At 29.5% G+C, this 72089-nt stretch overlaps 9 protein-coding genes and 1 long non-coding RNA gene across 21 annotated transcripts in view; 7 read left to right on the top strand and 3 right to left on the bottom strand.

Annotated features, from left to right (window-relative positions):
- Positions 1-3902: 3902 nt before the first annotated feature.
- Nup50 (nuclear pore complex protein Nup50) lies at positions 3903-7567 on the top strand. Of its 2 annotated transcripts, none has more exons than XM_089222722.1 (3): positions 3903-4029; positions 4724-5302; positions 6382-7567. In XM_089222722.1, the coding sequence occupies exons 2-3, from the start codon at positions 4744-4746 to the stop codon at positions 7398-7400; spliced, it is 1578 nt and encodes a 525-aa protein (XP_089078848.1). In that variant the 5' UTR covers positions 3903-4029; positions 4724-4743; the 3' UTR covers positions 7401-7567. The 2 variants fall into 2 exon arrangements, with proteins under 2 accessions (XP_089078848.1, XP_015370516.2); XM_015515030.2 differs by lacking the exon at positions 3903-4029 and adding an exon at positions 4036-4477.
- Positions 7558-8208, bottom strand: Urm1 (Ubiquitin-related modifier 1). 2 transcript variants are annotated; one of them, XM_015515032.2, is made up of 2 exons: positions 7974-8208; positions 7558-7913 (listed from the first exon to the last, which is right to left on the bottom strand). In XM_015515032.2, the coding sequence occupies exon 2, from the start codon at positions 7892-7894 to the stop codon at positions 7583-7585; it is 312 nt and encodes a 103-aa protein (XP_015370518.1). In that variant the 5' UTR covers positions 7895-7913; positions 7974-8208; the 3' UTR covers positions 7558-7582. The 2 variants fall into 2 exon arrangements, with proteins under 2 accessions (XP_015370518.1, XP_015370517.1); XM_015515031.2 differs by having other exon boundaries at positions 7558-7900; positions 7974-8206.
- A 15270-nt stretch (positions 8209-23478) lies between these two features.
- LOC149056692 (uncharacterized) lies at positions 23479-25856 on the top strand. The gene has a single exon (XM_089224631.1). It carries the CDS (start codon positions 23798-23800, stop codon positions 25244-25246), a length of 1449 nt encoding a protein of 482 aa, XP_089080757.1. The 5' UTR covers positions 23479-23797; the 3' UTR covers positions 25247-25856.
- A 4842-nt stretch (positions 25857-30698) lies between these two features.
- On the top strand, positions 30699-33589 carry XRCC1 (DNA repair protein XRCC1). Its single transcript, XM_015520309.2, has 9 exons — positions 30699-31124; positions 31191-31382; positions 31468-32023; positions 32244-32478; positions 32557-32676; positions 32738-32854; positions 32961-33206; positions 33273-33333; positions 33393-33589. Exons 1-9 carry the CDS (start codon positions 31074-31076, stop codon positions 33462-33464), a joined length of 1650 nt encoding a protein of 549 aa, XP_015375795.1. The 5' UTR covers positions 30699-31073; the 3' UTR covers positions 33465-33589.
- Positions 33590-34700: 1111 nt separating this feature from the next.
- On the top strand, positions 34701-37079 carry LOC107170243 (uncharacterized). 4 transcript variants are annotated; one of them, XM_089222086.1, is made up of 5 exons: positions 34701-34942; positions 35000-35441; positions 35602-35760; positions 36258-36452; positions 37040-37079. In XM_089222086.1, exons 1-5 carry the CDS (start codon positions 34879-34881, stop codon positions 37062-37064), a joined length of 885 nt encoding a protein of 294 aa, XP_089078212.1. In that variant the 5' UTR covers positions 34701-34878; the 3' UTR covers positions 37065-37079. The 4 variants fall into 4 exon arrangements, with proteins under 4 accessions (XP_089078212.1, XP_015375797.1, XP_015375798.1 ...); XM_015520311.2 differs by lacking the exon at positions 37040-37079 and adding an exon at positions 36528-36738 and having other exon boundaries at positions 34702-34942; XM_089222087.1 differs by having other exon boundaries at positions 34705-34861.
- Positions 37080-39001: 1922 nt separating this feature from the next.
- Positions 39002-44944, top strand: LOC107170239 (uncharacterized). Its single transcript, XM_015520305.2, has 6 exons — positions 39002-39339; positions 42747-43572; positions 43647-43936; positions 44052-44144; positions 44204-44322; positions 44394-44944. The coding sequence occupies exons 1-6, from the start codon at positions 39156-39158 to the stop codon at positions 44565-44567; spliced, it is 1686 nt and encodes a 561-aa protein (XP_015375791.1). The 5' UTR covers positions 39002-39155; the 3' UTR covers positions 44568-44944.
- Positions 44945-45066: 122 nt separating this feature from the next.
- Positions 45067-47440, bottom strand: LOC107170245 (uncharacterized). Of its 5 annotated transcripts, none has more exons than XM_015520316.2 (6): positions 47326-47440; positions 46802-47012; positions 46453-46738; positions 46324-46383; positions 45922-46049; positions 45067-45440 (listed from the first exon to the last, which is right to left on the bottom strand). In XM_015520316.2, the coding sequence occupies exons 3-6, from the start codon at positions 46715-46717 to the stop codon at positions 45192-45194; spliced, it is 702 nt and encodes a 233-aa protein (XP_015375802.1). In that variant the 5' UTR covers positions 46718-46738; positions 46802-47012; positions 47326-47440; the 3' UTR covers positions 45067-45191. The 5 variants fall into 5 exon arrangements, with proteins under 5 accessions (XP_015375802.1, XP_015375801.1, XP_089078215.1 ...); XM_015520315.2 differs by having other exon boundaries at positions 47274-47423; XM_089222089.1 differs by having other exon boundaries at positions 46453-46729; positions 46802-47415.
- An 18-nt stretch (positions 47441-47458) lies between these two features.
- LOC149056691 (uncharacterized) lies at positions 47459-52267 on the top strand. Its single transcript, XR_016190722.1, has 3 exons — positions 47459-47684; positions 50355-50685; positions 52156-52267. It is a non-coding gene; the product is annotated as an uncharacterized LOC149056691 (long non-coding RNA).
- Positions 52268-60029: 7762 nt separating this feature from the next.
- LOC107170242 (uncharacterized) lies at positions 60030-62253 on the top strand. Its single transcript, XM_015520310.2, has 4 exons — positions 60030-60195; positions 60408-60760; positions 60942-61060; positions 62007-62253. The coding sequence occupies exons 1-4, from the start codon at positions 60178-60180 to the stop codon at positions 62144-62146; spliced, it is 630 nt and encodes a 209-aa protein (XP_015375796.1). The 5' UTR covers positions 60030-60177; the 3' UTR covers positions 62147-62253.
- A 7707-nt stretch (positions 62254-69960) lies between these two features.
- Positions 69961-72089, bottom strand: part of Vps16A (vacuolar protein sorting 16) — a 10583-nt gene continuing 8454 nt past the window's right edge. For 2 of the 3 annotated variants that reach the window (XM_089222592.1, XM_015520304.2), the window contains 3 exons: positions 71772-72019; positions 70880-70976; positions 69961-70805 (listed from right to left, as the gene is read on the bottom strand). In XM_089222592.1, coding sequence (XP_089078718.1) covers positions 70689-70805; positions 70880-70976; positions 71772-72019 — 462 coding nt within the window. In that variant the 3' untranslated portion in view covers positions 69961-70688. Of the gene's footprint in view, positions 70806-70879; positions 70977-71240; positions 71350-71771; positions 72020-72089 lie in introns of all 3 variants that reach the window. The other variant, XR_016190810.1, reaches the window with a different exon arrangement.

Here is a 72089-nt window from a genome sequence, read left to right as displayed (position 1 = left end):
GTAATTAGTTTGTGGGCTAAACAAACAGAAGTAATTTCACCGAAGCATGTTGGAGTGATTGAGGTACAGTCGGATGACAAATCATTAGATTTATTTGTTAACGCACAGATAAGAGATGACCGCTGTATTCCAAGTTGTGTCATAACTACTGATGACCAGGGTAAGGCACGGTTGCCTATTATCAATCTTTCAACGTCAGACGTCCATGTAAAAGAAAATGAGAGAATAAGCAGAGCTATATTATGTACGGAGATGGCAGAAACCCAGTGCGAAAAATCAGACCTTGAAGTAGAGTCCATTAAACATGGTAACCAACTAACAACTGAAGAACAACTGGCATTACAGACACTCATAAACAAATATCGAAACTGTTTTGCTACCCAAATGAGTGAACTGGGCAAAGTAGAAGGTACTGAATGTGATATAATAACTGTTACCAACGAACCAGTTACTTTCCGTCCTTATCGGTTGAGCGAATCAGAACGAAGAACAGTGAGAGTAATGGTTGAAGACTTGAAAGGATGCGGTATAATAACAGATTCCAATTCTCCATATGCATCTCCTATCCTATTAGTCAAAAAGAAAGACGGCGGAAGTAGGTTCTGTGTGGACTATCGGGCACTGAACAAAATAACGGTGAAGGACCGTTATCCATTACCTCTGATAGAAGAACAAATTGACCGCTTAGCAGGTATGAAATTATATACTAATCTAGATATGTACTCCGGTTATTACCAGATACCAATGAGCAAAGACGCCAGGGAGAAGACTTCATTCATAACACCGGATGGTCAATATGAATTCACACGAATGCCATTTGGTATAGCAAACGGACCATCTGTCTACCAACGCATGATCAACCAAGTTTTGGGACCTCTGCGATTTACAATTGCTATGGTGTTCATGGACGATGTTCTGATTCCTAGTCGCACAGTAGAAGACGGGTTGTCTAATTTAGAAACCGTACTTGAAACTTTTGTTAATGCTAATCTTACATTAAATCTAAAGAAATGTAATTTTCTGTGTACAGAAATTGAATACTTGGGATTTCAGATTTCAGAAGGCTCAATAGCACCAAGTAAACGCAAGATCGAAGCAGTGATGAACTTTCCCAGACCACGAGATGTACACAATGTGCGACAATACCTAGGCCTGACTGGTTATTTTCGTCGATATGTTCAAGGATATGCACAAATTACTAAACCCCTTACGTCATTACTGCATAAGGATACTCCTTGGGATTGGACTGAGGACCAAGATGCTGCGTTTGAAAAATTAAAATTTATTCTTACAAATAAACCTATACTGAAACTGTATGACCCGCTATCTGAGACGGAAGTACACTGTGATGCTTCTCAATTGGGCTTGGGAGCAATACTGTTGCAAAAGGATGAGCGAGCGTCAATGCACCCAGTTGCATATGCGAGCCGCCAAACAACGCCAGAAGAATCGCGTTATCACTCTACTGAACTAGAGACTCTGGCTGTAGTTTGGTCTTTTCAAAAGTTTCGCGCTTACTTAATAGGGAAAAAGTTTAAAGTGATTACAGATTGTGCAGCTGTCAGATGGACGTTCTGCAAGAAAAACATTGTACCAAGAATAGGAAGATGGTGGTTGCAGATCATGGATTACGACTTTGAAGTAGAGCACCGAGCAGGGAATAAGATGGACCACGTGGATGCCCTTTCAAGAAATCCAAATGCTGAAGAAAAATCAATTTTAGAAGAAACAGAAATATTTCATGTATTGTTAAATACTATGAACAGTGATGACTGGTTAACACTTGCTCAAAGACATGACAACAAACTGAATGAAATCATAAGAATTGTAGGGATTGGAGGAGAAAAGGTATTAAACAAAGCTGAAAGAAAAATTCAAGAAGAGTATAGTGTTGTTGACGGGAGACTATATCGTAGGAACAACGATAAACTTTTATGGGTAGTACCAAAACGAGCAAGAAGTCAAATAACGAGGCTATGTCATAATAATGTAGGACATCCAGCTGTAGAGAACACATTGGAAAGATTGCGACGCCACTATTGGTTTCCCTATATGAGACGATATGTAAAAGGGTTTGTTGGATCATGCTTAGACTGTTTATACAATAAAGTACCAGGCGGACAACGTCAAGGTAAACTTCATGCAATTGATAAGATAGGTGTGCCATTCCATACAGTACATGTGGATCACTTGGGACCTTTTGTAAAAGGTAAACTTAACAACGTATATCTGTTTGTATTAGTTGATGGATTTACAAAGTTTTCAATTTTAAGACCAACCAAAAATGTCAAGAGCACCACTACCACCAAGTTGATGGAGGACATCATAGCTATATTTGGGCCCATGGTAAGGATAGTCAGTGATCGCGGTACAGCTTTCACCGGAAAAGAGTTTGAACAAATGTGTAAAGCCAGGAACATTATTCATGTGAGGAACGCAACTGCTACACCTAGAGCCAATGGACAATGTGAGAGACTTAACAGGACAATTTTATCAATGTTGACTACCACCTGCAAGGAAGAAGACGATTGGGACAAAGTTATAGGAAGAATTCAATGGAGCATTAATAATGCATTTAATAAAGCAACAAAATCTACTCCGTTCACACTAATGTTTGGATTTATTCCAAGGACCTACGATGGTGATGCAATTCGAGATGAAGTGCTATCAACTCAAAACAACGCATGTGACATTTTACAATTAAGAGCTCGAGCGCTAGAGTCAATAGTTTTAGAGCAAAAGAAAATGCAGGACTATCACAATCAAGGGCGAATTAAGGCCCCTACATTTGCCACAGGTGACTTAGTGATGATACAGCGTCAGACAACAGGACAGCCAGGAGAATCGAAGAAAATGTTGGTGAAATACAAGGGTCCCTATGTAATCACAGAAGTCCTACCTAATGACCGTTTCAGGGTACAAGATTTACCAGAGATTCAAAGAACCCAAAGATTTTACGAAGGAGTGGTAGCCTTAGATCAGATGAAGATGTATATGCACTCTGGACCTGACTCATGCGAGGAAGAGGAAGATAGTAACCTGGGAGATGAAGAAATGGAGAAGGAAGAAGAGGACAAGACTGATCAACGACCCATTCGAGTCAGGCGAAAGCCAAAAAAACTTGAAGACTTCATATAATTTCTTATATATAATAATTAAAATACATGTATATATTCTAATTTGTATGATTAATATTAAGTCAATTATATGAAAATTATCATGCTAAGTATTATAATAATGATATGATATACAAGATATTTTCTAAAGTACCTCATACTGTTGAATGTAAAGCATTATTTGTTATGTTGACATGCTGTATTCGTAGAGAAAACTAATTATCATAATTATTATGTTATTTAAAAATGTATATTAATTATAAATTGTGTTATGTGCCTTATGAGGACATAAGGCCTAAGGATGGCCGAATGTTATGTTTATATATAATACTATCACTATCATTTATGTTTATGTATGTTATGGAAAGGGAAAAAGTAGTATTGATAACTATACAGACGAGGAGTCGGGGTAACTTAGAGTTATCAGTAGTCGCCCGTATGCTATGACGGACGGTTGTAAAATTATGTGTACGTGTACGATTTGTTTCTTTCTTTAATAAAGTTTAATGTGAGCTAAGTTCTTGTGTATGTTAATATGTTCATACTATGAAAGTATGAAATATAATATACACATTATATCTAAATATTAGACTATTTAACTATTTATTGGGCTAGTTGTCATGTATAGAAACAGTTAAATGAAAAAACAACAAAATCACTTTAAAAAAGTTAAAATAAGTTAGACAATATTTATTTTATAGTCGTACCTAGTTTCTACCTAAATTAAATTCAGATTTTGGTTTCTTACAGTTGGCTATACTGATGTAGTAAACTGTGGTTGTAGGAGAATTACTGATATCATCCCATATATATATGCCAGGAAATTACTCAGAGCGGCGGGCTTGTCTTATCAGCTTATTTTATTTCTTCTTTGATGAGTGGCGACTGGCGAGTGGATTACAACCACAGATAAGTTTTATATTGTTCTATGGTTTTATATAATCTGCTTGTGCTTGTGCTACAACACTAACCAGACGCCAGAGTTCGGTCTAAGGAATCGAGTCTCGAGTCTACCTTGTAGCATAGTTCTGTGCGACTGAGCTTGTAGAGACCGTATGGTATATAGTGCCTATGATTGTTGAATGTTGATTGTGTTTCATGACTTCGTTTATGGTGTATAGTGTTTGTACTGTTTGTAGGTAAACTGTATGACATTCGTAGTTATTGTAATTACCATTTACCAGTTACTAGTTGCGTCTCATTCTTCATAATTACAAATTGACGGTTATTATTCAGCGTTAAATGTAGATATTTCGAATTTTAATTTTACTGTAAACCGTAAAGTGTGAATAAGATTTGTGTAAACTGATATACCTAGTTATCTAGTGACTTGAGGCTAGACATTTGGCAACTACTAGAAGGTGAGATTCAGCTATTATTTTATTGATCTATTAGTTTTAACTGTTATTCAATTATAAAATATGTAGATGTATTATGTATGCATTACTGTATTGAAATGTTTATGTACTTTGGACAAAATATTTTTCGAGGGCAAATTTTCATTAAATTCCCATTCTGTTGCTTTCATTTTTTTCTCTTTTATATGGTTTATTTTTTTTAGTAATATATGTTTATATATAAAAACAATTAATATTTTTGTTTTAAAGGTTAGTGAACATTTATCATTATGAGTAAGCGCAGAGCAGGTAATGAACTAACCAAAGACAATTGGGATGAGGAAGAAGAAAAAGTGGATCCAGGAACATTTAAGGTAGCAGACGATTCTGTATTGAAAAACCGAGTTCTAAAAAGAGCAAAAAGAACATTACAAAGAGATGAATCTGGTGAACTAAAACCAATATTTTCTGGATTTTCTGGATTCAACAGTCTATCCAGTAATTCAAATTCTAAACAAGCATTTTCCTTTTTGTCAAAATCAAATGACATACCCAGTGAGAGTGGAAATCATCCATCTGCATCAACGATTAATTCATTGACTACGTCTAGTAGCTTAACATTTTCAGAAAGTAACAGTTCCAAAAGTTCAACTCCACCAATTGTTAATCATGTTAAGGTGATGAAGCTAAACGAGGCATTTGTTAAATTTATTACAAATGCTGTGCAGAAAAATCCTTATTGCGTGCTAACTCCTTCATTGAAAGACTATGAAAAACAAATAAGCAAATTCGTCGATCTTTCTAGTTTTAAAACAAACACGCCTGATACTTCAATGGCTTCTAATAAAGGTTTGCATATTTATATATTTATTTATTATGTCAAATTTTTTGTTGTCTCAAACTCAATTAAAATGTTATCTTTTTTATTTCTCTCGAGTTTTGGCATAAATAAAGTTTACTGTTTTTAAAATTTTATATTTTAAAGTTAGGGTAATAATTATGATTATTAAAACATTTCTATGCTCTGTGCTGTGCCAAGAGATAACATTACCATTTTGTATATGCAGACTCAAGGCACCAACCGATCCGAGGCCCCATTTCCTACACTTTGTACCACAACTATATAGATTGTATATTTATGTATAATAGTGTCAACCCTTGCTGAACGTGTTCTATTTGGATCATGGTAATGTTCTCTCCTGACACATAATATAATATATTATGTAGGTATAGTATATTTTATGATTTAACAAAATGTGTACTATACCTATAAATACTATTTTATTCTGAAAATATTGGTGTTATTGATTTTTGAATAGATATTAGTATAATCAATGCTAATATAATATTTAATTTAGAATAAAATATAAATCTCATATTTAGGTAAGCTATGTTAGGTATATTATTTAAATGTAAGCATAAATTCTGGCATTTAATTTTTTTGATCTATGCATTGAAAAGAAATACGTATACTCATTTCCTTTGTGGTTTTCATTATTTATATGACTGTACCTTTTTTTACATTGTGTCTATTTTAAATTGCTTAGCAATGTTGCATTTGATTATTTATTAAGACATTTTTAATTGTTTTAATACCTTATGTGAAATTGTGCTTATTGAATTCGATTAAAAAATATAACATAAATAAATACTGCTTATAATAATGACTGAACTTTTTAAAGTAACTTAGGGACTAGGGTATACATCCCTATTTGTATACTTTCAATGGCTTACAGAAGTCTAAATTCTATTATACACCAATGAGGTAGATGTCTTTCTGACTATTTATCATCTGTTGTATAGAAAAAAACTTAGTTAGCACTATTATTTTGGGAAGTTAGGGATAATCTCTCTTTAGAGTTTCAATTTTATCTTAAATTTAAATGACTTTTAATATTCTGTTATAAATTTTTAATGAAATGTTTCAGGATCTCCTCAAATATCAGTAATGGAAAGTAAAATAACACGTACAAAGAACTCTGATGAAGTAAAAAATAATTCTGTCAATGCCCAGAAAAATGAAATTAGTTTTATAAATCCAATTGGCAATATTTCTAGCAATGAACAATTATTTAGTTTTGGTAATACAAGCCAAGACAGTAGTACTAAAGAATTAGGTACAAATATTTTGAAAATTGATAAGACGTCTACAGAACACACAGAAGAAAAAAATGAAGAAACAAAATTAAAACCATTTTCTTCAGAAGAATCAAAGAATACACTTGCAACAGGGAATAATGGATTTAAGTTGGGTGAATTCAAATTTAATAATCAGCCATTGTCAACCTCTCTTACTAGTAAATCTCCTGACTTTAAATTTAGTGATGATAAAACATTGGCATTTAATTCTAATGACAAAAAACCATCCCCCTCAGATAAACCTGTTGTATGCAAGACATTAAACACGAAGCCTCCATTCAATTTTGGAGGTTCTCAACCATCATTTTCATTTAAATCTACTGAACAAAATAATTCCAAGCCATTCTTTAGTTTCGGATCAAAATCTCCTACCATAACATTTTCTGCTGAAAATTTGAAGACTCCTCAGGAACCTCAAAATCCACAAGATGAAGATGAGGATCAACCCCCAGTTGTGAATTTTACACCTATTAAAGAGAATGATGCAATTTTTGAGTCTAAAAGTAAACTATTTTGTTTTAAAAATGGTAAATATGAAGAACTTGGTGTTGGTCAATTGTATTTGAAACCAGTGGATGATAAAAAAATACAATTAATTATGAGGAACGATAGTGCCTTAGGAACTATAATGGCAAATACATTACTGAATGAATCTGTGAATTTTACTAAACGCAACTCAAAAAATGTCCAATTAACATGTGTTCTTGATCCTACAAAAAGTACCAAACCTCAAACGATTCTATTCAAATTTAAGGATTCACAAATCACTGATACTTTTGAAAAGGAACTAATCAAACTGAAAAATTAGTCCCAATTATTAAGTTTTCAGATTAAAAATAATTGATTTTCTTATTTGTATAATTTAATGTTCTTCCAGACTATATTATTGGTGAAAAAATACATACTATTGTGTAAGAACTTTTATTGATTTAAGTAGGTTTCATTTATATTAAATAAACAATAAATAAAATAACATTGGTGTTTTAATTTTTAACCTCCATGTAATGTAGATATAAATGTAATATTGTCATTATTCTTAATTTGATAATTTAAATCACCCAAGAGCTCCCAATCTTGGTCATTAACAGCAACAATGATGCCTGGCCTCACAGTGTTGCCTTTCATGAACAAATCGCATTTGTCTTTGTCGACCAATATGTTATCTTTAATCCAGAACAGGAGCAAACCTAGTGTCCAAGGCTTTTTCGCTTCAGGCAATACTACTTTGTGTTTCTTGACATTGTCAAATAAAACTTGAAGTCCACTTGTAAATTCGGTAGTTATGTTCAGTCCTTTTTCCATTATTTTCTAAAAATTTCAGCTACATTTAAAATAGCTATGAGGAAATAAAAGTTTAATTCGATGTATACTACTCTGTTACCTGTTGGTACCTGGTTGTTGTATTTTTTGTAATAAAATGTCACAACGCGACGATTTTAAATAAGGGAATTTACTTTTATAAGTAATATTGAAGTTTAAGCGTAGTTGGACATTTCGAATTTGTAAATATAAAACAAGCAACAAGCTACTAGCTAGAATAATAAAAAAGAATTGAAATTTGAAATTATTAGTTAAAAGAAAACAGTATTTAAACTCTAACACAAATAAACAATATATATTGATGATATGAATCATGATAACAACATGTTCCAACTCTGTTAACAATATTTGAAAAGATTATTCAGGGACTCCAACATGGACAATAATTGCCAATTATTATTGTTATACTTTGTTTGAAAATTTTTTTTTCAAAAGGTCTGGTAAACTCTGTTCATTTATCAAGTATAAGTAATTGAATGGCGATATTGTTATAATAAATATAAATTTAATTTATAAAACTAAATTAATTATAATAATTCGCCATGTTTCCCTAAGAATATGATAACTGTATAGTGTATTTTATTATGTTTTTATTTTGTTATACCTTATATGTCCTTATACTTATTAAAATAATGTAGTTTTGAATTATTCCAAAATGTATCTCTTTTTTTAAAATTATAAGAGAAAAGGACTGAGCGTCTGAGCATCATAGCTCAATTAGCTCATAGCAGCTGATCATAGACCTATAAAAGAATGGACCGCGCATAGAGAGAGAATATATATTGTGAATCAAAGATATGTGCGAGAGAGAAAGCGCTGTCAGAAATACCAAAGAGATTGTAAGCAAAAATATATTATTTAGTCTTTGAAATATTTTATATTTGTACCAAATAACAAATAACTTAAATAACTATAATTTTATTATTGAATCGTTCTATTTCTGTAAATTTTATTGTACATTACATATTATAGAACACTGAATAATACAAGAATACAACTGTCCATTATACTGAATATTGAATAATGATTGTCTGATTATTACAGTGACTAACTTATAATGTAAGTAAATAGGTTGTTTAATTTCAGAAGAGATATCATTGCCATCACAATACTCAATCAAGATTGAAAACAATTAAGCCGCATGCAAAACATACATCATGTAGGTACATAGGTACAACAAGATTCACCATTAGTGTAAAAGTGTAAAGTAGAAAAACATGAAAGGTATTATAATATTCACTTATTATAAATTTTTATTATTGATCGTATTTCAGTATTTGTCATTAGAAGCAGAAATTTTCTTTTTTAAACTTCATTATACAGATATGAATATTTAAAATTGTAAATAGTTTTTACATCTTAAAATACTTATAACTCGATTTCATTGACATATATGTTTTATATGTCTATGCTTGATTTACAATTAAATTACTATAAAAAGCATATGAGGTTGTCTAGATAATAATCTTACCTTTAAATTTTATTCGAAGTCAATTCACTCTAAATTTTAAACTAACAGAGCTACATTGCCTACATTAGCTCCAAGTATTCTGCTGAATGCTGATTGTAAAAGTTGTTAAGTCATGCAGTAATAAGACGGAGACAACACAATATGCGGGTATCAGTCTGTTGGTATTACGTCCTCTTAAAAATTTTAAATTTCTGAAGATACGACAAAATAGTAGTAACCATGGTATTGTCATCGATGAACGCGGTAAATTTTTAAAACCTCTAAGACTTTATAAATATTTAAATAATATACCTAAAAAAGTATAAATCTGTGGCATTATTTGAATTCTTTTATTTAAATACTATACAAAACTGGACTATAATTATTGTGATTAAAAAAAAAAGCTTGAAACTAGGCATGATTGAAAGTAAAAGTAATAATTAATAAATGTAATGCGAAGACTTTAATGTACTAAAAATTTATCAAATATATGCAATTGAATATAATATAATATTGCCTTAAAAAAATTACATTCTTTTATTACCCTAAAAATTACTTAATTCAATCTTTTATGTATTTTGTATTTATCATATGTTTATACATATTCCGTATGTCGCAAAAAACAGGGTACACTTTATCGCTCATTAGTCATTATGCCCTGTAAATATCTTTCAATTATGTTTGTAGGACATTAAACTAGACTAATCAGTAATCATCTTAAAATTCTTTTAACTCATGTATTTTACACATGCATTTTTTTTAAATGGCAACCTCTATATTAAATATCATTTTCGGATTGATCGACATTTTTCAAGACATTTTGATGAATCAACTTTTTTTTTTCTGGTTAGAACCGACAGCAGAGGAGGATCTGTTTGCACAATACTACTCATCTGCTGCCATCGTTTATTGATGAATAACGTTAAAACATTTAATCACAATACTTAACACCGAATATATACATATTACAACACCTAATGCTACAACATAAATGGTCACATAGATAAATGATGACGATCTCATTTGTGTATAACAATATATACTTATAAAGTACCTACCTATAGCTATTATTTTAATCATTTTTTTTAAATTTATTTATTTGATTATTGGTCAAGATGGTGTTTGAATTTAGAAGCGCATGCATATTTTTACTAAATTATATTTTTTGTAAACTTTTGAATAAAAATGTTGACTAAAATATAAACGTGATTACTGATTTTTAAAGTTATATAGTGTATGCATTAAATTTCCTTACAGACGATGTCAGACGCCAGCTAGTTTGTAGAATTCCAAGTCAAACATTTTCTCCGAATACGAAATTAACAATTAATTTTTATTATAATAAATCAATTATGGCAAAAAACACCAATATGCCAAGCATGTGGCACCACAATCACAATCAAACACATCTTCGTAGATTAAAAAATATACGAAAAACAAAGAGAAGAACTAAACATAAACCATGACATCGGAACAAGTCTTGGTCCAAATCCAGACAACGAACTGTTTTTTATACGAAACTGCCGATAATAAGTTATAACTATTTTAAGTAAATAATAATAAATGGTTGTCGCATGCCAAACTGAACCATACAAACTATAGTCCACAATGTTCATAAATAGTAAAATCTACAATATTTCATGAGTAGGGTTCGGAAATTATAGGAGCAAAAAAAGGCAAAATTGCAAGAAAAAATTATAAAATATGCATGAAAAATCGTTAAATATGCAAAACAAAAATTTGTTTATTTATTAAAAGTGTGTTACTTATTTGTTAATATAAACGAAAAAAAATTCTAAAAACAGTAAAAACATATATATTTAAAAAAATTGAATTATTTAAAACTCTTATATTATATATAAAAATAATGGTGCGTTATCGGTTGGCATTTGAGATTTTATTGAACTGAAAAAATGTAACATTAATTAAAATTAATTGATTAAGAGGGGTGGAGTGGCCGAGCGGACTAAGGCGTCGGTTGCGACGCACGCAGTTGCCGGTTCGAATCTCGGTCATGGGCGGAATCGCTCTTTGGGCATTTCGCGGTGTCTGGAGAGAGAGGCCGCCGCCCAGACGCGGATCCAGAAAAATTTAACAGGGGGTGCTCAAAAAAAAAAAAAAATTGTTACACCTTACTATTTATTTAAATATTACCATTTTCTATTTGATTTATTAGTGCTAACTTTTTTTTCATAATAATTGGTGCTTTCTGCCGTTGACGCGTGTCGTTATACACACGAGTATACTTCGAAAACAATTAACAATAATAGTTATTATTGTCGTAGTGACGGCGATAACAAAAAGCACCGAAATTATTATTATTATTAATTTTATTTTGAAAAATAACAAATTATATAATTTATAATATAAATTTATTTTGTTGGTGTCTTAGACATATATATATGTCTAGATGACAGGGGTGCCTGAGCACCCATAGGGCCCCTCTGAATCCGCACCTGCGGCGCCGCCCCCCAACCGGGCATGGCAGAAACTTACGGGTGCCCATTCAAAATTCTGCCAAAAACCCACGTGTTAAAACCTTCAGTACCTTCCCCTACAGTTCCCCAGGCTAATCAGTTGTCAAAACCTTAACCCTATAAAAAAAAAAAATTGATTAAGATTTAAGAATGAAAAAAATTAATTTTTTTAGAAAATATTAAATATGCACACAAATATGCGAAAATCAATGAAAATCGACGAAATATGCACTTTTTCTCTAAAATTATTGGAATATGCAGAATATGCATTTTTAATTTTCAATTTTTAAACTCAATACCTATTATTGTATAGCTCGGATTTCTAGATTGGTCTGCTATAATTCGACAGCATACAGAACAATATACAACTCCAAGGCCGTAGCCAAGGGGAGTAGGGTTCAGACCCCCACCCCGAAATTTTTTTTGAAATAATATTAAATAGTTTTTTTTTAATGCCTATATTTGAAACATTACATCATATATATATGATACATATACACGCATACGTGTCACTGTTATTAAAACACATAAATAAATAAAACGGTATATTTTATATATTTATATTGTGTTAGATAAGCGATAACTTATCTTAATGTACTTTCTTAAAACCTAATGTATAGCTCACATAATACCTACAGTATCTAATCTTAATTATTTTGGTAATCGATGGTCAGTAGAGCCGTACTATAACAGATTTTGTTTATGCCATTGTCAGTAATCACGGTGTGCATTAAATCGTACACACGACCAGTGGCGTGCAGATAAGACACAAGTGGGGCCTAGGCCCCACTTGTAAATAAGGTGGGTATGGGTTTTTTTTTATGGCAGACGAAATGGACCAAGATTTTGGAGAAAGATAGATTATCAAATGTTTTTAACGCGTTGTCTCAGTGCAATCTAGATTTTTTTCCGTAAATTTATTATTTATTAAATGTGTTGGGAACTTTGTCCGTATCAACTTCAACACCTGAAAGGACGTTTTCAACTTTAAAACGCCTAAAAACGTTTTTAAGAAACAGAACCGGACAAGAAAGGTTAGTAGGACTAGCCCTCATGAGTGTACATAGGCATATTGAAATTGACACTGAAGAAGTTATCAAAAGATTTTCAAATACTTCAAGGAAAATTAAATTAATATAGGTAGCTGTATTAATTGTAGTACGTTATATATATATATTTTTATTTTTTTGGTATATGTATTGTATATAGTTAAATGCCTTAAATGGTATACTGAAGTGCAATGAATTATAATTATTAATGTAGAAATATAAGATGATGAACGTAGTTACCTACAGAAATTTTTAAAAAAAATATCATTTTCTTAATTTAAATAATATTTTTATAAAAGTCTAGGTCCAAATCCTGAAAAAGAAACAAAAACGATACATTTCTTCAAACAACCTCAAATATTAAAGTTATTATAAGTTAACAACAACAATTTTGACATGTACATAATTATAAGACACAAATTGTGTATGTAACATACCTACCATACTCGTCACTTATTATCGTTTATTATGGTATTGACTTTAGAAAGCCTATGAATGATGTGTGACTATTTTCCTTAAACGCGCACTAGCTGTAACACCAAACATGGGACCAATAATACTCTGATGTACTATAAACCAAGCTCAACGCCGCTGTCCGTAAAGTCTTAGGATCGGCACACCAGCGTGTTACCGCAACTTTTTGTACACAAACATGTTAAAATTACGACGCACAATTTGAGATCCACGATTTAAAGAGTTTCTGCCTGTTATTTATCTATTATTATATTATTATAAAAATGAGCTGCACAGTCGTGCAGTACGTCTCGTGGATTCGTCAATCCACTAGTACATAGTATAGATGAACTATTATACTTTTAGATTTTGATGCATTGGAAATTTCAGGGTCGTTATTAATATAAAGCTTATAAATTTAAATAAATATATTTTTTCCGCAAATAATAAACAATACTCTTAAAATAGTGTTGAGGTCGAGATCTTTGATCAATTGATCAAGTGTCATATTTGCAAACTAAAAATCATAATCTTGGAAGATGGTTTAGGCACTCAGCTTTCGCACTCAAAAGACGGTATTACATATTATTCATATAGGTGGTCGAGAATTTCACGATTTTCAAAAATGTATTTTATAATTTAATATCGTTTTGACATTTATTATTAATTTTATATATAGGTAACTAATATGAGACGCTTAAAAATGAAAATGGCCATGTCAAGATGCATTTCTTAAATTAATTTTTAATTGCAAACAATGTTTCATTATTTGGTATAGGCTCTATAACCTATATGATTTTTCAGTTGATTCTTCCTTTTCAACATTTCTGACAGTAATACAATGTGTCGATACGGTATAAACATTTTTAAAATAATAACACGACGAGACTGACTTTGAAAAAAGAATTTATAATTTAATGATTTATAATTTTATAATTTATAATTTATAATTTTAATACAGTTATATAATTATGCATAAAATATTGTAATCATGTACACAATTTACAATTATCTATTAGTTTACATTCATTTTAGAAATTATTTAAGAAAATAGAAGTTTATAATATATTTGGTCCATGCATGTAGTCTGCTTGTTGTCAGGAATATATAGGTAATGATTGTCAATGGTACCGTACACGAACTGCTGTGGCAATTACTTACCCATGCTATGAAAAAAAACTTCGAGTACACATATTTTTAGATTTTTTGAATACAGTATGAATTACGTTGGTTTACATTTTCAATTCTTATCATAAAAATAATTATCATATACACATATTTTAACTACAAAACAATTTGAATTATCGATGAATACAATACAATATTTAAGTGTATATATTTATATTTTTATTTTTATTTATATTTCACACGTTTCGAATTCATAAAAGTTAAATACGATTATGTTCATATACCAAGTCTTTTCAACTAGCTATAATGTTTATATCCTAATACGAACGTTGCATTTGACAACATTGTTTATACCTAATTAATGTTTTTCAAATCTTTTTTTTCAAAATAATATTAGGTATATAGAACATAATTTATTGAAAAAAATAATTATTTGAAAAACATTAAATAGGCTTGGTATATGAATATATTTAACTTTGATATCTACTGTATTAAATCGTTTCTCCTTTTTGGTTTGAAAAATATACACAAATAAAATTGAATTTATGTCAACAAATAAATTTTCGAAGTCTCAAGACAAACGATCTATTTGCATAAATGAGAGGGTTAACTTACTAATGATAAAATATCTTGCGATGAACCAAGAGTTATTATTATTATTGACCAACGAGAGTCAACCAGACATTTTGGAATCAAAATTGTGATATAAAACAATTCTTTGTTAAATTTGTAAAGTGAAAGAAGTTGAAGTTTCACACATCTCTAATGTCATAAATTACAAAATCATATAATAACAAGATTCATTCTATTTCGCTTATAGCAGGAAGAAAAAATACAAAGTTTCTAAATAAATATAGAATCAAGTCTATTGTTTGCCATGCTAGATATTTAATAATTTCTGTATTGTATATAATATTTTATCATTAGTTAACCCTCTCATTTATGCAAATAGTTCGTTTGTTTAAGCACTTCGAAAATGTATCTATTGATACAAATTCAATTATATTTGTGTATATTTTCAAACCAAAAAGGAGAAATAATTTAATACAGTAGATATCAAAGTTAAATATATTCATATACCAAGCCTATTTAATGTTTTTCAAATAAAAATTTTTTTCAATAAATTATGATCTATATAATATTATTATGAAAAAAAAGATAATATGAAAAACATTAATTAGGTATAAACACTATAGCTAGTAGAAAAGGCTTAGTATATGAACTTATTTAATTTCACACTTAAATATCTTAAGTCCATACTAGTATTGTCTTGGTATCTCATCGGCATTAATTAGATTTTGGTTCGTATTGTGACTGCGCTGATTTATATGGAATCCTTGTATGTGATCGGACGTAAGCACTTGGCTCATTTAACATATCTTTATTTATCTGATTCAGCTGATCTTCGTCAATCTAAAATTTTAAATAACGACACTTTACAACCCCTAATTGCGTGTATAAATGTATTATTTTATTTTGAAATCATCAAAAAGAAATCACTAAATTTATTTACATCGTTATCATTAGGTAACGCAAATAGCTCATATTTTGCTTTATCGCTTTGAACATTTATAAATATTCATATAAGACAAATAAATGAATTATATGTGTTTAACTTACATCGTATTCGTCAAAGTTAAATACAACATTTGACCATGCCTTTTCTACCATAGCGTTTATATCATAATCTTTAGCTTTTTTTGAAAAATTTTTTTCGTCTTCCCAAGCACTAAATAGTTTTAAAGTAGATTGTTTTAAAGTTGTTGTTCCCGAAGGATCTGGACCAAGTAGTTCTTCGAATTCCTAAAAATGTATCCAATATTTATCTTTTACGTTTGTAAAAAATTTTGTCAACCCTCCAGAAAAATTTTATTTTTTCTGTTGAATGCAGTCAAATACATACGAGAGATCTTATATTCAATATTATAGGTTATAGGTAATTTACCAAATATTATAGATTAAGGGACCTAAAATGTTTAGATTAGCTATACATTTTCAAGGGTACATAAATTGTCACATTTATTAACGGAGCTGTTACGTATTCTTATTCATAGTATATTAAATAACTCGAAGAGGGTGGGGTTTGTTTCAGAATTTACTAACGTCCAAAATGTCGGCTTGTCTCTTGTCCACGGGGTGCTTTGCATAATATTCCACATTAGCTAATGTCGGAATGAGATTAGCAGAGTCTCGTAATAGTTGGATTGTGTTCTTCTTCGATTTTATGTGTTCTAAACATTTTTTGATGGACGTTGAATAGTTGTTTTTTCCAGCATGTCCCCAGGTCCCTGTAGATACATACAATTCACACGCAGATGTTCTTCTGGTTCGCTTTCGTAAAATATAAGTACATATTCCAGCCAATCCAACTGCCCCTAACGCAACACTGATTATTATAGATTTAGATAACATATCGTTGTTATATTAAATTAGATTGCAAAAATTCACAGTTTTGAGCTAATATATACGTTTGTAAGAAAATTGTTTATACGTTTAACAAAACTAAATAATCATTGGTCTTTTCCATAAATTAATAAATAAACAGTTTAGTATTGTGTCGTCATGGATAAAAATATATAACTTTTGTTCGATTTAAATTATAGGATATTATTGATATCTCGTTTGGTGGCCTTTAATTTTTTTTTTGAAATTTCACGTTAATATTTTTGCTTTTTCATTCATTCATCACTTCTGAAACATTTGTACAATGTTTGTATTAACTAAATTTTTTAGTAGACACTAAGCATAATTGGCAAGATGTTGTGTACGATTTATGCGTTTTCAAATATTTTTATAGATTTTTTACACCACTCAAATATTATAATAATTAAATTGATTAATTAATATTTTCTATGTCAAATGGAATAAGTAGTCGCATGACATATTACGATAAAAATGCACCGATGTATTTACCCTCAATGTAAAATTTACCCTTATTTTTACTGTTAATTGTTATTCGGATGATTTTTTTTAAAACGTTGATACATTTATAGATAGTTCGTCGTTTCTATTTTACAGGGAATGTCGATGAATGTATGTACTCAAACGTGTAATGTTGCAAAATATTGCGTCAATATACCCAAAATAAATGTTTTAGAGGTGATGAATGAATGAAAAAGCAAAAATATTAACGTGAAATTTCAAAAAAAAATTAAAGGCCACCAAACGAGATATCAATAATATCCTATAATTTAAGTCAAACAAAAGTTACCACATTATGCATGTAGTCTTATCGGAATCAATTGACTAGTTTTCAATTGTCCTTGGTAAAAATAATAACAAAAATGGTGATTATTATTATATATTTTTATCCATGACGACACAATACTAAACTGTTTATTTATTAATTTATGGAAAAGACCAATGATTATTTAGTTTTGTTAAACGTATAAACAATTTTCTTACAAACGTATATATTAGCTCAAAACTGTGAATTTTTGCAATCTAATTTAATATAACAACGATATGTTATCTAAATCTATAATAATCAGTGTTGCGTTAGGGGCAGTTGGATTGGCTGGAATATGTACTTATATTTTACGAAAGCGAACCAGAAGAACATCTGCGTGTGAATTGTATGTATCTACAGGGACCTGGGGACATGCTGGAAAAAACAACTATTCAACGTCCATCAAAAAATGTTTAGAACACATAAAATCGAAGAAGAACACAATCCAACTATTACGAGACTCTGCTAATCTCATTCCGACATTAGCTAATGTGGAATATTATGCAAAGCACCCCGTGGACAAGAGACAAGCCGACATTTTGGACGTTAGTAAATTCTGAAACAAACCCCACCCTCTTCGAGTTATTTAATATACTATGAATAAGAATACGTAACAGCTCCGTTAATAAATGTGACAATTTATGTACCCTTGAAAATGTATAGCTAATCTAAACATTTTAGGTCCCTTAATCTATAATATTTGGTAAATTACCTATAACCTATAATATTGAATATAAGATCTCTCGTATGTATTTGACTGCATTCAACAGAAAAAATAAAATTTTTCTGGAGGGTTGACAAAATTTTTTACAAACGTAAAAGATAAATATTGGATACATTTTTAGGAATTCGAAGAACTACTTGGTCCAGATCCTTCGGGAACAACAACTTTAAAACAATCTACTTTAAAACTATTTAGTGCTTGGGAAGACGAAAAAAATTTTTCAAAAAAAGCTAAAGATTATGATATAAACGCTATGGTAGAAAAGGCATGGTCAAATGTTGTATTTAACTTTGACGAATACGATGTAAGTTAAACACATATAATTCATTTATTTGTCTTATATGAATATTTATAAATGTTCAAAGCGATAAAGCAAAATATGAGCTATTTGCGTTACCTAATGATAACGATGTAAATAAATTTAGTGATTTCTTTTTGATGATTTCAAAATAAAATAATACATTTATACACGCAATTAGGGGTTGTAAAGTGTCGTTATTTAAAATTTTAGATTGACGAAGATCAGCTGAATCAGATAAATAAAGATATGTTAAATGAGCCAAGTGCTTACGTCCGATCACATACAAGGATTCCATATAAATCAGCGCAGTCACAATACGAACCAAAATCTAATTAATGCCGATGAGATACCAAGACAATACTAGTATGGACTTAAGATATTTAAGTGTGAAATTAAATAAGTTCATATACTAAGCCTTTTCTACTAGCTATAGTGTTTATACCTAATTAATGTTTTTCATATTATCTTTTTTTTCATAATAATATTATATAGATCATAATTTATTGAAAAAAATTTTTATTTGAAAAACATTAAATAGGCTTGGTATATGAATATATTTAACTTTGATATCTACTGTATTAAATTATTTCTCCTTTTTGGTTTGAAAATATACACAAATATAATTGAATTTGTATCAATAGATACATTTTCGAAGTGCTTAAACAAACGAACTATTTGCATAAATGAGAGGGTTAACTAATGATAAAATATTATATACAATACAGAAATTATTAAATATCTAGCATGGCAAACAATAGACTTGATTCTATATTTATTTAGAAACTTTGTATTTTTTCTTCCTGCTATAAGCGAAATAGAATGAATCTTGTTATTATATGATTTTGTAATTTATGACATTAGAGATGTGTGAAACTTCAACTTCTTTCACTTTACAAATTTAACAAAGAATTGTTTTATATCACAATTTTGATTCCAAAATGTCTGGTTGACTCTCGTTGGTCAATAATAATAATAACTCTTGGTTCATCGCAAGATATTTTATCATTAGTAAGTTAACCCTCTCATTTATGCAAATAGATCGTTTGTCTTGAGACTTCGAAAATTTATTTGTTGACATAAATTCAATTTTATTTGTGTATATTTTTCAAACCAAAAAGGAGAAACGATTTAATACAGTAGATATCAAAGTTAAATATATTCATATACCAAGCCTATTTAATGTTTTTCAAATAATTATTTTTTTCAATAAATTATGTTCTATATACCTAATATTATTTTGAAAAAAAAGATTTGAAAAACATTAATTAGGTATAAACAATGTTGTCAAATGCAACGTTCGTATTAGGATATAAACATTATAGCTAGTTGAAAAGACTTGGTATATGAACATAATCGTATTTAACTTTTATGAATTCGAAACGTGTGAAATATAAATAAAAATAAAAATATAAATATATACACTTAAATATTGTATTGTATTCATCGATAATTCAAATTGTTTTGTAGTTAAAATATGTGTATATGATAATTATTTTTATGATAAGAATTGAAAATGTAAACCAACGTAATTCATACTGTATTCAAAAAATCTAAAAATATGTGTACTCGAAGTTTTTTTTCATAGCATGGGTAGGTAATTGCCACAGCAGTTCGTGTACGGTACCATTGACAATCATTACCTATATATTCCTGACAACAAGCAGACTACATGCATGGACCAAATATATTATAAACTTCTATTTTCTTAAATAATTTCTAAAATGAATGTAAACTAATAGATAATTGTAAATTGTGTACATGATTACAATATTTTATGCATAATTATATAACTGTATTAAAATTATAAATTATAAATTATAAAATTATAAATCATTAAATTATAAATTCTTTTTTCAAAGTCAGTCTCGTCGTGTTATTATTTTAAAAATGTTTATACCGTATCGACACATTGTATTACTGTCAGAAATGTTGAAAAGGAAGAATCAACTGAAAAATCATATAGGTTATAGAGCCTATACCAAATAATGAAACATTGTTTGCAATTAAAAATTAATTTAAGAAATGCATCTTGACATGGCCATTTTCATTTTTAAGCGTCTCATATTAGTTACCTATATATAAAATTAATAATAAATGTCAAAACGATATTAAATTATAAAATACATTTTTGAAAATCGTGAAATTCTCGACCACCTATATGAATAATATGTAATACCGTCTTTTGAGTGCGAAAGCTGAGTGCCTAAACCATCTTCCAAGATTATGATTTTTAGTTTGCAAATATGACACTTGATCAATTGATCAAAGATCTCGACCTCAACACTATTTTAAGAGTATTGTTTATTATTTGTGGAAAAAATATATTTATTTAAATTTATAAGCTTTATATTAATAACGACCCTGAAATTTCCAATGCATCAAAATCTAAAAGTATAATAGTTCATCTATACTACTAGTGGATTGACGAATCCACGAGACGTACTGCACGACTGTGCAGCTCATTTTTATAATAATATAATAATAGATAAATAACAGGCAGAAACTCTTTAAATCGTGGATCTCAAATTGTGCGTCACAATTTTAACATGTTTGTGTACAAAAAGTTGCAGTAACGCGCTTGTGTGCTGATGCTAAGACCTTACGGACTGCAACGTTTAGCCTAGTTTTTAGTACATCAGAGTATGGGTCACAATTTTTGTGTAACAGCTTACATGTACCTAATGAAAATTGACACACAGCTCAATAGCGTAATGAGAGACACATATCTATTCGAACACTGTACTCATGTTCATGAAAACTCTTTTTTTTAGCCAAAACGTCTATGATGGGCTGTTTGAATCTATACATCAATGTCACAATATACACTTGCAGATTCATTACATATTACAAGTTATAAAATGTAAATTTTTATGGCTGATATACCTTATAGAGTTTCTTATTCGTGTTCTTCCAGAAATCAATCTCAATTTTATATACCAACACACAAGACCTTCAATCAGCAAAACCATGCTCTGCATCACTAACTCAGATCTAAAATGATATCTGAAAAATGTTCCGATGAATAACATATACAGTTTAAAATGGGGAGGAGTACAAATATGAAAAACATTAGGTTGTACCTATCTCTAAAAGACACGCCGAAAAAAGTAAAAATTAAGAATTTAAAAAAATACGGTCTTTAAATATACGTATTTAAAAATTCCAAAAATCAAATCCTACATAACTGCATTATTTTGTAGAAAAAAAGGAGGGTGAGTATGCTTGGTAAATCACCCTGTACGTTGTACATACTACCTTGTACGTATATATATACGTGTTAAAACGATATATCATAGTTGTATATATATTTCTTTTTATTAGAAAATTTAAACATTATTAATTTTTAATAAATGAGTTTATATACGCATATATTATAATATTACACAATAATTTCAACGAAACTGTCTCGACTTCCGTCATCCTTATACAATGTAATACGAGTCTGCCGAGAAAAATTATTTATTTATAATATGTTGCGCCCAATGTGCTGGCATCATAATGTACGAATAAAAAATATAATTTCTATTACAAGTGACGTATTTTAATTTCAAGAGCGTTTTTTAGTAACGAGATATACCGCGGCCGATAATCGCTGTTTTTTAGACTTTCATATTATTATAGCTGTTTATCGGTCGGTCCATCTCGCTCTGGAGATAGGTAAAAAAAACCCCGAACGCGTTTACCAAAAGTTGATTGACTTGAACTAAATCGCATGATGATAATGATAATAATAATAAAAATAATAATAATATATTCGAAATTTATTTTCGTACCTATTTAAATTATTCAAAAAAAAAAACGAGCTGTTCTTCGTTCTTATATAATATTAATTCTCCCTTTGTCAACCATCGAATTCTAGCGCGATATATATATATACCTACCTACTTAGTACTAATACCAATCTTATATTATATTATAATATTTTAATATTATTTATTATTATTATATGTATACGCTCTCGTATGGCGCCCACGCGTCTCGAAAATACGATTGCGGAGTGTTGTCGGCGCGATAATAAATTTTAACAGCAATAACGTTTCGACATCCAGAGCGCATATTATTATTATTATCATAATATTCATAACATATTAATAACCTATACACAATATTATTATTATCATACTTAAAATTCCCATGATGTCGTCTTCGTATATTATATAGGTACCTATCCATATAATAATATTATTAATATTATTTTAATGTTTAAACGATGATCTTCATCGCGAGCTAAACCGTTACCTAAACACCTACAAAAATAATATATTGTAAGATATTATGTGCTATGCGCGTGAACTCGACGATATTCGTATACCACGCGCGCGCGCGTGTGTGTGTGTGTGTGTGTGTGTGTGTGCGTGTGTTTGTAAGTTACTAGTTTTTCCCTCGCGTTGCTGACAAGCGGAAAAACATACGAAAATAATGCGCACACGGTCTCACAAATGCGAACGTATATTATGTATATTATGTATATTTTAATACGTATTATGTATATCGACTTCCATGTACATAATGATTTGTATAACCCTATCTTATCATATTTATATACCTATATAGGTATATCCGTGATTTATAAATTATACCTATGTACTGCGTACACGCTGTACATAGGTATATCCGTGATTTATAAATTATACCTATGTACTGCGTACACGCTGTACGACATATCGATGATTAACCGCGAGACTATGAATGAGTTAGGTACCTATATATCGATGTATGTAAAAAAAATCGATCTCCTTTTTATATCTATTAACTTCGTGTATCAGTCGCGATAAGTCAACCATCGAAGCAAGTCGTTCGTTAATTGTCGCTCCGTATCAACGTTTTGCTATCGCCTTTTGTATAATGCCGGCGTCGTCTTCGGGCGGCGACGACAATCGTCCGCACGAGCAGTTCGGTCGGTAGAATAGGAAGAGCACCAAGGGCATCGAATGCTTCCAGACCACACAACACGGATCAGGAATGGACCATCAAGACAAGTAGAAAAGCATCTCAATCTAAGAAGGTATCAACTCCAACTAGCCCTATATCTCCCACTCTACAGCAGATTAAAAATAATCCACCAGTATTAAATATGCCCAACAATACATTCGATTACGACATTTCGTTATCTCATTCTACTAACGCCACGGCCTATAATAATATGAATATAGATATAGATTTATCGCATTCTACAACCGATCACGCTAATGTTCCCGTTTCCGTAAATACAACACACACCGAAGATATTTCAAACACTAATATAAATTACGATTCCAACGATATACAGTCCTTACGTAATTCCGAACAACTTAATAAATTTTTCTCCGCGGATTACAACGGTCCGTTCATTACCATTGCGGAACATTCAGATATCAACCTAAAAATTGATCACTGGCACCCGTTAAAATATGCAAAATTTTTTTCCACCAATTTCATTGGCATCAACAACATCAAACCAATTGGTCATAAAAAAATCAAAATCACCTTCAATACTAAAGTGTCAGCCAACAACTTTCTCACCTCCACTCTACTCGCAAACATTGGATTTACAGCATACATTCCATCTACGCTTATCTACTCTTTCGGTATTATCAGAGTCGATATTTCCCTAACCGAAGAAGATTTCTGGGAAGGACTTGATAACACAGTCCGCGCTATTGCCTTCAAACGCATTTCAATCAAAAAGGATAATGTCCTAACTCCTACTCGTGTCGTGGAAATAAAATTTTTATCCCCCAAAATCCCAGATGCCGTATCGATTTACAACGTCTTTTTCAAAATTTCTCCTAGCGTCCGTTCTCCCATACAGTGCAATAACTGTTTGCGATTTGGCCACACGGCTAAATTCTGTCGCAGTAAATCCAAATGCAGCCACTGTGGCTTAAATGACCATTCATTAACTACTTGCCCTTCAATCAACGCAACAGATCCAGTCTACATCTTCTGTAAACTTCCCCACCTCTCCACTGACCGGAATTGCCAAGAGTGGTCATTCCAAAGGGATGTTAAGAAAATTATGGCTACAGAAAACTTACCCTTCCGCGAAGCAGTCTCTCTCAAGAAAAATAATTACTCCTCAAGTGCATTTAGTTATTCAAATATTGTTAATAAACAGTCTGTGTTAAATCCTTCTCATCTGCAAGTTCCGGATACCTCCACTAACTCTTTTCCCCCGTTAACCTCTCAATCACATTATCACCATACACCACATAGGAAGTATAACAATCATTCTTCTCACTCTAAACAAAAACAATTTTATGTTCCCAACCAATCTAATTTTTCCCTACCAAATGGGCACTTTATAGATTATGCTAGTAAAAATCGGTCCCAGGATCCCAAACCTTCTCAAGCTGATCTAACTTGGGTCAATGCCTTCTGCATCAAACTCTCCGAATCCTTATCCAACTCCCCTAGTCTCTCTCCCTTATCTCCCTCTTCCCTTCAAAACTTAATTGAATCATCCCTTATGTCTTGTCTCTCGATTCCAAACATCTCCGTTACTCCTTCTAATGGTCAATATTCTACAATGGAATGTTCGTAAATGTGGCGCAACCAATGGAACAATCTAGCCCCCAATTATGCCTCTTGGTACAAAAATATCTCACCATCTATCCCCTCTCATCCTTGGTTTCACAACCTCAAATTAAATCGTAAAATAATTACCTCTTTTTCACGTCTAAGATTTAGACACACCTTACTACCTTCTCACTTTTATAAACTTTCTCTCAATGACTCTCCTTTATGTATGTTCCACGTTCACGATCCCATGATTTGTGATATCTCACACATACTTTTTCACTGTCCCTCTCTGGTTCCCCAACGCAATACCCTCTTCACCCTAATTCACTCCTTTAATATCAAACTCGACACTCAATCCATTCTCTCTTCACCAAATGTACCAATTATTACCTCACTTTTATCCTTCTTCAACCAGACTGGTTTAAAAATTTAATTTATCTGTAATATTATTTTTGTTGTTAATCTTGCTTTCATATGTAATATTTATAATCATAATTGTCGAAGCTAATTGTTTACAAAGTTTCTTTTAATAAAAAAAAAAAAAAAAATTCGTGTATGACTCAACCAAAAACATGATTATCACATGACGTGCGAAATGAGATAAATAAATAAAACAGTTGCATTTTCATCTATATGCAGAGAGTTTTAAATATATTAGCTTAAAGTAAAATTCACAGCTACGCCGTGTCGTGCAGCTTAAGTACGGTAACTATGGTTAAGACTACTTACCATAAAGGTTTACAAGTTGAACTGCTGTAAATTGTTAGTATATACTCGGTCCAACTTGGTTATTACACGACACCAAAAAAGTGACGTTTAATGAGAATGCAAATTGATTGAAACAACTAACAGGATACACTCCATAGCTGTTAACCCGGCTTAACACTTTCAGTAAAATTTTACATACTCAACCGCGTAATCGATTTCATTTAAAAAAAAAAAATGTATGTTAGTTGCTTTAAATTTTATACAATGGACATCAATTATATAGTTAGTACATATATTTTATACATAACTAATAAACATAAATTTATTATATGAGTCTAAAATATAAGCAGCACAATTGGTATACTGACATAATAAAATGCTACAATTTTTTTTAGGCGCAAATTGGTCCATGCCTTTTTTCGTAATCTGCAGTGTGTACATTGTTTTTGATATTATAACATTAGATTTGTAACATCAAGTAAAAAGCGAAAAAAGTGCATTTAGAATATCTTCAAATTTGTCACTAAATACGTTCAACGATACCAGCTATTACTATCCAAAATATTAACGGTGCATATTCAATAGTCCCTATAAAAAGCGGAGTAAAGTAGGTACCTATAATAGATGAGTCATAGAGATCATTTGAAGGTGAAAGTATCGTATTGAATTCGGAATGATCTACACGTACGTTTAATCATACCGAAACATTAAAATACCTTATATAGATATTTATTTTGAATTGCTAACATAATAATATAAATATATAATAATAATATGCTATTGGAATTGAAAAGTAATTTATAGTCAAACTATCGCGGTGCGCATTGCAGTTACCACGAGATTAAGTATACGCTATCATTGTATTTACCAGTGTACAGTGGCGGCGTGATAGGGTGTTTCATGAGGCAATTGCCTCACGACCGATTAGGTGGTGGTACCTCCTTGAATGGATATTAAAATACACATATGGTCAAGTGGTCAACTAATACTATTTATACTAATTATATAATAATTATGATGATTTGTACCTCACGGTTACTGGAAAGTGGAAATACACTATGTGTAGTGTGTACTATAACGTGGTATCGTGGTAACTGCACGAAACCGGAAACACTATAAAGTTGTATCGTTATTATTTTATTAATATATTATAAAATATAAGTTATGAAGCGTCTGTGTGATAATATTTAGGTGGTGGTGGTCGAGCATATATACTTGCCTCATGAAATAAAATAGTTCACGCCGCCACTGGACACAATATGTCCAAAAATTTACATATTTATTTTGTATATTATAATTAACAATTTTTTTTTCTCTTTCTTTCTAATTATATAAATTAATCCAACGCTAATGGCCCATAGTTGTCGAAGCGGAAATTCTTTGTAAATTTCAAGACCAATAAAAAAAAATAAAAAAATAAATATTTTTATAATTTCATATTAAATTAATACTGTAGCATTGTAGTACGTTATATATATTTATTTAAATTGTATACTGAAGTATAATGAATTATAATTATTAATGAAGAAATATATATATTTATCTTATAAGATAATCTACGTAGTTACCAAATTTAAAAAAAAATGTCATGTTCTTAATTTAAATAATATTTTTATAATTTCATATTTTATTACATAATATAAAATTTATACTCTAACCCCCCCCCCCCCCCGAAATATTTTTCTGGCTACGGCCTTGAACCACTTCTATTATAATTTCGGAACCCTATTCATGAGTATACGATTTATTTATACTTATTTTAAGCATATTTATTTATTTATTTATTTTTTTTTTTGGTGCGGGGAATTAATATGAAAACTTGCTGTTTGGAATAAAAGTACGCTTGAAATATAAATAATAATTGTTGAATTTTACTCGGCATCATAAGGGTGTATGGTGTACAGTGGCGTAGTTACGGGGGGGGTGTAAGGGGTTTCCACCCCCCAACCACCCAAAAAAAAACTTTTTATATTAGTATTTTATCTTCTGTGATAATGATTATTTTTAAAGTAATCTTCTTTTTGCATTTTTCGATGATGGAATTAATACCAATTTGAAACAAAATAAAAATGACGTTCAGTTTAACTAATAACTTGTAACTTGTGTCATAAATATATTTTAACCCCCCCCCCTCCCCAGAAAAAAATCGTATCTACGTCGGTGATGGTGTATACCGTTTATTATTTACATAAATTATTAATATTATTAATATTCTATGAGTGGGATACGGTGTACAAATAATGAGTAAAAAATAGTTTGACAATCGCCGAGCTGATATATATAGTTGCTTCGCGTATTTTATGTATTGCGTGCTTCGGTATTTAAGACGCTCGTTCGTTTCGAAATATTTATATTAATATATTTGCAACGAAAAAATATAAAAAAAAAAACTTACAAAAACATTGATTCTCCAAGTGAAACTTCTGTTTGAGCGGTTAAGAACGCTAAACCCATCATCTTCGCCGCTTTGAAAATTTATTGATGTTAGTATACCCATTACCCACTGCAGAATACTGATTTTTATGAAATTATTCATTTACCCGAACATATAATATATTAAATTGGCTGTGCCACAGATTTATACTTTTTTAGGTATATTATTTAAATATTTATAGAGGTTTTAAAAATTTACCGCGTTCATCGATGACATAGCAATACCATGGTTACTATACTATTTTGTCGTATCTTATCAGAAATTTAAAATTTTTAAGATGACGTAATACCACTGATACCCGCATATTGTTTATTTTTGTAAGTAAAATGTATTAAAATAGTAAAATAATGATATATAATTTATTTAGTTAACGCCAAAAATGCAAAAATAATATAATTTAGTACAAATAAAATAAATAGGTAATAGTAAATAATAATCAAATGTTCTACAATTTATTTTAAAACCGCCAAAAATGCAAAAATTATTTAGTAAAAATAAAATAAATAATAGTAAATAATAATCAAATGTTCTACAATTTATTTTAAAAACGCCAAAAATGCAAAAATTATTTAGTAAAATAAAATAAATAATAGTAAATAATAATTAAAATGTAATAATGATATTAATTGATTTATTTTTCAGAATAGTGCTTAGATGCCAATTTTATATATTTAAATCTATCAATTTTTTTATTTAAATAGTCTTCAAAAATTGTTTCTACATATTTTTTTTTTTTCATAATTTTTATTTTTAATTATTTTAGTATTATCGAGCCCTCTTATTATTATATATGTATCAGTTTGAATTTTTAAATTTAATACATGCGAAAACATAAATATATTAGGATGTGCTTTATTGAATTGGGTATTAAGTTTCGAATGAAACGATTCGCAACTATTTGTTGTTCGTTCGGAAGAAATTGAAGAAGATGCCCACATTTTCGGATTAAATTTTGATGTTTCATCAATATAATTATCACATATATAATCGCAGAATTTTTTTAACCTTGGGTCATCAGGAACGACTGACATAAAATCTTCAATAAAGCTTTCACTTACTTCTTCTGCATTTAATAATGGCAAACCGAATATCCATTTCAACCACTGTCAAACACGCGAACAAGACTACAACTGTCACTAAATGTTGATCATTTGGACACAAAACATATTGTACAATATTTACTTTTATTTCTAATAATACCGATGTACCTACGTGTAATAAAATATGTCTCTTTTCGATACAATTTTATAGATTATATTGATTAAGATAAAACCGACACGATAATATGCGATAGCTATACGTATATTATTATAGAATATGTTAGGGGAGATTAAGACGTTTAGTATAGTTGGAGAATTCAAAATTCAAGTTATATATTTAGGTAATGCTCTAAGACTACGAGTGTTTTTACGAGTGAATTGAAAATTAATTGTATATTAATATAAGCCTTTTATATTTTGTTTTCATTAAAATAAATAATTTACAAATATTAACCGGCGGAATCAATAAAAAGAAAACTTCGGCGGAGTCGATAGCCGGCGGAATCAATAGATTTTTCACAGGTAAAAATGTCATTTCGGCGCAATCGATATACGCCCCTTAAATGCACTCAACTGTCATGTTTGTAGATATTATTTAAAAAAAAGTTTAAAATACCTACCCTCAAAAAAAACATTTGCCGCCATAAAAATATGGGCCAATCAGAACCACACTACTCTTAACTTTAATTGGCTTAAAAATCATGTGGCCCCACTTACATTTTCCCTCCAAAATCTTAACTATTTATCAACAATGTAATCAGTTGAATTATCAAATTATTACTATTATTCCGTTGTACGTTGTATTGTCGCGTCAATTGTGGCACGGAACTTCTAAGTTATATGGTATTACATTGACAAACAACAGTATTTAATTTATTGAAATCAATCAATTTTTACACAGTGGTGGTTTACTTATATTCTAACATAAGTTTAACATGTAGAAAAAAACAGTTCATTTCCTTTTTATATTTAAAAAATATAATTTAAGATTTTTTTTAGCGGCTCATAAACCATTAAAATAATTTTTAAATTTTCTCAACATTTCTGGGGGAGAGGCTACAGCTCCTTCAGTTCCCACTGGCCACACCACTGATTGATTTTATAGAGTATAGAACTATCTATAGACTATAGACTTTATAGCAGCGGTTCCCAACCTCGGGTCACGACCCAAATTAGGGTCGCAGAGGTTTTCATGGTGGGTCGCGAAAGCTTTTCTTACATTTACATATTATAATAATTTATTATATTATAATTTCAATTTCGGAAAAAAAAATGATGTTCTTTTTTTAGGTCGCCAAAAGTTAAATTTAAAATTTTAGGGTCGCACTCATAAAAGGTTGGGAACCACTTCTTTATTGAGATTTCTTGCTCGTATTGTTTTTTGTCGTGCTTGGGAACCCCTATATTGCATTATCAATTATACCACCACACTACCAGTTGTAACTGAAGACTGTTATTAAAAAAATAAAAACTGATTCAGACGATCAAGTTAGTACTTTAGTAGTTGCCAGACGCCTGTAAAGTAATAACTTGAGATTTTAGAAGCCGGACATGCGTGGTTTTAAGTTTTTTTAAATTGTTATGCTCAATATTTTACCCGTATTTCTTTCTTTTACTAATTACTACACTTTATAACCAGTTACTGTTTTTCAAGAACAATAAATATTATGGCGCCAATTCAGGTGGATCGTATTATAAGCGTAAGCAGTGAAGACCAGGTAAATATTTCTTCACTCTTAATAATATTTTTTTTGATGATTTTGATGATTAATTATAACAAATAGGCACACAAGGCAGAAAATATTCTTAATGTCTCAGATTCACATCAAACTTGGCGTTGTAAATCAGGTGAAAATCAAGCTACAGTTATTCTTCAATTTTTAAAACCGTCAGTCATTAGTTCCATTGATGTTGGAAATGATAATTCTGCTTTTGTAGAAATATTTGTAGGAAAATCTACGTCTGACGAATTTCAAGTAAACATTGCATAAACAATATTGTTTGTATAATAATAATAAATGTATCCAATTTATCATTTATTCTATAAACTTTAAATTGTAGGTGCTATTGGTTACTTCTTCTTTGATGACATTGCATGAATGTAAAAATGGATTAAATGTAAACAAAGTCCGCTTCTTTGACACCGACCATCTATCTTTGGCATCTAAGGAATCATGGGATAGAGTAAAAATTGTGTGTACACAACCGTACATTAAACAGAGCAAATATGGTTTATCATTTGTAACATTTCATTCTAAAGATATACCACAAAAAGAACCAATCCAATCACAGTCTATTCAGTTAGGATCATTTACATTAAGAAACGATGATGAGTCTGATGATATTTTATCTGCTGGTCGATTATTTTCTAAGCGTAATGAACATGAAAATGTTGTGAGGATGCCAGAATCACCAGTTAGTCGTCTACTTGCAATACATAAAAAAAACTTGGAAACAGGAAAAAATAAAGATACAAATTCTACAAATATTAATACTCAAACCCCTATTGTGAATCAAGCGATCTTCAAACCTTCAAAAGATTCTGTAAAACCTAAAAACATTGATTTAAATGTAAAAAAAAATGACATAAATACAATGGCGGCTGTTAAAAACACAGGTAGAGTATTACCCTAGTAAAGTTTAATGTAATAAATCTAAAGATAAGACCCAAGTTAATAACTTGATTTTAATTTTATTATAAATATAATACAACATATTATTATACCACAATTCTGTATTTCTGTCACTAACTTGAGGTTATTTCAAGGTATTTTTTATAACTATCTCAATAATCATATAACTAGCTTAATATAATATAAAAAATAATTTTTTTAAAGCGGCTAAAAAGAAAGATTCAATTCCATCGTCATCAAACTTGCAACCATCCAGAAAAAAAATTAAATTAATAAAAAATCCATTACCAGCAACAAAACTGTTTAATCAATTATTGAACGATGTTGTATTTGTAATGAGTGGTTATGAAAATCCATATCGTAGTAACATACGTTCTAAAGCTTTAGAAATGGGTGCCAAATACAAACACAATTGGGATCCGTCTTGCACGCATCTAATGTTAGTAATACAAATTAAATTTTTTTTAAACCACATAACTAATTCTTTACTATTTATACATGTTAATATATTTTATAGATGTGCTTTTATAAATACTCCAAAGTATAATGAATGCAAAAGACAAGGAACCTATCGTATAGTAACAAGTGATTGGATTGATAAATGTCATTCAATTAGATGCAGATTTCCTTGGAGGAGGTAGTGTTAACAATTAAATATATTCCCCAAATGAATAATAAGACTATAATTTATATTTTAGGTATGCTTTGGATAAAATGGAACAAAATCAACCTGAAAGTGAAGATGAAATATGTGCACTTACTGATTCTGTTGAAACTGATGATACTGATGATGAATGGAATAGTGTTTCTGCAAAGTACTGCATTTAAACATTTTCAAACAAAATTTTTATTATTTGAAAATTTTAGCAGTTGTATACAGTTTTAATTATTTAACCTATTTAATTTTTTGTTATACAAAAGGCAAGTACCCTCAACATCTCAAACTAATAGTTCTGAAAATCAGCAAAATACAACAAAATCACTATATGATTTAGATACTGACATTGATTCAGATTTAGATATTCCTAAGGATTTATTAGCTGATGAAAGCATTTTACCTTTGCCATATATAGATGATATATTTCGCGATCGTTCATTTTATTTATCTACCAATTTAAAACCTTTGATAAGACAAGAATGTAATCGCTACATTATAGCACTTGAAGGGTACATAACTTATACATATTTTTTTATTCGTGTTTGTGATTATTAATGTATTTATTTTTTATGTAGAAAATTTAGTGAAAAAGATAAATGTGATTATATTGTTTCAACTGATGCAAATCATTTACAGGTAAGACATTTTAATGTTAAAACTTTTTTTTAATATTATTTAAAATATAATTTTTTCAGTTTAAGAATGCTGTTACTCCACAGTGGATTTGGGATTGTTATGATGCCAGAAAAATACTACCTTTAACTTAAAACTTTGTATTTTTATTGCTAAAAAAATATGTAATCTATACTTTAAAGGTGTTATATAATATTTATGTTTGTATTTAATGGAAATGGACAATGGTTATACAAGTATACAACTATTACTAATCATACCTAATGTTGTATATTATGTTTATTATTTAAAAGTGTTGTTGAGTACTAATTAATAAATTTTTTTTCATTAAGAACTAAAAATATTTAACTGTTATTCTTAGAAATAAGATAGAAATATTTCATAAGTGATAACTTGTAGTTTTTCAGTCACCAATATTTTAACTTTATCATAACATGTAATTTTCTAATTAATATTATTCATTAAATAATATTAAAAAATAACAAATAATTGTAAAAAAAAATATTAGGAACGCTAAAATTTCTAAAAAAATATGGACTTAATTTTAATTTTCTATTTTTCTATGATATAATCCAACAGTTAACAAGATAAAATATGAAAATAATTATCGAAGTAAAAGTTTTTGTTTGTCTTATATTATATTTGGAATTGTTTCTTAGATGGTTTAAAATATTATTTTTTTAACAATAAGGGCTGTTCTTATAATGTTCGTTTAAAGATTTCTGGCAGAATTCTCCCGGTAATTTCACACTAACCTAACCTACACTGAATCGGAAATTGTAAATACTTACCTAAGTGATATAACTGAAATTACTTACATATATTAGATTTAAAATTATTTTTTGATTGTTGAATTTAATTGTTCAATATCATAAAAAAGGTTTGTAAACTATTCATAATATTTAAACTTCTGTAAGTTGTTAAAATTATATTTTTATACCTAATTTATTACTGTTTAAGGCAGTGTTTCTTAACCTTTTTGATATCACAGAACACCAAATAATATTTTTTTCGCGTGGAACCTCTTTGAAAATTATCTTTAGAGTACCGCCCGCCGGCGGTCTCTCTTGCTATTTTAAACTTTCGTGGAACCCTATGGTTCTGCGGAACATAGGTTAAGAAACGCTGGTTTAAGGTATTTAAGACATTTTAAGTACACCTTGCCGATGGAAGAATGGAACATTTGGAACATAGAATTATGCACTGGTCACTGGTTTTGACTTTTTGAGAGTGCAGACCAGACAATTTATATGGGTGAAAGACGCTATTAGGGGTTTTTGATATTGATAAACGAACTGCTGTGAATCGTGATAGTATTATACTGATAAGAGGCGCTTTCTGCAGATAAGATCTTCCCAGACCACGGTTTAAGATTAAAAAAACCGTGTCCAAGACCGTGCGATTATTTTTAATCGTGTTTCGTACTATTATCATTTATCTTTAATCGTGTTTCGTTTTTTTGTGAGCACGTGAAAAATAAAAACTAGCAAATTTGCCACTATTAGCTAAAGACTAAAGAGCCCGTCGCCCGGTAAGTTATGTTGGCACATGCCACTATGGCACTCTAACATAACAGATCTGCGATGCTATTTAGCTGCACATATTCTAATAAGTTCGGCATAATCATAAGTTTATAATTTGTATACGAGAAAACAAAATACATTTTTAGGTATCCGGAACATGACGAGGTTCGCCAGGGCTCGAGGCTCTAAATCATCCAACCAAAAAATACCGGAAGAAGCAACACCATGGTTGGAAATGAAAGAAAAGCCACAGCAAATCGAAAATGACGAGTCGACAACAAGCGCGATAGAAGTGTCGGAAGAGAATCGCAGTAGCAAGCACGACTCATATTCAAACGTCGATAAATTTGACGGGTTCAGCGTCTTGAAAGAGGACGCAGTGAAACTGCGCATAGAAAAATTCAAGTTAATTAAACAGGGTGTGCCCAGACATCAGCTAAAGGCACAATTAATGCCAATGCGTCGACGTGCTGAGAAGAAACTCTCCAGGCTCAGACAAAAATCATGTTTTCATTGTCGGCAACCTGGTCATATGCTGAACCAATGCCCAGAGTTGGGTACCAACACTGCTATGGGAGTCTGCTTTAAGTAAGTTATTTGTGTAGGGTACTAAAACATAGTAGAAAACTAATTAGTGTTGACTATGTCTCAATGTTCCTTCCTCTTAACATTTTTTGAACCACTAATATAACCCTACCTATATCTTTTGCATTAGGTACTATATTAAAATTTAAGTATCATGTTTCAGGTGTGGATCAACAGAACACAAATTACATGAATGTCGTAATGCAGGAAACAGTAGTCAACTTGATTTTGCCAAATGTTTTATATGCAAAGAAGAAGGACATCTTTCACGCCAATGTCCAGATAACCCGATGGGATTATATCCAAATGGAGGAGCTTGCCGGTAATTTATTTGAATAGAAACAAAATTGAAAATAAAGCATAAAGAAATTTTTAATAACTAAAAATGCTATTCAAAACAATTTCAGCTAAATAATAAACATTGTTCTTAGCTTACATAGATTTCCCCACCAATTATAAATTTAATTATTAATTACAGTATAAAAATATAATCAAATAACTTAAATTTAGATACACAAAATAACTAAATTTTGTTATATTTATGTTTAGTATATAATTTGATAAACTGTGTAACAAAAAATTTTCATTTAAATTATAAACATCTTCTAAAATATTACCTAACCTAATTTTTTTTTATATAACTGGTTATTTTTCTCCACAAATTAATTTTGTGTTATTTAATATCGCTTATTATACTCGTAAATATTAACTGTTGATAATAAACCAAATATTTATGGTGTTACAATTGTGTTATGATAAGATCAACAACAGTAAATAATGTATTATTAATAAATAAAAAAAATGTTTTTAAATTATTAGATCTTGTGGAGATGTTACTCATTTTGCCAAAGATTGTCCAGATAAACAAAAAAGAAAAAGAGAAGAAGATTTACCTACAGTTGGAATAATGGATAATCGAGCAATTGAAGATTTAGGCGATGAAAGAAGCTCTAAAAAACACAAACAATATAATTTAAAATCATTCAATAAAAAGAAAAAAGTCATAATGATGAAGTAAACATATATTTATTAAAATATTATTTTATTAATAAACATTTTATAAATCAATATTGTATTTTATATTTTTAGTTGATTATAATAAAAGCTGATCACAAAATAAAATTTAGCAATTACCAGTAAAAAAAAAAATTTACTTATTTTCTTGAACATTATTGACTATTTATAAAACATTAGGTTGTTAAACAAGTTCCATATAATAATGTCTAGGAACTAATGTACTATCGATTATTTGTTACCGGATAACTAAATATGAATAAAAATGAATTGATAATGATTAAAATCTTTCTTTTTATTTATTTTATTTCTATTTCTATTTTAATATGTATGACCATGCACCATCAACAGTCTAAAAAGTTCAAACATTTTCATGTACTTATTTTTGTGCTTATCAAAAATGTATGTATTAGTACGCATGGTGTATTTTATTTTATAAATACAAAGTTAGGACAATATAAATATTTAATGCACAATTCACAAATACGTTTTTAATATACAAATATTGGTTATATAATTAATATCAAATAAACCAAATATTATTTGATATGAACAACGATCCATTGACTATTCTATTACTTTTATAGGTTAATAAATGTTGTGGGCATGTGAGCTGTTGCCGATTAGAGCAGCAAAGTACATAAAAAATTTAGAAATATCAAGTGCTGGAAATGTATTTATTAATTTTTCTGCTATTTATATTATTTCAGACATTGAGAGTAAAAACATAATTCACATTAATAGAAATAAGAAATAATTATATATTATATTCAAGAAAATAGTAACAAAGAACAAAATTTTTCAGTTTAGTGATACTTATAAATTAAAATGAAATTCTTAATAAATATTGAATGTAAAATAAAATGCATCATTATTTTATTTTGGAATAGATTTAGAGTATCAAATGTCTTTACATTGGAGGCTTTATATTTATATTTCATGCATTTGGCTTACCTACCATATTGTGATGCTTAAATTAATGAAGGTTATAAAATAAAATAAATAGAAAACATTTTATAAAGTATTGAGTTTTGGGTAAATAAAACATTGTGTAGATATTTCTTTTTAATGACATGGTCTTTAATAAATATAAACAAAAGAATTGGAGAGTAACTTAACTTCAATTACAAGTTATTATGATAAAATTACTTTAAATTGATTTACTATAAGTAATTTATACATAACTTAAGTTAGTTGTACTTAATTGTAGGTACTTGACAAAAAAGTTTTATTTTTAATCGATTGTAATTTGGAAAACGCATTATTATTTATAATAGAGAATAATGTGATTGTCTAGTTTGGTTCTTAAACAAAGATTTAAAAAAAAAAAACATAAATTGATTGTCACTTAACAACATAATTCTTGAGCTCGGTGATAATTTTGAAAGAGTAAAAAGGAAGAGCATTTATTATGCTTTTTGATTTTAGTAAATATATTTTGTGCTCCCGTGTAAAAATCAGAATCATAATTATTACCCTGCATTTTACATCAACTTATGTGGCCTTTTAGTGAAAAAGTTAGACCCACGCCCACTTAAATAGATTGCAGCCCTATTGGCTATTTTAAAAATGAAAGGTGCCCCTCGCCTCTGGCATAAGATATCATTATTATGTTGCTATTTACTTGTCCATATAATACATTATTACTGAACTAACAATAATGACCTCGATACTTTAAAGGGAGTGTACGGTGTACGTTTTAGTTAAAGGTTCCAATTCGGGTTAATTTTAGCACCCATTAGATATTTTCTTTGCAGTATTATTAGCTAGATGGTTTTTTAACAGTATTCAGTAGTAAGTTTACACAGAGACTATGTAAAATAATTTTTTACTGGTAAAACAGTGGGTTTTGTAATCCCTATTTCCTATAGAATTTCTGTTTGCTTACCAAACACACTACACACTCGACACGTTAAAAAAAAAAATTTTTATTTTTTATTTTGATTGGTTTGTAAATATTAAAGAGTGTGGTATATTATATGTTTTATGTGTAAAATTATATTATGTGCTTTATTTAATTCAACTATAAAAATGCCGAGGCGACATATAACCTTACAGCGGGTGACTGCAGTATATATAATAACACGTTTTCGCGGTTTCTTTTAATATTAAATGCTGTTTTATTATTTCTTTTTAACTGCCTTTCGGGGATTACGTGTTGGAAATTATTATACCATAAAATAATTGTACCTACGTCTCAATATATATTCTAATGATGTAATAATTATTACGGACACGCGCGGCGGTTAGTACATTTTTATACATCAGATTTAACACCCAACTGCCCGACTACCGCTCGCCCCCTAAACACCTCGTGCCCGGTGGGCCCCACACTTAAACGCCGCCCACCACCTCCACTGCACCAAAACAATCCACCCACGCAAAAACTCGCACTTACACCCCGGTAAAGTACCCCCCTCGGTAGGGGGAGACTTTATTGATTTATTCCACTTTCCGTGTGCAGCCCTCTCATTGCCTGGCAACCACCACCTGTAACGTGTCACCGCCACAGCCACCGCCGCCGCCGCCGTTGTCGTCGTCGTCGTCGTCGTCCCCTTTCGTTTTCTGACCACACGCAATCTTCCGCTCGGTCGTGCACGCACTCGGTCCGCCTTGTAATATACGCGCTACACCCGGTGGTGGTGGTGCATTCGCCGCTGACCGAAACCGTCCGTCACCGTGTCCTGCCAAAATCCGCGAAAGATGAGAGGGCGCGTTCCGGCCACGTTCGCCGTGCGCGCATTTTACGCGATGGCGTGCACCGCGGCCGCTGTGCTAGGCGTCCGTGGCGCCGACGACAGTCTGCGGTCCGCGCTGGAAGCCATTTCGGACAAACTAGGATCGACGCCCCCGCGGATGGCCGCGGCCGCTGTCTACTTGAACCCAGGTTGGTACCCTGCACGCCGCGGCGGCGGCGGCGATCGATGTGGGCAAAATTCCCTTTTTTTTTTTACTGAGAGCCGCTCCGGGGGGGGGGGGGGGAGGAATAATTCCGATTTTTCCGTAACATATATTAGTAGGGAGACGACCGGAATATATATATATATATATATATATATATATAGGAAGTAGGTATATTGTATGTGTGTGTGATGAGTTGTAAAGATATTTCCGTTTTATGGGGGGGGGGGGGTCCGGTATAAGGAGGCTTTGCAATGTACCTATATACACCTAAAAGCGGGCTACGCGAAGACGTTCGTGACCTTCGCTGCGACGGGCAGCCGAAAGATTAACGCGATAAGTGCGATATAAATATATAATACATTATGTATTATACATAACAGAAATGTATAGGGACTTCCGAGATTTGTGTGTGTGGATAGTGGAAATTAAGTCGATTCTTACGCGATCCCCACGCGCCATTTGTGTCACACAGCGAAGACTTTGTAAACAGTAAACGGCAGCGCACTGTCATATATCGTTGGTGAATTTGGCGTTAATTCCTGAATTCTGGAACCAAAAATCACTCGTGAACTCTGGGAGGGGCAGCGATAAACCTGCAGTATAATAAAACATTTTATAAGTATAATGCGTGATGGTCGGAATATTGGTTACGTTCCATAGAACTTATAACAAAACCATCTCTTCAACATTTAGTTTTAAGGGCCCCAAGAAAATATTTACAATGTTTATATTATAATTTTGATAAATCACCATTCATTAATTATTGCAGTTAGATTAAAGAACATGTAAAAAATAATAGTTCCTATCAATCAAAATTAACATAAGATATACAAATGCATAAAAAATAGCAAGTTAAAATATTCAATAAATACATATAATTTATGAACAATAATAACTGTTTGAAACATTTTGCTATATTTTGCAATTTTTTTGTCTTATTTTTATATTCCACTCATATGACGTAGTTGTTAAAAAACATCAAGATGAACACTTGAATGTACCTACCATCCATGAACCAAGATTCAGATTTTGATAGAACATTTTTGGCAAAGTTAGAAGGAAATACCGAAATGTCAAAACTCGCCAATAAGTCACTCATGTTTTCTAATCGGTTATCGGTAAGAAAAAATTAAAAATAATCGTTCATAATATTATTTCATTATTCCTAAAATTAAAGGAAACCTTGACTTATGAGGATCGTACCAGTACCCCGCGCTTATAAATACCATATAATATATATGGTACCAGTTATCTGCTTATCGTACCCACTGCGTATCGACGTGTTAGATTTTAAGACAATATAACCTTATATATATTTTGCGGTTTTGTGCGATCAATGTTGGTGTCGACAGTCGACCCCCCTCCAATTAAATCATTTGAGACTTAATCAATTTCTTATAATTGTATAATTGAAAATTGATTGACAATACAATCCGCAATCATCCATACCATTGCGGAGTCGGGAGTGTAAACATTTTTTTTTTTTTTTTTGTGTAAGTCAGTTATATTGTTAGTTATGTATTTGGTATGTAGTTGACAATGATGAACGACTGCCCCATATTGCAATATTTTGTCTTAATCTGCTGATAGCTGACGCTCGACAACGATATGTACCGAATACATATAGATGTATATGAATTGACTTTTGCAGCGTATATTATACAGGCTATATACCTTTTCAAATTTCAGTGACGTAAATTACATAATTATATAAGTATTATATCGATTTATATATATTCGGTGCACGGTGAATATATAATATATATATATATATATATGTATAGCCTTCGTCGATAATGTTTCACTATACGTACCTACTATATACAGATCTGTTTATGGATTTCTCCCTCACACTCGACAAAAAATATAGACTAAATTGAACAGCAGGCTAAAATATTAGGTATGTCCGATGCACACAGCAATACAAAAAGTCCCAGCGATTCAATTAATGTTTAACCATTGTATGTTTAACATACTATGTTATGAAATATTTAAGTATCTTATGTGTGTATATAATAAGTATAATACTCAGTGGTTGAATTGGAAAAAAAATAAATGTGGACTCTAAATGAAGTTGAACAATTAAGCAAATTATTTTAATAGTAACCCTATTCCTCGATGAATATAATAAAGGGGTACGCTATAATTTGAAGAAAAATTAAGAGTAATAGCTCAGTCCCCCTGCGTCCTCCCCCAATTCAACCACTGGACTTGGACTAATACTGTATATCAAACTATAATTTAAAACAATGCATTCCATTTTTTATTAAAATAATTTCTACATATATTATGTACGTCGATATACGTATTTATAATTCTAGTTTTCAACGTATACATTCCAATATTCGCAGATAAAAATATAAAATTGCTCAAACGTAAATATTATTTATGTATTATGAGTCACTACATTATATGATCGGTACCTATCTATTTTACGTATAAAAATAACAATTCCGATCATTAGAAATTAGTAATTTCACATTAATTACCTCTTACTCATGAAATACCTAGATAAGTACGTACAAATTAAAATTATACCAAGTTGAAAACTATATAAAGAGGTAAAATATAATCCAAATATTAAAAAAAAAAAATGTAAAAACATGATACTGTAACGATCCCCAGTCGGAAAATCAATTTTAGATAGATGGAAAACTCTTGATAAAGTCACAGCTCGCTACAATATTATACTAATATGAGGTACCATTATTATACACTGCAGTACTGCGGTGCAGGCACTTATAGTGTACCATAAGATCTATGTAATATATTAGAAACAAAGGAAATTTTAAATAAACGAAAATGAATTTTCGAGAAAAAACGCCTTTAAATGTACCTATATCCTATATATATTATGTTTAATAGTTAAAAGTTGGACAGCGTGGACCGTGTCAGCGCCCAGCGGGTTATTGGGCGTGAAGCCCCGCGAACACACCCTAGGGGTGGTTTAGCTCTACAGACAACAGTTATTGAGCAATATATATATAGTAATACAATATAATAGCTATATACATATTTCTAATTTCTAAAAGCTCATATCGACCCATATAAAAAATGACCAACCATCTGCAACTTGCAAGTAGATATAATTTGTTCAGCACAGCATGCTACTGCAAATATTACAAATATTAAGAACGTTCCACGATACGATTACATAAAAATATAAAAATTTACACTACACCTATATATTATAGTAAAATTATTGAAATTATTAGTAAAATATGATAAAAAAAAAGTTAAACTGCAGGTACCTTCTTATTGTACCTATATTATTATGCTCTAGGATAATAATATAGAGAGATAGAGACCTCATTTTCCGCTTTCAATTAATAAGATTATTAGAACATTATATACAGTAAACCTAATTTTTTTTTTTAAATTAAATTTTAGATGACGGTCAACCGGAAGATATTGGCTATGGTTATCAAAAAAACTTAAGAAATTTAGAAAATTTATTTGAACAAGAAGTTCGAGTGCCAAGCAATAAGATTAATAAAGATGAAATGGCTGAAAAGTTTCTGAATTATTTGGCAAATGAAAGTCCTCAGTACAATCAAAAACCGTGGAGCAAAAAGTCAATATTCCGCGAAAGAGAAGGTTCTGACATGCCGGACAATTTGCAACAACTGAAATATGATAGATACGCAACGCCTTCTGCTTTTCGTGAACGATACAAAACTAATGCCAACATAGAACAAGATTACAAAAACAATATGGAAGATCAAGACGATTATTTGTACGCTTTAAATACGCTCATAGACAAATACATCGAAGAAAATGTACAAGGCATGTCAGACGAAGAACTGGAGAGTTTTCTGAGGTCCCAAGAAAAAAAACGTAACATACCGGATGAATATCAAAATGTTTACGACCCTTATTATAAAAGGGGAAGCCCAACGAAAAGGCAATTTTTTTTCATCCCCAGATATCAGACGAGAAGAAACAATAAGTATCGAAGTAAATGGGTAAAGCCGAGATTAATGAAGAGATCAAAGAAAAATATAGCATTAAATGAACCGCATACAGACCCAAAAGTAGCCGCTGAGCTAAATAATATTTTTCTTGGATCAGAATCAAACACAAACGCCAACACCACAACAGCCATAAATAATAGTGTCAATCAAACTGCAAAACCAGAAGTGGACGGTAAAAACCTCAAAATAGAATTGAAAAAAAAGTCCATCGATTGGAATAATTATTTTGGATACGATCGAAAGTGTGTTACTAATGACTTTGTAATAAATGTACGACTTTATAACATATACCTGTTTTTTTTTTTTTAATTTTCAGGAAAAAATCGATCGATAATATACCATCCGATGATACCATTTTAAATCAATATATGCGTACGTATGGGAAAGAAGGTGATGACAACGAAGACATGAATACTATTAATCTAAAAGATGACAAATTAATGTGGATGGAAGATGCACTTATCAACGACGCACTGAAATATACAGGAGCTAATCAAGGAACAAATGATCCAGAAGAAATAAATAATGTCAAAAATCATGTACTTGCCAACTTGAATCAAGCATACAACATCGAACAACTTAGACATTTAAATAACGAGATGCAAGGCAAGTAATACTAAAATATTTGGTAAATACACCAACTAATAAATCAATTGATTCATTTAAAAATTGTTCATGACAATATGACATTAAGTAATGTACATTATATACATTTTTTTAGAAAAACAATATGAAAAATCAGATTTTGTTATGCCTGCAGAAAATAACAGTCAACCTATGAATTCGTTGGATATAGCTGAGTCAAATAAAGAAGGTAACATACTATATGTAAATATGAAAAATAATAATATAACACATTCATATTTTTGTTAGCTGATCATAACGAATGTACTCAACTTCTACAAATAACTCAGAACTGTTTAGAATTGGGGGGATCAGCTGGAGACTTAATGTTGCCAGTGTGTATGCTTTACCGTGTTTGCAGAACTTGTGTAAGTAAAATGCAACATCTATAAATTAATTTCTAGATTTAAAATAAAACTAACATTTTAACAAATACTAGGAATCAGAGCAATCAGAATGTGAAGCAAAATTCATACAAGGATCTCACGAACTGTGTAGCAAAGCTCCGCTGTGTAGATACTTTTCACGGCGTATACTACAACTCATGCAAGAACATCCACTACAAATACAATGTCATAAGTGCATGGTTAACTTTTTACAGAATGAAGATTAATAGATGAATTTTTAATAATATAATTTTATCATAATATTAACTAAAAAAAATGGGAAACTATGCCTATAACTTAATATAATATAATATATATATATTTATATATGTATACAAAAGCTTAAATTATAATCATTTAGATGGTGCTAATCTGTCTCAGAGTTACCAACTTTGTTTTTGCTGATATATGCGAGTTAAAAAAAAATAAAGAAGTAGTTCATTCAATGCGTCATATATACTTAATAAATATTACATAATATTCATATATACATATATACATATATATATATATATTAAAATAATAACATAAATTAGTTATTTGATGATTGTCATTGGTATTGTTATAATCCAAATAAACTTAAGACGGCTTAATCATATTAAAATGTTTTTTAACGATATTTATATAAAAATATAAATAGAAACAAATGTATACAACGATATATTCTTAAAAATAATAATTAAAATATAAAAACAACCTTAATATGACAAAATATTATGATTTAAATAACATTAAAATAATACTGTTTATTAAAAAAATTAATATAGTAATATAAATATAAATCAAATTATATATCAAAAAATGTGAAAGAGTAATGGCATTTTTATCACAGTATCACAGAGATGAAATAACTACAATAGCTTAGTAAAGCCAAGGTAAGTGTGAGAAGCTTTACGATTAAGGTTTATACCAGATGACATTTCCCTTAGTCTAATTAAGATTGATTCTCCGGGTTTGAAATACTCTACAATGGATGTGAAACATGAGATTTCTGTTCCAGAAACACCCACTGAACTACATACAGATAGTGTTTCATTTAAATCAGCTGTTACTTTGATCATAGAAAAACTGTTCTTCTTAGTAGACGACAAATAATATACCTAATAATAAATAAAACTCATTACATACAAATCTATTTCATACCATTTTACTACAAACACTCTAATGTATGTCTCTTTAATATAAACCATACTTATATATCTTTTAAAAATGCTATTATAGGGCAATTAGAAATTATTAAAAGGGTGCAACAGTAAAATTTTGTATACCAGTTTAAATGTAAAAATTGCTATTTATACTTCTATTGTGATCATATAGATGGAATTAAGAAATTGTTAAATTTATTTGTATTTTGACAAAAGCATTGTTTTTAAAATATTTTCAAAAAAGCTTTTATTAAAACAAAATAGTTTTTATAATAGGTTAATATTATTATGTTACCTTAATTTATATCACATAACTAAAACTTTTTAAATATTAAAAAGTTTTTTATTTAATTGTAATTTTTATACAGAAACAAAGACAACTGATTCAAATGTTGCACTCTTTAAGGGAAAATATATCAGAATGAAAATATATTACCTGTATGTAAACTAAATAAAGTCCTGGGTCAACTATTTCAAATAAAGTTCTTCTTGAAGTTAATTTTACAGGAGAATACGAATCAACTGGAAAACTTTTATTCGACAAAATCCATGGCCCAAAGATACCTGTTCATAAAATTATGATCAATATTTGGATTTAAATTCACCAAATACTACGTTTACACCAGGATAGGAAATCAATTAGGTTTACTAAATCAGTCCTAACACTTAAAAGTGATTATTGACTTGACACATTGTCACATTAAAAACAATCATGTAAGACTATCAATAACAATAAAAGTAATTTAGTTGAATTTCGCACATATTTTTTTAAACAAGATGTAAACGTAGTAAATTACAGATTTACAAAATTATAGTGAATGATATTGTAGGTACACACTACCATTATGTTCAAAATCTATATTTGGTTGGGCCAAGTAGAACAAGCACATACTTTGAACTAGAAATGAGAAAATTAAATTAAAAACATCAAAACAATATCCATGTTTGTAAAAAAATATAAAATTACATTTTGTTGACTTGGTCGACCTGGTGTGTCTAACCTTTAAATTTTTCATTTTGGAAAAGTCAAAATTAATTTCATTTGTATCACCTTCAGTTAAATCAAACTTTGAAGATGTTTTAAGTATGCATAACCTTTCGTTTGAAAGCATAGTTTTCAAATCATCAACAGCATGATAAATATATATAACTAAGGATAGCACCAATAAATTAACAAATATCACAATTATATCTTTTTTCTTCAAATAGTTATCATTTTTCATTTTATTCATTGTTCACTTTATCTGTAAAATCTTAAGTTTAAAATTAGGACAACAACAATATGTAACACTTTAACATAAACTTGATGAAATTACCTCAACAAGAAATACAGTTCACTGAATGTTATTTTAAACTAGCCCTGCAGGCTATAATTTCACAACGGAATCTTAAATACCTATTAGTTGAGTTAACTAATTGAATATTGCACTATTGCAATGATGTATCTACGACATAAGACATCATAATATGTGTGTAGGTATGAAGATATTATGAAGGTATCATAAATTCGCACGTAATTAATAAAACCTGAACATAACATATATAATTATAATGATTAAATGGTAAAAAATAATTAATGTATAAATAATAATAAAAAAATATATATATTATTTTACAACATAGTGAAAAATAAAAATTTTTAACAATAGCAATATCATAGTACAAATAATACAATATAACAATAGTTGTTATTATTTATAGCCAATTTCAATATTTTATCATTAGAATATAATATTATCAGAACAAAATCATCAGTAGGTGCGGCCAATTTGTATTGTGTTTGTGTACCTAAAATCAAGATGGATATCCAACATATATATATATATAATATCCAGCTTACAAAAACATAAATTTCACCGGAAAATCGAACATGGACACATGACACTGTGACAGACGACAGTAACAATAGCGGTAACAAACAACAATTCAAATTGTTTATCTTCCGGTGATCGCAGCAGATCACATGTTTTATGGTTAAGTTATACCACAGAACAATAGGTTATACCGGGTATATTGTTTATAACAGGTGATATTATATTATCAAATTTTGGTTTATGGTAGCCGGTATTCGGTAACTATTCTCGTTGTTATATCACGCTATTCGACTATTTGATATTTGATTTGAATTTCTAGTTGAAAAATTAAAGTATTCATTATTCAATTCATATATCCTACCTATAGTCACGAAACAGCGAAAATGTGAGTATGTGACTAAAGTAGCCAGTTTATATTAGGCATAAATGCAGTTTAGTCTTCAAGATGTTTTTAAATTTTTTTTTCAAATACTTATGTGTTTCAACAAGTGTTCTTCACTTGTGGTAATCAGAATTTATGGGTCGTGACTTAGTTTTAAAGTTAACGATCTTCTGTAGGGTACTCTCAGTCATTCATTAATCAGGTTTTTTTAATTTATCAACATTATCAATTTTCAAGTTGGGTTATTTCTGATTCCACCAAAATATTATTTATTGTATTTTTAACTTGAAAACACAATATTGAAGCCTTGAAATGTTTTAACTATAAATTCTAAAAAAAGTGTGATCAAATTTTATTTTAAATTCATCATATTAGTAACCACTCATTTTGAAAAACAAACCGCTCGAGGGCTAAACTGCATTCGTTACATAAAATGTATAAAAAAAATAAATACAGTAAATATAGTATTAGGTACCTATCCAAATTAATGGCAGCATTCAGTAAATCTAGTGATCTTACTCACTCCCATGGTTCCTTCACTTGTAAACGTTCCTCGAACCTATGATATTATGGAAATATTTTATATTATACTGAATTGACTTATTATTAAATTTGAAGATAATAAAATGTTATGTTATTTAGCCCCCATCCGGTAGCATATTTTTGTATTTTAATTTTGAAGTAAGAATTTTTTTAGGTATTTTAAACTTATGAAAAATTAATTTTCACTTTTAAGTGGGGTAAAGAAAGTATGTCAATTTTGTTAGTCAATTTAGATAAATTATTGATCATATTTACGTAAATCGTAATGAAACTCGTGATAAAATATTTTACTTGAAGTATACTTTGGAAGGTTTGTGTTAGCTGATACGATTTGAAATCCTAAAAAACGTTAAATTATGCTTGACTGAAGATAAGCAAAAAAAAAATTAACCAATCAAAAACATATTTCTATCGTGCGTATATCATTTTACATAAGTTTTGTGCTCAGCATATAAATAATTTTACACCTATATATCCTTGGTCAAATTAAATTAAAATTTGTGTACATCATTTTCAAAAATTGTTTCTCAGAATTTAAGGCTAAATATAGCCTGACATATTCAATATAACAACTATAAAAGCAATAAACCAAGATGAAAAATAAGACCCAATAAGAGGTCCTGTTGTCCACTAAAAATCGAAAGTTCTAATGACGATTATATTTAATATTTATCATTGTCAAGTATAACGATTTATGATCTAGCTTTATTATTGCAGGATTGATTCATTGTATAAGTACAAAATAAATCATTTTAACTCCCATCTTATCGTTCAATTGACTTGCGGATAATCTAATAATTGGAATAATATATTAATCGATTAATAATATAACATTTAATATTTTAATGAGCAATTGATTATTTAAAAAAATAAAAATAATCGCACATTCCTGAAACCTAATGAATTAGCGAAGAGTAATTTCAAGTTGCAACCATACATAAATTATTACATCATACATTCATACACAGTAAATCAGAAAGCAGCTTATCTATTTTTTCTTAAACAACACAAACATTCAAAATCTGCTTTTGGTATTTTTTAAAATACTTACTCAAAGACTATTATATTATCATCAAATTCTTGATATTTTATGTTCTATTAAAAGAGTGAACTGTGGAGATACAATAACTTCAGGTTTTCATAAAAAATTGGTTTATTCTTCTGCATATTGTTTGGTGGATTTTATTTTTTTGAAAATATCTATGTATTAAATATAATTTGTATTATATAAATTTTAACGAGTTCCTCTTATATTGAGTTTTTTTTTCAATTGATATTTTAACAGTACAAATATTATATCTCCGATCTCGACACGTGAAAGAGTTCTGAGTTGTAACTACTTGTTTAATATTGAGTACCTACTAAGAATAATAGATCTATAGCATTGTGTTTGAAAAATATGTGGGCTAACTGGGCTAAGGTGTTACTTATAGAATTTTTTTGAAATTTGTTGGTTCCTGTATTTCTTGTGATTCTTAAGAATCTGAATTAGCATTTGGTGACTAATTCAATAATATTTACTGTTTTGATTTTTGTTTCGTTTATCGGGGAAATTAGGTATATAATTTTTTCAAAAAATTGACACTTTAATAAATTATCCACATTAAATTTATTGTTGAAAATATATTATTATTATTTTTTGAGTGACCTTATGTAATGAGTATCTAATGATATATTGACGTTTTTATAAAACATTAAAACACTATATTATTATATTATACGTTTTGCTTTTAAAACACACCGCCTCCAATCATTCAAAATTATGACGTCATAATACTCATCTCCATCATGTCTCTTTTATTATTCTACTCATTATACGTATAGACGTACATAAATATTATCTATACTACCTTTTTCGAAAATGCGTAGGTAATGGTAACGTTATTATGAAAATAATATACAACGAGTTAATAAATCATTAATTAAAATACCCATCATTATGCAGTATAAAAAGAGTAGGGGCTTGATGGTGTCAAATGCCACCTCCCACAAATATTTGACATTTTGTATCTATTAATTTATTCACAGCACAAAAATAATATCTAAATTATTGTTAAAATAAAATTCACATTTCATGTTTTCATTTTTTCGACTGATTTTAATATTTATTTAAGTTTGATTGATTTATAGGTAACAGTACAAGCTATTATGCAAGCATATATTTACCTCCAACACGGAGAAATTTACAAATCGGCAGGCAAAGCATATAGTAGATATAAGCATATAAATTCTATGATTAAAGAAAAAAGAGGCTTTGCGTTTCAATTATAAATGGCTAACTGAAAAATACAGTGATGTATCGTTAACATTGCAAGTATCTACCTATATCTACGTTTTCCAAAAATTGTGGCACGAGAACTGGGAAATCTGCCTTCACGAAAATTAGTATTTGAAGCATTCAAATACACGAAACAATAAAACTGTTGAAAAAAGCTAACGGAATTATGGTTTGATAAACAAGGTTAGTTAGGTTAAGGTAAATAATAATATAATATGATAACTAGTTACTTATATTGTAATTTCAATATGGTATTTGGTATATGATATACGTTTTTTTACAAACATATTATATTTATAGAAAATAGAAATCTTTGGCACAGGCCTCACAGCGAGACAGCTAGTATTTAATAATTCAAAAAAATGTTTATAGATATTTATTAGTTTTTGGATCTTTTTAACATATTTAAAATGCTTTTGATCTGGGTTTTTCTAACCAATATTCGCAAGACCGATTTTCATAAGGCTTTGTTTATTGTTTTTTTTTTTTAACAATAAAAACTTATGGGGTCCAACTATGGGGCGCTGTTAAAATCTCCAACATCCAAAGATTTCAATCAAAACCTCTACGTACAATTCTTAAAGCGCCATTCTTTGTCTCTAATCACACCCTACACTCCGACCTCAAAATTCCGTATGTCTCTGAATTAGCGAAAACACATTATAAGCGTTTCAATAGCTGCCTGGCCCACCATACAAATCCCTTAATCTCTGACCTATCATCTGTTTCTATCCCAGGTAACCCAACTAAAAGATTAAAAAGACAGTGGTGTCGCGACCAGCTAGCCTAACGCCTAAGAGAATATATATACAATAATAACCTAGCCTATAAGAAAATCTTACTCATGTCGTTGTACCTACACTGGGAGGCCTCTACAATCCGTCAAATCTGCAATTTTATATATTATTATTATTATTATTTATCTTAGCTTCTATCATCAATTATTCTTATTGTTCTCCTTTGAAACAGATTGAATAAAACATAATAATAAACACAAAAAAAAAAAAACAATAAAAACAGCAATTGAAACATAATTAAACTCCTGACAACATTTAGTATGCTACTGCATATTTTTTTACTACACTTTACCCAAAAACATTATATCTTAGATTCCTAAATGTTCCTTAAAGTGGAAAAATATCTATTTGCATGTCTTATACTTATTATTAATTATAATAAATACGAATTTGTATAAATATATACAATATATAATAAATATAATTTGTATTTTTTTGACCCTTAAGTGAGCAATGGTTAGACATATTTGAAAATTTTAAATATTTTAGTAATAGTACATAATATGAACTAAGTACGAAGAATACCTACTCAAAGATAATATATTGTTTGACAAAATGCTGTTTCGGAATCACTCGCATAGTCGCATTGTGGGAAGCTGACTCCTAGTCCTCCCAAAAATTCACTTATGACTATATTATCGTGATCGTCAGAACTTCTCTATACTGCAGGTCTGCGTTAGCCGATGTATTATCTTTGTTATATAATGGCACAGTTATACATATACATAATTTGTGTAGGTACCTATATAAGACGGTGTTAGATTATCTACGTTTTTGGTGTTATGGATGACGCGATTTCATTGGTCATTATTTTTATTACAACAGTTATTATTACATTTGTCACATTGCATTGCAGATAAATAAAACCTATTATTATATATTTCTAAATACAATTACGAGCTGTGGTACCAAATCGCCAAAGATTATCTCGAAAAAGAGTAATGTCACGACAAAAACACACTATACCTAAGTAAGTAAAAAAAAAATGTACTTATATTAGTCAGGTATACCTATAATATTAGTTGTACGTTTATAAAAGTTGTGATGTCAATGCCGTAACGCTGTACAGTCGGTTTAAAAAATTAAAAATTACTTTGCACACTTGAATCATGATTTTGAGTTTCCTGCGCTACTTATCTGCTATCCATATATGTATAATGGGTGTTATTATGCACACAGATATAAAAAATTAGGCATATGCCAAAGTAAAAATTTTAATTAGATAACTCTTGAACGATCATTATAAATTATTGTAGTTCATATACTCATAAAAACATTAATATGAGAAACTCATAAACTATTTCTTAATATTATAAGAGAGTATTTACAAACATAAATTATAATATCGACAGGGGTAGCAGAAAGCTGAAGCAAATACAAATTCGTATTTCGTGTAGGTTTGATCGTAAAAGTCAAATATCTATGTAATATTCAGTTTAGGTATAATCCAAATCCTATGTTGTAATTCATCCTTATGAATCCTTTTTTTTTTTACCGAGATATCCGTATTACAACTGTTAACTTTTGTTTCACAATATTTGTGAATTGTGTAGGTATGCCGTTAGGCGATGATGGTACTTACCTATAATACTATAGTAATACTTAATTTGATGTTTGACAGGCGCGGTAGCACCAGATCCGAGTCGTGAAACCGGTTGTAAACTTGTAAATTAACAATTTTTCCATATACAACTGAAATAGAACTAAAAACGATAATTGGTTTTTAGAAGGTGGCTCTTTTTTTAATATTATTGAAATCTACTTTGAAGTTAGTAGGTATCACCTTTGACCTACACGTCACGTAATAATTCAGTCAAATGTGGTTTTGTACGTTGCACACAATTCTTTCAAAAAAAAAAACAATTTGATTTGCATACATTATATTAAGTTAATGCCGCTGTACTATTGTAGCATAAAATGGATAAAAATCAAATGTCAATAACTCACATTACCTCCATATTTTAAGTATTAACAATTGATATATTAAATATTATTTCATATTTTTATATATTACGGATCATTATTATGTCATTATGTTATAAATAGTGGATGAAAAAAAAATGTTCAAGAATATTATTTCCATGGCCGTCGGTTTAAAATTAAGAAAATTTGATATTATAATATATATTGTTTAACATTGATTTGACAAGTTGCATCATAATATAATAATGTTAATACATTAATACATTATCCATCGTATGATATATAGCTTAGGTATAAGCCACAAGGTACATACTAAATACATATATTACGTACTATAACTAACGCATATCCTCGTGAGTCATAAACAGTGTCTAAATAGTAAAAGAAGAAGCATTACCACGTACCTATAAAGTATTACCTGTAAGCTGTAATCTACAAACTTCGATATTTATTTCTGCCAATTATTCTTATTGTTCTTTAGGTACATCTCTTCCAAACATAATTTATGGTAATTATATAATTTGACGTAACGATACATTATAAGATTCACTCGATTTGAGTGTGATTTGAAATAGGTTGAGTAGCATATTATTACTTTTAAGTTTTTTTCTAATTTTTAGTTTCTTTACAACTGTCAAAAATACCTATTATTATTGTATCATTAAATCGTGCAGATGATTATCATGGGTTACATCGTAGGTTATACTCTCATGTATAATAAAGATAAAAGATAAAATATATGTATAAAATATGTATGATCCAAAATATGGTGAAGAATGTTAAGATACATAATTTTTGTACCAATTTTTAGTGTGCCTACTGAAAAAATTTCTAAACTAATTGAGTTATTTTATATGTAGGTATAAATTATAATATTTATACTAGAAAACAATTTTACCATCTACTCAAATAAGTAGGTTTTAATGAACATTTTTTTGAATTCATATATTTGAAGTTTGGAGAATAGAAATATATGTTAATATTACAGCGAGGGACTTCATATTTAAAAAAAGGCATGTTTTTATACGTTAAAAATTTGCCATATAATATGCAAAAATGCTGTTTAAATAGGTATGTTCTTTATTTTATTATTAAAATACCAGAAAAAAACAAAAATTAAAATTATATATATTTATTTTTATTTATCAATCTTTAGTCTTTTAGATTCTGAGCGGAGCGAGGAATGTATTGATTTTACCATGATGTGTGTGTGTGTGTGTGTTTTTTGTGTCTGCAATCATTACGTTTTGAGGCGTTATGAAAATAAAAATAAATTCATAGTTTTTTTTTTTATAAGCATTGAAAAGTTTGAATTTTGAAAAAAATACGTAAAAATCATAAAAATTCGCAAATAACTTCAAGCTAGAAATTTATAAAAGTTTTTCTTTTTAAATCTAAGATTTGAAAATTGTTAATAATTTATAATATATCCTAGACAGATAAACTGTCTCCGCTCAGAATCGTTTTTCGTATACAATAATATAATATCACTGCGGATTCAAATTTAATTCCATCCATTACAGTAACCCACTTGTAACCTGTATGTAACCTACTGTACAGCAGAGCGACATCTACGACTTACACGCTTTTTTAAGCTTGTATTTTGTATTTTTACAAAACATTAAAAAAAGTATTTTAACTATAAATTAATATTTTGTTTATTATTAAATGATTATTAAACTCTACCCTATTGAAAAATTACATGGTGGCTTAAATTGTTTAAATGCAAATTTTCACCAATTATGTACTCATAGAAATTTTATTATATATCATTTATAAAATTCAACCAGAAAAGCCCAATAAATATATTTATACAGTGATTCTTTTATCAAATAAAACTCATAATTTAAAAAAATATTGACTTTTTTCAAAATATTTTTTTACATAGCTTCAATTTGTTAAAAAAACAACGCTTTTATTAAAAAATTATATTTTTAAATATTTTTTATCCTTATCATTTATTTAGTTTTTTACTTTTTTGAATGACAACATAGTTTTTTAATTTCATATTACTAAGCAAAATATTTTTCTAAGTATTTTGATTCATAAAAATCGAATTTAGGACGAGTAGTTTATGAGTTATAAGTATTTAAAGTTTAGACAAGCGGAGTAGTGGACAAACATTTTGTGGGGTAACCCCGTACCACTCCACTCCGCCAATCAAAACTTTAAATACCTATAACTCATAAACTACTAGCGCTAAATTCGAAATTTTAACGTAATAATTAATTAAAAAAATAGCTTTATTAATTTATGAAATTTTAAGTAGGTATAGGTTACCATTTGAAAATCAAAAGTTGATAGTGGTTTACCTAATAAATATAAGGGTGAAAAATATAAAAAAAAATATATTTAGTTTAAAAAAAAAAAAAAATTGAAAAATTGAGTGTTTGATAAATCAATCGCCCTATATATAATATATCCACATGCAATTTTTCAGCGGCGTAGCCAGGATTTTTTTCGGGGGGGGGGGGGCTGATAAATTTTTTACACAGCAGTGCATTAAATACCTATTAGCACGGCCGAAGCTATAGAAAACTAACAAAATAAAGATGACAATTTAAAATTAGTAAAATACAATTTAAGACTTTTTGAGTGAATATTTTAGATCATTGAAATAATTTTTAAATTTTAACATTTCGGGGGGGAGGGCTGCAGCCCCCTCAGCTCTCCCCTTGGCTACGCCACTGCAATTTTTTGATTTTTACTGAAAATTGATTTATTATACTTAAATTCAAAAAGTTATAAAACTATATCTCCATTTATATATTATCGAAATAAGATTCGTTGAAATGATTGATTCCTATATGAGAACGGCTTTTGCTAAAGTATTGATTGAAATTATGATGGACTTGTATGTGTTATATAGTTTAATATTTTAAAAGAGATAATTTTGATTTAAAGTTATTTTTACACATACTACCAAGGTACTAATGTTCAAAAGTTTACATTGCACTTCTAAAGTACCTAAATAGTTTTTATATTATATTTTTATATTTTGTGGATACAAAATGTTGTGTTATTTTTTACACTAAAAATATGTTCTGATGATACTTGGAATTTTTGTTCCAAACGTGGGTAAAATAATCCGGTCTTGGTGGTAGGACTTCACTGGATACCGGGATCAAAGTATATTGATACAAATCATGGTTTATACTATAAAAAAACCTTGAAAAATATTTTTATATTATAGACATTATTAAATGATGGACAGAATAGATGGTACCTACCGCACGTTACTATATGCAGGCATTGTAATTTATTTACCTATATTATATTGTATTATTTTTGTTCATTTAATTATTTATTTTTTCATTTGAAACATTGTATAGAACAGCTAGTGTTTTTTAAGATTTTTGGATTACTGAACACCAAACAATAATATTTTTTCATGTGGATTATTATTAATAATAGCTATAGGCAGTTATAGTTAATAATAGTTATGGGCTATGGTTGTAAACTCTCCTGCAGGTGTTAAACTCCCCCTGGTCTAACTACTTCAGTACTATTACATTTCATTAAAAAAAAATAGTAAATTATATAATAATAAAAATTAACACATTTAGCTGTAATAGGCTATTATAATACAAAATATAAATGAATACAAAATCATAAAATAAATCAAATATACATTTAAATTTCTTTTAAAAAGTTAATTAGAAATAAAAATTTAAAAAAAAAACTCACCACGAGAGTATACACATTTCTTTCAGATAAATATAATATTGACCCGAGATAGTTTACTGGTTTTAAAAATTGAAAGAGTTTACAACCATCCATAAATAACTAATCAAAAAAAAAGGGAAGAAATGTTATAGTTATAAAATTCCTATACGAATTATTCGAGGAACCCCATGCAAGGTTCTACAGGGCAAAGTTAAAAAAACATTGTTTTGATGGGTGTGGAACTTTGGAGCTCTTACAGGTTATTTTGAAAAGAAAAATTCTTCCTGACCCCTCAAAAAAAAAAAAAAAAACATGGATCCGATTTAGCTTTGTCTTTTGACTTAAGATTAACTTTATATTATACAGTAAGCTTTGTCAATTCCCGTGATTTTGAGATGAAAATTCTGGTATAGGAACAATAATTAGAGGAACTAACTATATATTATAATAGTTCTTCATTTTTTTTATCAAAATCATTTAAAGACGACTGAGGTAATTTCTGTGGTCTATGGTAGTCGGTTCAATGAATCACTGTGTACACACTATAGCAAGCTTACTGTATTTAACCTTAATGCGTTTAAATTTATCAACAAATAAAAATACTAAGTCATGATCTATAGTGCATGTATATATATATATATATATTATAATATAATACCTGGTTATATAATTATGTGTCTTAAGTCTTTTAAGTCGAGACATCTGAGGACCTACGCGAACAAACAATGTACAACAATTATAATAAGCGTCGAGCTATTATAATCACTAGTAAATCCCGCTTTTATATAATACTATATAATAGGTAAATCGTAAATACCTATTAAAGGCCCACTAATTACAATAATGCAAGTTAGGGACTTATTATTTCTTACAGCAATATACGTGTACCGCTCCAATGTCATAATCATCTAAATTTCCTGTATTTTGGTTGGTGTAATTTTAGGTAATTTTTGGCGATATGATTTTATGCGAATTAAACATACCTGCGTTTAAGTTGAGTATCTATATACCTACTTCAATACTTGTAGGAATATAGATGATTCGACTGTACCAGCGCATGTATTATATTATTATCATGATATATTATTTCCGATATGCTGTAATAATAATGCACGAATTACAAAGAAAAATTATTAAACAACCATAGAAATAATATAAAATATTCGGATAGCACCTCCGAAAGTCCGAAGTCGCCTGTTTAGCGATATGTTATATAATAATTATATAGGTAGGTAATATTTAATAGGTTTTATAATATTTATGTTCATACTCACCTATTTATAACTAATTGATCGATAGTTGACGTGTTGAGCAAATTTTAATTTTTTAACACGCCAATATAATTATATATTATTTAGATACCATTATTTTAATTATTTAACATTAAATATAATATATGCATTTTTAATTATTGTTAATTTATCTACATTACGTGTGATGTATGTAGGTACCTAGTATTCTGGGTATTTCGAACTTTGTGTGATGCGATTTCGGCAGAGGTTGTACAGAATCCTCTAACAGTTTGAACAAAAAAAAAAAAATTAAAGACGCATTGACTTGAATAAATACATTTAAGAAAAACACAAACAAATAGTTATACATTTTTAAGTCTTCCTACTAAATTAATGTAAATTGTAATCGAATTGTTATCATAAAAAAATATAATATATTCTATATAAAGCCAATGGCCCCTATCGCCGATGCTAAAGATGCATTTAAAAAAAATTAATATTTAAATTGAATATGTGTAATACTAATATAACCCAGATAGTATAGTATCTAAACTTTAAGATAGTAATAATTTTTAAAATCAATCGACAATCATTGTGAACAAATTTACAAATTGCAGCTGTTGGCTAATACTTTGTAAACAAAAGTACATAATTAGGACTTATACTCGTGCAGAGGCGGCATAGGTATCTATTATGTATCTTATATTATAAAACGCTAGTATTACTATAAAAGTTAAAATTAAAATAATTATTTACTTCAAAAAATAAAAAATACTAAATAGTATACTGCAACTAAAATACAAAATATCCATTATACCCTTTAATATTATTTTATAAATATGTAATTTAGTAATTACAGTATTAATACTTATGAATTATTTCAATTATTTAATGAACTATCTCATATTATTATTATTATGTGTTACTTCAAAACCATAATTATTATGTGTTTCGAAAACGTGAATAAATATAGTATATGTTTTGCACGAGTTTTCGAAGACGTTTAAGCAGTATGAATAGTATGATATAATATGTTTAATATAACGTAGGTTTATCGCGTATATACATAACACTGCAGTTGTCTTTACACTTTTGATTGAATAATTCATGAACGGGTTAGTAAATATATACATATATATATATTATTATTATATTTACTCGCGGGTTGGTTTAGTTGGTATATATAATAATATATAATGGATGTATATATTCCATTATACTATAATACATACATATTACATATTTTAATGAAAAATATAAAAATATATACTATATGTATGATATGCATTAAAGAGCGTCAGAACTGCGACGACCTTTATTAATATTATATATGCCCGTAAGGCAAAACAGCTCGGTAACGTAAAAGTTGTGTAGTAGTATATAGTATATATAGGTACCTCCTATGTATATACGAATTACATACACATACATTTATATATATGATATAAATATATATCAATATATATACACCATGATGTGCAGTAGTATATGTATGACATTCTAATGATAGTGGCTTGCCGGCGATCTAACTGCAATTCGTTTTGCAAACCACCTCTTTCACGTATAATACTTATATTCTTCCCACAGTTAAAACAATTAATAAAATTAATACGTGCCCATAACTGGTACATCGTAATATCTATATATGCGCGTATATCGCACGGCGGTGACGGCGATGGGATGGGTATATTATACGAGCTGTATATATGTCTATATTATATACCTAAAAACATCTCAGCTCGATCTCGGTGGTATATTATATTGCTGTTGCTCAATAACAACGAGCGTGCAGCAGGGTTATGTCTCGTTATATTTTGCCGATGATGCAGATCACTGCAGGAGGAGTAGGCAAAACGGGGGAGATTGTAGTGGTCATAAAATGTTTATAAACGACCGTTTCGGCCATCTAAAAATCAGTATTGATCCTACGAGCTCGTCCGACAGACACCATCATCATAATATATTATACCGATATAATACCTATCACAACAACCTTCATCGTCGTATAGACAGTCACAGCAAAAGTTTAAGAGTTTCATTACCTGCAGCAAAAAATCATGTCTGTCTCTAAAGTGGTGAGTTGACGACCTGTCGCGTATACCTATTCTAGATTTTTTCCAACAGTCGTATCTAGCACGACGTCTTCGTCGCGGCTTCTTTTGCGCGTCAGACGAAATGCAACAATAACATACAAGTCCAATATAAACACATCGTATTTTTTGCCGATATAAAAAAACGAGCTCATAAAAATATATTTACGTTTTTTCTCGTTGCCGTCGTCTTGCAGGTTCTGCGTTTCGCCGGAATAACGGCTCTGTTGATGGTGGCGAGCTGCTTTGCGCAGACGGTGCAGCCAGCATCCGTTCAGATCGTCTCCACTTCGCCCGCACCGTCGTTGTTGCCGTCGCCATCTCCTTATTTCAACGGCTTCAGACCGAACGGAGTGTACCCGCAACAGTTCAACGGAGTGTACCCGCAACAGTTCAACGGAGCGTACCCGCAACAGTTCAACGGCGTGCTGCCGCCACAGTTCGCTCAGCGGTTCTACAACAACGGACAAAACCCAGCGTACAACGGGCAGTTCGTGCCGATCTTGCAGCAGTCGTTCGACATCTCTCCGGAGGGCAGTTACACTTTCAGGTGAGCCGCCGTGGTTTTACCGTGTTTTAGACCTAATCAGTAACCTATATTATATATTACCTTGGTACTACATCATGTACCGCGCATAACCACGCTATAGGTACAATAACAGTGTTTTACACGCACATTAAGTTATATAATTAAATTGTAATATACTCGTCATCGGGTGCTCGGCTTACAGTTACCAGTCCGCCGACGGAACTCAGAGACAGGAATCGGGAGGTCTGAGGTATCCGGCCGTACAAGGATACCCGCCAGTGATGGCCGTCCAAGGATCGTACTCCGCTATAACTCCAGAAGGTACCTAACCGCACAATAACATTACAATATTAATAATGCGCTGTAAGCTCGTGTAGTTGCAATTGCGACGAATGACTCGTAACTAAGTTCAATCTCCATCATATTCGATTCGCGGGTCTCATCATTTCCTAATCGCGGGGGATGAGGACGAGTGCAGTCCACCGGAGTTTGTAGGTCACAACCTATGTGCAGAAAGCTATACAATGTACAGCGCAGTCGACCTATATACGCGTAAGATATACAGATACGACTCGGGAGCAATCATCGGATGGAAGTCGTCGATATAATGATAATATTATAGTCGACAGCGATTGATAGGCGGCAGTCTCGAAGATATACAATTATTCGAAATACTTTTACTTCTCGTTTCGTCTGTATACCGCGGTGGTAATATTATAGTAATACGATGGTAGCATTATTTATTTTAAACTATATAACAAACAATATTGTATACAATAGATTAATCACATAAACGCGCGACAATAGAGATGGAGTGCGCATAACACTAACTAAAACATAATAAATATATTATACATGATATATATATATATAATATATAAAAGGTTTTTAGGTACCTATATTACATTCTTATCTATTATGTATCAATATTTGGGTTTGTATAATGATATTATATTATTATATCGGTAAAGTTATTACTAGCCACCGTCGAACGTTAGGTACAATAGGTAACATTATGTGTATAATAAACGCATTAGACGTACAATATAATATTATTATATAATTTCAAAAAATATATTTTTTAAGCTTTCGATAAATCAATCGTCATATTTTTCTCGCGTGAATTGTACAATGCAATCTGTATATATATATATATATTCGACTTAATAATTAACATACTTAAATATGTTTTTATATATTTTGATTGTATACCTACCGTCTTAAATATATATACATAGGTATAATAATAAATTAAAAATTATTTTAGGAATTCCAATTGAAGTTGCATACGTAGCTGATGAAAACGGATATCAACCAACCGGACCTGGAGTCCATCCGGCCATTCAACGAGCAGTAGCCCAACAAGTGGCCCAAGCCAAATTAGAACCACCACAATTCAACAAATAATACTGCTCGTAATGACTCAAATGTAATAATATGATTCCAATCCCGAAATTTGTAAAAACTTTAATTAAAGTCCAATAAAGCGATATGTAAATTGAAAAAAAAATCAATTTGTATGGTTATTTTATTTATAATTCCTAATCAGTACACCTGCAATGTATTGAAATAAACTCGGCAGTAATCATGTTCAAAATATAGTTCCTATATTAAAATATACAAAAAAATAAATTAACTTCAAAAGAAAAAATTTGAAAATTATGGGTACTTATAGTTTTATTATATTTTAATTGATGTGCATCGTGGTGGAGTGAGTCACTCTAATATAATAGCTATAAATCGGTTAATTTTACTCGCATTTCATTTGTTTGAATTTCATTCTGACTTTCGCAATTCACTAATTTTTGTCTTAATATATGGGTAACTTATACATAAATAAATTTGAAAGGTTTGATTCCAATCGGGTAGCAATATTGTCCATGATAAATATATCAATAACTTTTTTATAATCTTGTTTTTACAAAGTGCTATTAGGCTGAACAATTTGTAAATCAAATTGTTGTCAAATATTATAAACAGTAAAAGTATGACATTACAGTGGATTTAGATTTCATAATCTCCATCATATTATGTTAAAGTATTGGTACACAAAAGACTTTAATGCGATGGAAATTATTAACTCATCTCGTTCTACATTACGTCCAACACGGCAACACTATATAATTAAGATTAACCCATAGGATCTTCAATAGCATTATGCGTTAAATGTATGGTCATTAGGTGCTCATTTATAAAGTTTATTTTATTATACGAGCAATTCCAGCATTATATAGACATCTATAACATGATGAATCTGTTTTGTTAAAGCAGAGGTCATGCACTTGTGTGCTGTTATCAGTTCAATAAAATTATGTAAGTTTCACATTATGAGGTATTATATGAATAATTTTAGAGTCCATTTATACGAGTTTTTCTTACAGATGTACATGACATAAGTATATATTTTTAAACTGTAAGTTGTTTGATGTATATCACATAACACTTATATATAATACTCGCTGTAAAATTAAAATCCCACGAGGTTGTCCAAATAATAATCTTAACTTTAAATTTTATAAGAGGCCAATTCACTCTGTTATAGTTTTTGAACTAACGGAGCTAATCGTGGTCTGCTGAGCTCAAAACATGCTATATATGTTGCGTAAGAAGGAGACAATGATGCGAGTATTAATATACGTCCTCTTAAAATCGAAACATTTTTAATGCCATCGTGTCTGTCAAGAAAAAATAATTAGACAACGAAATTTCAAGTTTTAAAAGTCATTAATTGCCGATTTTTAACGTAGGTATTACCCTATAACCTAAAAACTAAGCAATGAAAAATGGATGTGCCACGCCGTACCAAAAATGCTAAACTTTTCTGAAAATAACAGAAAATACCAAGAAAATCACTGAGAAATCGTGAAAATGATTTATTGTAATATTTTATCTACACGTATAGCATAGACGTAAACTTAGCCACTTTTTTCAGAGCCATATTTGAGTATTCCTATAAACGATTAAATTATAAATTATTGTATTTGGAATTAATGCAAATGGAAATCATAAAATTTAACCAAAATATAATATGTGAAAGAAAAAGGTATATTTAGATACAAAACAAAAATTAAAAGCTGGAGAACTCGGTGTGTTATATAATATATTATTATGATTGGATTGTGCCTTATTTTGTCCTCGTCATTGAGTATAGCTCACTGAGACGGGTGTGTTACAATTGAACCTAATGATAAATCAGTGTACCGACAAAAAGCTTACTATACTGATACGAAAAAATGATGGAGACGGATGTTAAAATTATTATTTGAGTATAAATTGCATTAAGAAAGTGTATATTTAATTTAAAAATGTACTGTTAGAAAAATATTATATCATCATGAAAAGTCATTTATTTCTTTTTTGATTATATTATCAGTTAATTCCATAATAATACAAAAAGAAAAACGAACCGTTAAATGAAAAATAAATATAATGAGGCACACACATTTTAATGACACTGTATTACTGCTGCAATAGTCAGGCCGCTCAGACCATGATATAGATCTATTCGATTATGTTATACAATGGTAGAATAGGAACAATAATTGTCACCGGTAAACTAAAATGGTTTGTGGTTACAAATAATAACAATCAATACTAGTGTAGGAATACAAGTAAACTATATTGATGGAATTAGATGATAATAATAATAACAATGAATATAGCAATAGGCAAGTATAAAGCATAATTTATATTACAAACGCCGAACGCCGACAAAACTGTTAAAGCCTCAGCTCTTATTAAAATAAATATATGGTAAGCAAAATTAAGTTGTAAAAATTACCTACTTACTTAACATCGATACCCAAAAAGACAGAGTTCGTTGTTTGTAAATTACAAATGCTTATGAACTTTTTTCATCGTACCTAAGTATATATTAATGTTATTTTATGATGAATTACATGCGACTTGCTATTATTTACTATTAGTTAGAATTTTCGATGTACCTATTACTGTAGCACCAGTGGCCAGTGCAATCTTTTACTAAACGGATACTTTTTTTTTTTAAATTCCATTCTTATCTAAACTTGAATACCTAATGTGACCAATTCATTATTCATTGGGAGGTAACTTTTATTATTTATTTATTAAAAATAATGTTATTTACTATAATTTATTTAAACTTATCAGTGGCGTGCTCAGCTTTTTCGAAAGAAGGGGGATATTCAGTTTTGACTTGTCTACACCCCCTTCCGCTGGATTTATATTTTAATTTACGTTATCCCCCTAAACAACTTAGAATAAACATTTCAATTTTCAACTTTAAACTTCAAACTTTTTAATAAATTTAGACTTTCAAATTGAAATAAATAAATGTTTCCCATTCGTAAATATACTTAATATACATGTAAGTTTAATATATTATTTTAACTATATAGTTTACTATATAATTTTTATTAATTAAAGGAAAATTTCTATTTTTAGGTAAGGAAACGTGTTATCATTATTAAAGACTGTGTCATCATGCTGTAAACATAATCATACAATAATATACCTTATACTGTGCCTTAGTATACTAGACTAGTACCTAGGTCTATGAGTTATACATACTTTATAATAATATGCACGACAAAATAATTGTTTATTTTGTCATGATAATATTATTTTAACATAACTAAAAAATTAAATTAAATTAAAACTAATTATAGGTAGGTACACATTACACACTACATTTTTTTTTCTGAGTAAACCAAAACTATCGAAGAACTATAAAATACGCATAAAAAAAGTTCATAGGGGGGATATGACACCCTCTCACCCCCCCTGTGAGCACACCCCTGAAACTTATGATGAGTATCGTAGATATTACACCCTCAAGCATTTTTACTTAGAAATAAAAATGTTATCAACATGATATTTAAACATAATATTATGTAAATAGATAAGTCAAAAAGAGCCAAAATATTTTTAACATTAAACGATATCTAGAATATTAATTTTCATAATGCTGGTATAAATATTAGGTGAACAAGTCCCAACAATAACTTCTTTATAAATTACAAAAAAAAAAAAAAAAATGTAATCGAATTAAAGTCAAAAACTGAAAGCGTTGTAACTGTTGCGTAAATATGTTCCTGTCTTATTACCACTGTTATTATTATTACTAACCATTTTAGTTTTTTCTTGCAATCGTTATGAAAATTACTGCCATTATTGGGATTCAGAGCTGGAACCATCAAAATTTATTGATGAGAGGGGGGGGGGATGTCATAAGAAATTTCGATTCCAACGATATTAGCTTTAGCATCAGACTTCAAAAATAATTTCTGAAGGTTTGATGTGCCCTGCAGGTACCGCTTATATAGCAAAAATATTTAAAAACGCTGCAAATTATAAAAGTGGGTCACATCAGTCATTTTTATCCTATTGGCCCGTGTTGACTGTTGAACTTACACTTAATATAACATCATAAACTACATAAGTGAACGGCGCGGCATCACGACCCCGCACGTACCACACTAATTCTCAATGGCTCCTTTGAGATCTATTTCTAATTTTGACCCACCTGCGAGGCTACAAAGTACCAGATACCAAACATTTGCCACCTGCAGAAACGATCACGATATAAATGTAGTATAATATTTCTACATGCTCCACCTATATAGTCGCGGCTAGGCTAAGAATTTAAAAATATATACCTACTTATTGGCTATGCCTATTATGTTAAGAGGACGCTACCTACACATCCATTATTGTTGTCTCCGTCTTAAAAGTACAGCATAACATGGTAAATTTATACGCTCAGAAGATCACGTTTAGCTCCGTTAGTTTAAAAATTTGAGTGAATCGACCTATTATGGAACTTGACGTTAAAAACATTATCCGTGTGTTTGTAATTGGGTTTTTTGTTTTTACGATAGTTCAGTTTTGTAGCAAGTTATGCGTGAAGCCCATATATCAGTGATCAGTCAGCACGTTAAAGTTATGAGACAATACATTTATTAGGTATATCATGACTGATTTTTTTGAAGTGAGCATGCGAAGCGAGAAATATAAGTATTACTTAAGAAAAAAATTAGGAGAATAGGAGAATTAAGAGGACATTGCGCGAAAACGTTTCAATGTTTCATAATTGATGAGTTTATTATAAGAAGATTAAGTAAATAAGGCGTTAAATCATCGAAAATATTTTGTTCAAAAAATTTAAAAAAATTTGAATAAAAAAATAATCTATACTGCAGGTACCTGCTTGTAATGAGAATACTGAGTGAAACTGAAATTTAAAAAAATATATAATTTTAAGACTAGTATATATTTTTCATCGATTCTTTTAGAATCAAAATAATAGTTCCCTCGGACCAATCAGTTTAAACTTCTACCTTACAGTGTATTTTAATTTATAAAGATATATTAGTAGTAGGTATGCCCAATATCTATACGTTTACCTATACCTATGGCTGTCTAGGTACTATTAATTATATTGATAAATCATAGCCAGCGATTATTTTCCAATTTATATCATTTTTTTATTAGCCATAATATAATATTACTCTTACTATAATGCTATGACTAATATGTTATCATCGTTATGTTCAACACTTAAAAAACTAATATACATAAACGATAAACATGGTAGGTATACTCGTATACATGTCAGTGTGTTACAACGACTAGAAATAAAAATAATAACACCTACCTACATAATAAACAAATACTAGTAAACAAAAACTTTATAAATTATTATGTACTTATTATTTATAATTTTATAACGTCATTTAATCACCGCCGCCACCACGCTTATTGCATTGTGGTTTTCATTATATGTTAATTTACATTTTAATTTTGAAATGTAAAATAAATTATTCGAGCGATTAAACATAATAACAAAAATAATAAAATATAATATGTATTATGTTATTTGCAACTATTAAATTATATCGTTTTTGCAGTTGTGCCTGTTTCATAAATATATTTTTTAAAACACAAATTAATCGCTTTATGTATTCTTATACATTTTTCATTGACCCTGGGTCAAGTACGGAAACATACTTTTACTTAAGGCGAGGATTCGCCTGTTATTACCGCGTGTAAATAATAATATATACAATTTATCATAAAAAAAACTAACCAGTACCTACTCTGATTTTTTGTGCTATTATGTTATGATGCACATCATAGGTACCTATTCTGACAGCGTATAATTATCTGTCATTTGGTGGCAAGAATACAGTAATGGAAAAACTGCAGGCATTTTGTAAAATAATCATATTATATTTTTATTCGTTAGTTCGTTGTATAGTATTGCATTATATTATATATTTTTTTAACGTTAAAATCGATTGCACTGTAACCGGAGGGTCATTAGTTTCGACACTTGGTAGGTAATTACCTATATTTAAATGTATTTGGACTAAGGAACTTGAGAAAAATCAATATTTTTGTCAGCTCATAAATCACGATTTTCTGTGCTAGCTGTCGAGACTCTATTTGTATGTGTATATAATAGTGATACACAAACTACGGTACGACGTTTCATAATAAGTGAGTTGCATCTAAGTAAAAAGTGAGTACGATTGGAACGAAAGTTGATAATGGGCATGATTTAAAAATTATAACGGACGACGGGCTTGATACACAAATAATATGTATAGGTCGATACATCGTTTATGATAATGGGGAACTGATGGGAGTAGGTTACTAGAACGATTTTATTAAAAGTTAACGTGCCGAGTGTGGGAGTGTTATATAACAATTAACTACTAATGTCTATAGATTATGTTTATGTCTAAGATGAGCAATGAAACAATACTTTCAAAAATACCATACAAGTAATAATGAAGTATTTTTAATATTATTTTTAAAAAATGACGTGTTAGGCGCATGGATTAAAATATTATGGCATTATGTTATTATTACCTCCCAATTATGTAGTCCTAAAAGATACTGAAGTCGAAAAAGATGATAGTTAACATTGTTTTTCTAATACTTGAGCACTTGCCAATAAATCACCTATGCAATTTTAGTAATACAATTAGAGCTGCTACTTATTAGCCACAAACAAATAATCATTAGAGACTCTGAGAGTTTTGGCTCAAGTGCCACATCTCCCAATTCTCCATTCAAAAGGCAGTAAAGTACATACCACTCAAATGTACCAACTAAATATTTATTATTTATCATCTATTGGCTGTTTATTGAATTCATACATGAGACGATTTTTTTTTTCAAGACTTTTAGGTCAGGTATAAAAATTTTCCCAAATCTGAACAGCAAATTAAAACTTGAACTATTTTAAGGATACTAAATAGTTATAAATAATGTGTTATAAACCAATAATTTAAAGTAACTAAGTACAGTTATTTGTTTTTGATTAACTATTACTACAAAACCCAATTTATTCTGGTTTTCCGTAAAATTTTCTTAATGTTTCTTTTGTTTGTCTTGACACCTAACAGACTAAAGGGCAAAAAATGCTGTGAATTTTCCATTTTGATTCATTGAAAATAATACCATATAAATCCAATTAGCTACTAGAAACCATCTTCAGATTGAGTCAACAAAATTGTTTGATTACTTTTCTTGTAGACACAAAAAAAAAAACAATATTGTAAAATCAATACATTCATCTCTATGCTCAGAATTTAAAGACTAAAATAGATACCGAATACATAATAATGTGCTTATACAAATTTTTTTAATATGTGTAATACTAACAGGCAATCAGAGGATAACATATTGATCTACTCTTAAGAGTACTTAACAGTGATATTTGTTGTCTCCGTCTTACCAGTGCGTAATATAGCAAATTTACGCTCAACAGAACACTTGTAGCTCCTTTAGTTTAAAAATTACAGTGAATCGACCTATTATGAAAGTGTATGGTAAGTACATTATCTGTGTTTGTACGTTGGTTTTTTACGATAATTCAATTTTTAAGTAAGTTATGAGCATATAATATACAGTACATTAAAAATGCTCATAACTCACTTGAAAATTGATTTATCGTAAAAAACCAACGTACAAACACAGATAATGTTCTTACCACCAAGTTTCATAATAAGTCGATTCACTGTAATAATTTGCTATATTACGCACTGGTAAGACGGAGACAACAAATTCCACTGTCACATACTCTTAATAGTGCATTTTATTTTTTAATCATATGAACATCAGAAAAAATGCAAAATATGAATGTTCAAAAAAAAAAATAAATTACTACTTAGGTAAGTTATTAAATAATCAATTAAAAATGTATATAAAGTATAATAAAATATTTAAACAGATTGGCACAATATAATTTTTATTTAAAACAAACAATAAAAATAAAACACAATGATATATTCATGATGTCCCATGAGGATTTACCCATTACATATTTCCTGAGATACTAAATATACCATAAATTCGTTTTTGTTAGAAACACATAGACAAGGGCTACATGTATTTTATTTTTAATAAAAAAGTAAAAAAAAATGATTGAAAAAAATAAAGATACCTATTTTATAGAGTTTATTCTTCTGAAAATTATGTCTTTTCAACATTTTAATTTCATTAATATCATGATTTTTAATAATTTTTTTAGTTTATAGTTAAAATGGCAAAAAACTGGTTTTTGTGTTGGTAACAAATACTCTCTACAGCCGTAGGTATATCCTTACGGGACACCCTGTATACTACAAAAATTAATAATGTATTGCAATATTAATATTTATTTACAACATAATAAGCCGTACCACAGAAATGTCATAAGAATTAATTTGAACAAAAGTTTTTAAAATAGGCTTATAGCAGGTGTTTGATGCAAGACGCATCACTTTATTAATCTCATGTAAATATATGTGTTAATCATCCATGTTGGTTAAAATATTCTTAAATAGTAGGACAATTATTATACATGTTACATGATGAAAATAATTTAAAAATATAGACATTCATTGAATCTAATGGTTTAAAATGATAGAGGTAAGCCTATTTTTTATAAATCAATAGAACATTTTGATTAGGAACAAGTTTAAGGCATTGATGTTACTTTAGTGCTATAATTTTGTTTAAGATCATCTCTTACTTTAGGTAAATATTTTAATGCTTCATATTTATTTCCATGCTCAATACAGACATCTATAAACGGCTAAAAATAAGTGTCAAAGAATAATGTAAGAAACTATGCAAAGTAACAGTATTAAATTATATTAAGTGCTTTACCTCATATCCAATAGGAGACTTTTTCAATTTTGATAACTTTTCAAGTTCATTCCAATCTTCTTGCTTTGCTAGTACAGTTAATCGAGCCCACCAAAATCTAAAAAAATTAAATTAAAATCAACCCAGCATTCTATAGCAACATTATACATAATTATAACGTTGAAACTTGATAAGTGGTAGGACTATTAGTCATTATTAGGGAACGGACTTAAATGTCTTAAAAAATAAGAAAAATGTCCTAAAAAATGCTTTAATATCAAAAAATGTACTAAAAAACTTAAAAAATATTAAATTCAATTTTGAACAGTTTTGTGTATGTATAATATTGTTATAACTAAAAACTTATAAGAATTGTACTTACATACGCACATGATTGACAACGGTCGAAAGGTTTGGTGTTCGGCATTTTTCATGACACTATTCGAATGAAACGAACACTGACATTCAACTAACGACTCTATTAGTACCTACTTATAATTGGACACCAATTACTTTTATATCGAGATTATTTAATGGGAATTACATATAGCCGTGTAGATAGATACAATCAGATAGTCTTTGTAAAAATATCTAATTTAAGAGACCAAACGAAACATTTAAAAAATTTACATTTAATGTATATTTTTAAGACTTATAATTCCAAGTAGTGGATATATATAAAAAATTACCTAAAAATGCTTTAAAAACCAAAAAAGTTAGAAAATTGCAAAATAAAAGTTTCATTTTTAAATTCTCTGATGTATGAATCAAATTACTTTTACTTTTTAGCATTGCCCTATGCTACCCACTAAAAATGTATTTTGCATCAGTCTGTTCCCTATTATTTATATTATCATGTATATAACGATTATAACATATTAGAGTTGTATATTTAATAATATTCTTAATTTACCTTCTTTCAGGGACTTTGAACTCTGAACGTAATTTATCAGCAAGTTTCAGTTCATTTATTTCTATTAACTTTAGAAGAGTGTCATGCAATGTCAAATTACGAAAATTATTTTTCAATTTTTCTTCTAAACTGCTTTGATATCGTATTAACTTTATATGACTTTCACAAGTAGTCAATGAAAATTCATCTCGTGTTCTTTTATAACAGTTAATAGCTTCATTAATTGATACGGACATTTCTTTAGTGTTCTAGAATAATATACAAACGTATCAAATGAAAATAAATTATACTTAATGAATTTAATATGCTAGATTTTGA

The sequence above is a fragment of the Diuraphis noxia genome, unplaced genomic scaffold (genome assembly GCF_037042655.1).
Source record: "Diuraphis noxia isolate RWA-SAM2 unplaced genomic scaffold, SU_Dnox_SAM2 contig0003, whole genome shotgun sequence".
NCBI classification, from domain to species: Eukaryota; Metazoa; Arthropoda; class Insecta; order Hemiptera; family Aphididae; genus Diuraphis; species Diuraphis noxia.
The sequence above is the reverse complement of the archived record's forward strand: the minus strand, read 5'-3'. Positions and strand labels throughout refer to the sequence as shown.

Excerpts from the sequence above, each read along its gene's own strand:
- Nup50 (XM_089222722.1), top strand. The coding sequence starts at position 4,744 with ATGAGTAAGCGCAGAGCAGGTAATGAACTAACCAAAGACAATTGGGAT. Across the intron at positions 5,303-6,381 it reads TTCAATGGCTTCTAATAAAG|GATCTCCTCAAATATCAGTA; the intron begins GTTTGCATATTT and ends GAAATGTTTCAG.
- Urm1 (XM_015515032.2), bottom strand. The coding sequence starts at position 7,894 with ATGGAAAAAGGACTGAACATAACTACCGAATTTACAAGTGGACTTCAA.
- LOC149056692 (XM_089224631.1), top strand. The coding sequence starts at position 23,798 with ATGCCCAACAATACATTCGATTACGACATTTCGTTATCTCATTCTACT.
- XRCC1 (XM_015520309.2), top strand. The coding sequence starts at position 31,074 with ATGGCGCCAATTCAGGTGGATCGTATTATAAGCGTAAGCAGTGAAGAC. Across the intron at positions 31,383-31,467 it reads CTACGTCTGACGAATTTCAA|GTGCTATTGGTTACTTCTTC; the intron begins GTAAACATTGCA and ends TTTAAATTGTAG. Across the intron at positions 32,479-32,556 it reads CCGTCTTGCACGCATCTAAT|ATGTGCTTTTATAAATACTC; the intron begins GTTAGTAATACA and ends TATATTTTATAG.
- LOC107170243 (XM_089222086.1), top strand. The coding sequence starts at position 34,879 with ATGCCACTATGGCACTCTAACATAACAGATCTGCGATGCTATTTAGCT. Across the intron at positions 34,943-34,999 it reads AGCTGCACATATTCTAATAA|GTATCCGGAACATGACGAGG; the intron begins GTTCGGCATAAT and ends ATACATTTTTAG. Across the intron at positions 35,442-35,601 it reads GCTATGGGAGTCTGCTTTAA|GTGTGGATCAACAGAACACA; the intron begins GTAAGTTATTTG and ends ATCATGTTTCAG.
- LOC107170239 (XM_015520305.2), top strand. The coding sequence starts at position 39,156 with ATGAGAGGGCGCGTTCCGGCCACGTTCGCCGTGCGCGCATTTTACGCG. Across the intron at positions 44,145-44,203 it reads AGCTGAGTCAAATAAAGAAG|CTGATCATAACGAATGTACT; the intron begins GTAACATACTAT and ends TATTTTTGTTAG. Across the intron at positions 44,323-44,393 it reads ACCGTGTTTGCAGAACTTGT|GAATCAGAGCAATCAGAATG; the intron begins GTAAGTAAAATG and ends AACAAATACTAG.
- LOC107170245 (XM_015520316.2), bottom strand. The coding sequence starts at position 46,717 with ATGAATAAAATGAAAAATGATAACTATTTGAAGAAAAAAGATATAATT. Across the intron at positions 46,384-46,452 it reads GTCGACCAAGTCAACAAAAT|TTCAAAGTATGTGCTTGTTC; the intron begins GTAATTTTATAT and ends TCTCATTTCTAG. Across the intron at positions 46,050-46,323 it reads AGATTTTGAACATAATGGTA|GTATCTTTGGGCCATGGATT; the intron begins GTGTGTACCTAC and ends TTTTATGAACAG.
- LOC107170242 (XM_015520310.2), top strand. Across the intron at positions 60,761-60,941 it reads GAGGGCAGTTACACTTTCAG|TTACCAGTCCGCCGACGGAA; the intron begins GTGAGCCGCCGT and ends CTCGGCTTACAG. Across the intron at positions 61,061-62,006 it reads CTCCGCTATAACTCCAGAAG|GAATTCCAATTGAAGTTGCA; the intron begins GTACCTAACCGC and ends AAATTATTTTAG.